We start from the raw sequence: 72,089 nt of genomic DNA, 5'->3' as shown, positions 1-72,089 counted from the left end.
ATGACACTCAATGCCACTTGCCACTGGCTTGCTCATGGGGGCTTGGACCCGGATTTCTTTTTGTAATGCTCATTTCCTTGTAAAGCTGCTTTGTGACAACACCTGTTGTAAAAAGCGCTATATAAATAAACTTTATTTACTTACTTACTACTTACAGTGGCGGCATGCTTTACACCACTGCATTTGATGCTTTGCATTGCGCTTGGTGATGTAAGGCTTGGATGCAGCTGCTTGGCCATAGAAACCCATTCCATGAAGCTCTCTACGCACTGTTCTTGAGCTAATCCGAAGGCCACATGAAGTTTGGAGGTCTGTAGCAATTGACTCTGCAGAAAGTTGGTGACCTCTGCGCACCATGCACCTCAGCATCCGCTGACCCCGCTCTGTCATTTTACGTGGCCTACCACTTCGTGGCTGAGTTGCTGTCATTCTCAGTCATTTCCACTTTGTTATAATACCACTGACAGTTGACTGTGGAATATTTAGTAGCGAGGAAATTTCACGACTGGACTTGTTGCACAGGTGGCATCCTATGATGGTACCACGCTGGAATTCACTGAGCTCCTGAGTGACCCATTCTTTCACAAATGTTTGTAGAAGCAGTTTGCATGCCTTTGTGCTTGGTTTTATACACCTGTGACCATGGAAGTGATTGGAACACCTGAATTAAATGTTTTGGATGGGTGAGTGAATACTTTTGGCAATATAGTGTTTTTTCACGCTGAAAATCTGGAACGCTTTACCAGTTATTACTTGTCAGGCATCATCTGTACCCAGATCTAAAAAAAAACTGCTTAAAGTTTTTTTATTTAGTTTTCTTTTTATTAATTTTTTATTTAGCTTTTCTTTTAGGTGAGCTCTGCTCACCACAGTTCTTTTAGGTGAGCTCTGCTCACCATAAAACAGGTTTGATGCTAACTAACAAAAGCTTTACTGACACAAATTTTGATGATAATGACTCAAATCTGATGAAGCAAAACCAAGTGGCTGATGTTAAAGGAACAAAAAGCTGAAATTAAAAATCTTCTCAGGTGTCTGAAGCTGGAGCCTCCTAGCCAAGCTAATGCTATCTGAGTCCTCTCTCCTAGCTAACTTACCTTAGCTAAAGAGATCCAAACAGCCCAGATTTGGATGCACACATTGGCCAACAAGCATTTGCCAGTGGAGTCGATTAGCAGCAATGGCTTCCATGTCTTCCCAGCGGGTATCAGTGCTCTTAGAGTCTGTTTGGAATGTCCTCCGCCAGGTGTTCAGTGGGCAGCCAACCTTTCTCTTTCTATTCGGTGGCGTCCAGCGCATCATAATTTTCAGATTAACGGCTGTTGGATAGACAAAGAGCATGCCCAGCAAAACACATTCTTTGCTCTGTGACAACAGCGTCCAATCTGCGAGTGCCTGTTCTTCTTAAAACCTCCTTATTCGTGATGTGGTCGTGGTAGGTGACTCACAGGATTCTCCTCAGACTCTCAGCGATCCGCTTTGTGTGCTTCCAGGTCTCGCTGGCGTAGATGGCTGTCGGGATGATGATGGTGTTGAACAGGTGGATCTTAATTGCGGTAATGATTGATGTTGACCAGATGGACCAGATTTGGCACAGCCGCTGGAACACTGCCACTGCCTTGCCAATCCTACAGTTGATATCCGCCTCTGTGCCCCTATCCTTAGCCACAATGCTGCCGAGGTACATAAACTGATTGACTTCGTTGACTAGCTGGTTCCTGATCGTACCCCTCATCTGCGTTTTGCAGTTGACACTCATGATCTTTGTCTTCTCTGCACTGATTTGTAACCCAACCTTCGCAGCTTCTTCCTCAATGCTGGTGGTCATTTGTTGGAGGGTTGGCTTTGTTTGCCCAAGCTGCGCAATGTCATCTGTGATCCAGGTCAGTGAGACAGACTTGGTTCTCCCATAGAATGCCGAATTCCTGGTTTGTCCATTGCTTGTTTCATGATGAAGTCGATCATGAAGAGAAACAGGAATGGAGAAAGAACGCATCCCTGTCTGACACCCTTTTCGATGTCGAAGAAATATGTCTGGGCATTTTCTGTCTTTACACAGCACACTGAGCCTTGGTACAGATTTTTGAAGATGGCAATGTAGCACTGAGGGATACTGTAGATTTCCACAATCTACCGCAGTGATTCCTGATGAACACTGTCGAAGGCTGTCTTAAAGTTGATGAAGTTGACCAGCAATGGTTTCTGGAATTCGATGCACTGCTCAATGATATTCCGCAGCGTGAAGATTTGCTCACTGCACAACCTTCCTTGTCTGAACCCAGCTTGCTCTACACGTAACTCTTGATCCACTGCATGGAGGAGTCGATTGAGGAGGACAATGCTGAACACGTTGCTGGGCACTGAAAGGAGGGTGATGCCACGCCAGTTGTTGCAGTCGGTGAGAGTCCCCTTCTTTGGGAGTTTGACGATCAGCCCCTTCCTCCAGTCAGCTGGGATGCACTCCCCCCCGCCAGCAGTGGTTCAGCAACCTGGTCAACGCTCACACCATGTCATCTCCACTGTGCTTCAAAATATCTGCCGAGATTTGGTCCAGTCCAGGTGCTTTGTTGTTCTTTAGGCTTTGGATTGCTGTATTGACTTCGACAGTCATAATCACTTCCATAGCTACATCCAGGATCTCACACGGTGTGACTGCTGCGAAGTTGTGGGTGGTGGTAGGAGCAACTTGGTTGAGTGTTTTTCGAAAATGTTCTCTCCAGTGCGCATCCTGATCCTCCTTGCTGATCAGAATCTTCCTGTCTTTGCTTTTGATTGGCACGCTGGCATTGCTCCTTGCCCCTGTCAGCTCTTGAACAACTCTGTAGAGCGTTTTTGTGTTATTTCTGTTGGCTGCGTCCTGAACTTCGGCACTTTTCTGCTCCAACCTTGCTTTTTTTGTCAGCCCGACAGCTTCTCTTAACTTTTCTATCGAGGTCTTGGTATTTCCAGGTGGCTTTTTGTTTTTCTTTATCCTTCTGGTCACCGTGGTGTTTTACAAGTTTTCTCTCATTGATCAACGTCCACGTGCGATCCTCCAGCATTCTCACTGCATTCCTCTCCTGTGTCCGATTGTCATCTCGGCTGTTAGAGGTATGTCCATTGATCTTCAATATTGTCGATGTCATGCAGCAATTGAAATCAGTTGCTCAGCTCCAGCTGGAAGCGTTCACTGATATTTCCATTTTTCAGGTGCTTGGTGGCATATGGCCAGGATGGTTTACACGCTGGTGTCTTCTTCAGTTTGAGCTGAATTGACGCCACCAGGAGGTGATGATCAGATCCGATGTCTGTGCCATGATAGATCCTCAGGTCCTTCAAATGATGATCGGCACTATTTTCTGATGCAAATGTAGTCGATCATGTTGGAGGTGTGTCCATCGGGTGATCGCCAGGTCTTCTTGTGTTCTTTTGGGTGAAGTATGTATCTCCGATGCAGATGTTGTGCAAACTGCAGAAGGAATGCAAGCATTCACAATTGCCCCCAGTCTCTGCTGCCAATCCATGTGGGTTGTTCACGTGGTCCCATCCCATCCCATCCAATCATAGTTGATCGGTGCATTCATGTCATGCCAATCAGGATCTTGACATCATGGCTTGGGATGTCATCGATCACATTTTGTAACTGTTCGTAAAACGTAATTTTTCTCTTCATCAGCATCCTCAACCAGGGTGTAAACCTGGATTATGGTTGTCTTCGCATGTGTTGATTGGAAACAGGTGGTGATGATTCGATCACTCACTGGTTTCCACAGAGAAGCGACTGCGTGGATAGTTGGCTGAGGATGAAGCCTACGCCACAGACATGGTGATCAGTGTAGCCAGAATAGAGGATTGTTTTCCTGGTGAAGAATTCATACATTCTATGTTCCAATTCTAGTTGTCTTTTTTGCTGTGATGATTCCATTTTTCATCCTTTCGGTTTTGCTTCAACGCCGTCATCAATGAAGAGCCATCAGCAGAATTTCCCAACTGAGATCGTTGATTTCTTTGGTTTGTGCTTGTTGTTTCTGTAGCAGTTGGTATTTTTTTACGGGGTCAGGTTGCTAGCCCGACGTCCAACCCTCCTCCTTTCTCATCCTGGCTCGGGACAGGCCACGATGGAGTTCCACAGTACTTTTTTGAGAGAAAACTTTAATCAGTTATTGTGAAAGCCTAAGTCTTCCTACTGAACGTGAGTAAAGTGTTGGCAAAGTAGAGCAGTTAGTTCTGCATTTTCAATGGATTTTTAAAATTTGAATCAATGGATTTATTTCTTAATTCTGACATGCTGTTATCTACTGCAAGAAGGGCATGCACCGACTCTTCAGAGACAAAAAGTGAGAAAAGCACCACCACCAGATGGTGTATCACCCTCCTGTCTGAGGGCCTGCACCGACCAGCTCGCGCCAGTGTTTACAATGTTGTTCAACAAATCACTGGAGCTGTGTGTCATACCTTCCTGCTTCAAATGCTCCACCATAATACCAGTTCCCAAGAAAGCAACCATCACAGGATCAAACAACTACAGACCTGTTTCTTTGACCTCTGTAGTCATGAAATCCTTTGAGAGTCTGGTGCTCACCCATCTGAAGAACATCACAGATCCTCTGCTAGACCCCCTGCAGTTTGCATAATGGGCAAACAGGTCAGTGGATGATGCCGTGAACATGGGACTCCATCTTATTCTCCAACAGCTTGAACACCTAGGAACTTATGCAAGAATTCTGTTCAGCCTTTAATATGATCATCCCAGGACAGCTACACAACAAACTGCTCCAACTCAGTGTGACAACCCCACCTGCCAGTGGATCACCAACTTCCTTACTGGAAAGAGCACCTCAAACATCCAGATCATCAGTATGGGTGCTCCACAGGGTTGTGTACTCTCACCATTGTTCTTCTCACAGATCCCTCAAAATCTTGAAGTATGCAGATGACACTACAGTCAATGGTCTCACCCAAGATGGTGACGAGTCTGCTTACAGACTGGTGGTTGACCAGGTGGTCCTTTGGAGTAGCCACAACAACCTGGTGCTGAATACAGAGAAAACAGTGGAGATGATTGTGGACTTCAGAAGGAGCCCTCCAACACTGCCAGCACTCACCATCCTGGACAGAAATGTGATGGCTTCAGAGTCCTGCAAGTTCCTGGGCACAACAATCACCAGGGACCTGAAGTGGGACAGCAACATCAGCACCATCATCAAGAGAGCCCAGCAGAGGATATACTTCCTGTGTCAGCTGCGGAAGTTCAACCTGCCTCAGGAGCTGAAAATGCGGTTCTACACAGCCATCATAGAGTCTGTCATTACCACGTCCATCACAGTGTGGGGTAGCTCAGCCACCAAGCATGATCTCCACAGACTGCAGTGCATCATCAGGTCTGCAGAGAGGACAAGTGGGGTTAAGTTTGGAACTGCATGCCTCCAGAAACAAGAAGCATGCAGAAAAGATCTCCGCTGACTCGTCACACCCTGGCCACCACCTGTTCCAGCTCCTTCTCTCAGACTGGCGCTTCAGCCAGAGGAGGATCAGGATATCCAGGCTACAGAGGAGCTTCTTCCCACAAGCCATCACTCTCACGAACAGTTAAATATTACACATAAAAAAAATTCCAGCTTCTAAACTGCACTTCTAAATATACTCGTATATATTATCACACTCAACATTCCATTCTCTGAAACTACCGTCACAGACCAGTGTTTCTTCTAGCACCACTTACCTGCCTTATTACCCCACTTATCTGACTGTTGCCTCACGTATTCCTTTCTTTGCCACTATACACCCTTTAATTGCTGCTGCACTCAGCACTTTAACTTAAGACACATACTTTGCACATTGTGAGGTTTACAGGTATGACTGTGTGTGTGTGTGTGTGTGTGTGTATGAGTTAGTGATGGTAGGAATGCATGTTTTATTTTATTTTATGTTATTTTATTTACTACATGTAAATGTTTGTCAGATACTGTGCACTGTGAGCTCCTGTAACCAAAACCAAATTCCTTGTATGTGTAAGCATACCTGGCCAATAAAGCTTGATTCTGATTCTGATTCTATGTCCTGAATGAATCTATGAAGGTAGATTTAACTAATTATCTGGCTAAAATTAGAATAATGGCTAAGCTACTTAATGCTGAATTACAGTCATGCCCTGTCAGTGTGCAGTGTTCATGATGTGACTTGTTTTTGTTTGAATGCTTCCTCTAGCATGCAGTGTTCTGTTTTTGCTTTAACATTGTTATCAGTCTAAGCTGATTTTATAGTGCTTATGTTGGGCAACCAGCCACAGTGTCTGGTAGGTGAAATAAATCTTCCAGTCAGATGTGAATATTTAGCCAGACAAATCTTTCTTAATCATTTGACTTTATTATTTTATGCCATACGTTAACTTGTTTACATGTTTAGTTGCTTTAACTTAATTTTTACTTCAGTTCCTCTGTATATCCTCAGCTACATTGTAAATTATCCTAAATATACTCTGAGTTTAACTAAAGCTACAATGGCTGATAGAAACAAGGCTGACTGTAAAGCTTTCATCTGCTGTATGCTTCAAAATACACCATAGTGTGAATCTATTTAACTGAGGCCACTTGCCCAACTGAGTGGAGGACGTTGGGCTGTAACTGTGAAATCTGAAGTAACTGCAGAGAGGAAGTAAATGGTACAGTATTTAACTAACAAAAAAATCATGACTCTTTATAAGCAACAAAAGCAGCTCTGAAGCACCACACCAAAACTGGCATTGGCAGGTAAGTCATCTTTCAAAATCCTGAGAACACAATCATTTGCTTTACTGCAACAGCTGGATGACATAATAACTCTACACAAATGAGCACAACCAGTTTATCTGTTTCAGATGCTAAGAATTGTACTTGTCCCTCACTGTAAAAAATGAGAAATCATCTCAGCTTGAAATTACAAGGTAATGGATAACACTGCTTTTGTTGAGGACACCAGAGTTCACCCGACTTAAACTTCTTAGTTTAGTCAAAAGTTCTTGTAGCTCTCATTTCTAGTTTCTCAGTTAAGTAAATACTAATTTGTTTTTTACTCCACTTGGTTTAATTTATTTCTTCACTATCTAAGACTCTTTCTGTCACTGTTTCTCCTCTTGTGCCAGAAGTGAGCTATGAGATTGCTGGGGTTCAAACTCACAGCCTCCTGGTGGGGTGAATTCTTAGCCTGTTGCATCACTCGCAAGCTTCTGAGGTTCCTCACATTTCTGTCCTTTAATGTTTCGCAAACTGTAAAAGAATTGTTTTAACTTTGATGAGTAATGTGGAGCGGTCTAAGAATATGACCCCCAACATCAGGAGTTTGGACCCCAGCAATCTCAAAGCTCACTTCTGGCACAAGTGGAGAAACAGTGACAGAAAGAGTCGATGCCATAGCTGGCCGTAACTGGGAGCCCAAGAGGAGAAAGTGCCTGGTGGGACTGTGTGATGGAAAGAGTCCCAGCTAATGACAAAATGAGTTATAAACATAAGTTCTACATTCTGAGATATGTCTATATCTAAATGAGATGCAGAACTAAAAAAGTTAGACGAACTTTTGATTTAAGTTGTTTGAACTCTGGCATCCTCAAGTTGGGTTAACTCAACTTAAGAGAAGCAGTGTAATCAGTTATCTTATTTTAAATTGGGCTAACTTTAATTTTTTAACGGTGCAGGAATGGACTTTTAAATTATAGTTGAGGATTTGGGCTGCCAAGTGGCTTATTTAATGAAATAATATTTGAAACAAGCAAAATTATCTGTTGATATAGTGAGATAATTTAGTACAGCATATGGAAAGTGAAGTAATGAGTGATTTCCAAGAAGTAATAATGGCATTACATTTGAGAGAAGTAATTATTGGTCTGTAATTATCGCAACACTATAGCTATCTATACTAATATTAAAGCTAGTATTATGTACAGTTTACTGAAACTGTGAAGCGCTCTGTTCTGAATAAAACAGCATTAGGAGTGTAGCAACTTTTTGCTTTCTTCCCTCTTCCCCTTTTTGTTTCTCTTTCTTATGTACAATTTCTACCAGAGAGATTTCCAAGTACTCAGTTTTTACATAATGTATTGTATTTTCCACCTCAAATTCCTTTTTCACTACGACCTTCAAAGAAGTCTCGACAAGGGAGGCAAGCTGATATTTTAACTGTACTAAATATTGCTCTGCTAGTGCCCTGCTATCTCCCAAAACTGCTCAAACTCTCTAAAAGCACCCAGTAGGAGGTCTTGGAGGTAGACTACAGTTACCTGCTCTGCAGTATGGGTAAAACTCTTTCATTTTCCTCATCATCATCATTGTGGACCGCTGTGTGGTTGTTATGTTTCCTGTGTGGTGTAATGGAAAATTATATGTAAGTGCTAGTTCTTGTGTTTGAGTGTAAGTCAAATGCGCCTGGATGTGTTCTAGCACATCATGGTCTCGCACATATGAATCAAGTATTGACACCTCAAGGTGTTAAACATATGTAGCTTGTCACCTTTCTTCAAACTGTTTATCCCTGGTTAGAAATGTGTTACCCTCCTTCTCTGAAACGATGACTTGATTGTTTGTCATTCTCCTTCTTTGAAATGATAGCTTGACTGTTTGTCTCTGCTTAGAGATATGTCATGAAGTCCAACCAGATGGCGACGTCCAAAAAGCCATTTAAGATCATGATGGTACTGACTGTTACTTTGTTGATCTGTTGGCTGCCTAATAACATTTTCTGCTTTGATGAATCTAAACCATGAAAAAGTTTTATCCTGTCAGGATCAAAATTTGTTGTTGCTGTTCTTGCTAATGCTAACAGCTGTCTGAACCTGTTTCTTTATGCTTTTATGGAGAAGGACTTTATGAACCAATGTTATGCACTTCTGTCCAAGATTGAGAATGCAAAAGCAGAAGAGGAGGACCAGAAGAAGGTCCAAAGCACAGGTATTACCACCTCTGGGGAAAACAAACTTTGAACTACTGTCCTAGTCAGTTTTGCACCAAAAACATTTTTTTTGTCAAGTTCTCTTTTCTTCATCTAATTTTACTGTTTGCTTTTAATTTTTTACATGTTCTTCAAGAGATTTTTCAGACTTTCAGACCTTAAATCCAGATATGCATGATTATTATCATCTGCAGTATTATACAAATTATTGTGTTTAATTTTGTGTAAATAACTTATTTTGCCTGACTGTTCTGCTCATTTTTATAATCCAAAGCAAAAAACATGCCTTCATATTTCTTCTTGTAAAACAGATTTTACAAAACTGTAGCATGCTAATGTTTGAACACTCCTGGTAAATGGTGCCGTAACTTTTGCACATGCCACATTTTCTGTTTCATTTTTATCCAATGTGTGAAATGCAGCAAATAAACAGGAATTGTGCATTAAAATGTGCTCCCTGTAGAAAATGTTTCATTACCTAATATTAAGTAAATTAATTTATTTATTTTCACTTAGAAAACCAAAAATATGTCATTTGACTAGGGCACCTAAAGTTTTGCATGTGATGAACAAAGATCTAGCACAGGTTTGGGAGAACACAATGCCACTCTTTTTTATTGCACTCCCTTGACATCAGGGTTCAAACATAATTATTGCAATACATATATGTGCCATGTTATGTATTACATCAGACTCCTAAAACTCTCAAGCCTAGTCAATTAAAATTCCACTAGTAAATTTTTAAATTTCAACAAGTAATTATTTTTTATTTTGACTACAGAAATTAATTTTCACTTGTAAAATGTTATTTTCACGTGTAAATTGAATTTCTTTGTAATTCCTTTTGTAGGTTGAAAAATAAGATTACTGTTTGCAATAAAAATACTTCTTAACATGTCAAATTACACTTATTTGGATTCCAAGCTAAACATAAACACTTGATGATTCTTCAAAGGTTCTTTAGTAAACGCAGTGGTTCTATTTAGAAGTTCTATATAGAATTATTTCATGCTTAAATGATTCTTTGCATGGTGAAATTGTACTTCAGATTGATGTAGAATGTGTTGTATATGGTTCTATACAGATCTTTTTTTAAAATGGTTCTATACAGCACCAAAGGGGGTTCATCTGTCATTACGATGTCAAGCTTGTATCAACAGAATGGCCCTTTTTAGTGTAGTTAACCACTGCATATATATAAATGGCAGATATATAGATACTATGACAGCTATGAAAAGTATCATTTTATCATTTATCAAAAAATGATTAAAAATGCTGTTAATGTGTAAATAATATGAGAAAATATGACTTGCTAATTTGGTTAATATAGTCGAAGTACTGAAAATGTTGTTTACGCCTTTGAGTATTTGTAAATTGCTTCATATAACTTTTGCAGAAAATATGTTACAGGCAATTCACAACATGAACTAGTTAAAAATAATTTTGAAATAAATAAACAGACTCTAATGTAGACTGTAATCATTGTTTAAAAAACATTTAACCTCCCATTCAACAAATGTGGTCCATTTTGGAAACTATAAAAACAACACAGAATTTTGAATTCACTGTCTCTTTGTCATGAAAAACCAGTATAGTCATTGTGTAACAATCTGATCAACTCAGCAGTTACTAATAAAATCTGATCACTAATTTGGTGAGAAAAGAAAAAAAACACATGTGAGCACCAGAATATAACAGAGTTTGCACAACTTAGATTTTACTTGTTATTCCCCAGAACAGACAACCCTAACAGCATCAGCAACAGCACCAGCAAACAAAGCAGAGAAGCAGTTGAATATAAGATCAGATGCACAAGTCCATTAGATGGGATAGAGTTAGTAAAGATTGTCTCTATTGAAACCAAAAAAAAAGAAGTCCAAAAATGTCAAACTGCCACCATAGTCCAAGCAAACTGTGTTCCAAAATACTCAAAAATCAAAACAGGGCCCAGCAATGTAAAACAGGAATGAGCTCACCCAGTTCCTTGAGTTAACTCCACAGTTAGAGGGGATCCACTCTTCAAGGACAAAGATGAGTAAAGAAAGGAGTAAAAGTTTGTTAGGGCTTGAACAGCAATGATCCACCAGGCCTGTCTTCCCCAAACTTGATCCTCCAAGAAAATGGCTGCCACACTTCCCTTTCCTGTTCCCAAACCAGGGTTTATATTCAAAATAAGAGTCCCCGTTGGAATGCCCAGGAAACATTTTCAAACAAAAAATATGGAAAACATAATAAAAATACCAGACATGTAGTCAAAGGTTTGTACACACTTCCTATGTTGTCACCAGCAACACTTCAGAAACCACCTGCAATACTTTAGCAACTCTTCATAAAAACAACCTAGCAAGGATACCATATAAACCAACCCTTGGAACCCACCTGGAATATTGTAAGCTGTGCAATCAATTCAAATTTTCCTCAGGGAATGTACTCTTCTAGTTTAATTTAGTGTTTTATTGTTTTGCTGTTGTCATATCAATTATGTCTTTTTGTATTATGTAATAAGGACCACAATGGAAATAAGCTTTAGGGCTTAATTGTGGTTTAATCTACAGTGGGGTTAATGTGAGCAATGACTGCTACACTGTATTATATGTATTAAAAACCTCAAGTAAATTGGAACCCTTTGAGCAACATCTTGCTGTGGATGAGCTGTTACAGAGCAGGGCATGTGGTTTCCAATTCACTTTTCAATACTGAGAACTAAAGCCACCACAGAGAAGAACCGAATGTCACAATATTTTACAGGTGAATAATTTGTCCCTAATCCCAGGGACAGAGCTCCCAGATCTGCAGCACCATACAGAGCAGTTGTTGACTGGTGAGTCATTGTTCATTCAAATTTAAACCATATTTGGGCCAGATTCACAATACTCAGCAGTCTCCCTGCTATAGTATGAAATGACATCCTATTCATGAAGTCACACTGGTGGTAGCACACTAGTTTCTCCTTAGTGGTATTTTAACATTTGTGCTCAGAAGGTCAATCAAGTAGTGCATTTCATTTTGGAGGCAGTTATCTAACAAGTCACTGCCTTCGAAATGTGCCCCTCTCATTGGGCAGCATGTTAACCGAAAAGTTTAAAATGCTGCCCAATGACAGGATACAATATTTAGTATGATGTAGTATAATAGATCAAGAGAAACACTTTCACATAAATCCATATCTACCCCACTACCTACAATCTGTTCAGATTACGTTTTGGGTTAATGAAGTGAAAAACTAAACCTTATGGAGCCATATACCTCCATAATTGAGACAAAACACAACTGAAATTCAATGGTGTTTTTGCAAGCGGGAAGACATTGTGCTTTTAACAGTTTGTTTTGTTTTTGATCTCACATTTAACTGGCATTGGATTTAGCTACCGCAGCCTCGCAGAAGGTTCACAGTGTTTCATATGATTAGGTTTTGAAATATTTTTGTGTTGCTTTTGATCATCCACTTGAAGGAAAAATTAGCGGAGAATTATCATTCTCCAAATTCCGTCAAGGTAATCGTTCCGCTTCTGATTATGCGCTCAATTTCCACTCTTTGACTGCCAACAGTGGGTGGAATGAACCAGCACTACTTGTAATGTTTCGACAAGTACTCAGAATTGGATTCAGGATCCAGAAATTGTGACTGAACTAGCTTGTGAAACAATAGGCTATATGCACTTCGTCTGGATTTCAATCAGCTAGCTTGCCGGCTTCTGCAAAGCGAAAAGTTAGCAATTTTTACGAGCTGTCAGCAGCTGCCGTGCTCTCTAAAGCTGTTTAGGGTGTCTTTTCACATAAGATGTTTACAAGACCTCCCGCACTTTACCGTTAACGACTTTCACCAGATTGTCAGAGTTACATCCGTTTCCTATACCAGCAAGAGGGAGAAAGTCTTCAAACTTTATGTCTCCAGTTACATTGACAACTATGAGGGTCAGTGTGTGAAGGCTAACACAAACTATTACAGTGTACGGTTAAGTTAGCACGCCGGCTACCTTAACATTAGTATCTAATTTAAGTTGTGTTTATGTATTGGAAGTAGCATTAAAACTTGAATATTTCAGTGAATGTTGTCATTCAGATGCATCTATGTTTTCCATTATTTTTCAGTCTCTAGTAAAGATCAAGTGACAGGAGAGGTCAGCTTGAGGGCAATATGCTATCGTTCGATGAGAAAGACGGAGAAGACACACAGTTTGAGAGTAAGGCTTATAGTTAGCTAGCTAACTGCAGAGTACCAGAGCAAGCATAAATTATTTATGTAGCTATATTTCATTGATCTGATTAAAACATGTAGTTTCTTGAAGATCCTTGGGATAACACATCTGATATTTTTTGGCTTTGAAGCGTATGTGTATTGAAATATGCCAACCTGAAGATCATACCTTTGTCTTGAGGATTTTTTGTATTATATGATTGTTGCTAGTTTTCAGGATGACTTCATAAAATTACCAGTAAACATACAGTAAACATAAAACAAATGGTATGGTGTGGACATTTTACAACAAGATCATTTCCATTGAACTGTAACTGAATTCAAATTCTTAATCTTCATGAAACTGGTGGCACCTTTTCTTGGATATTCTGTTGTCTTACTGATGTACAAAATGTTATTCATTACATATAACTCAGTCAACTGATATCACTTGTTCACTACAATACTTACCATGCACTATGTCTCATTATTATGTGCATGTTTACCGTTCTGTTGTAGATTGTGTTAAATGACTCCAAGTCTGTGGTTCTGACCTGCTGCCAGTGCTCTTGTGTTGCTGGCATAGCTTTATGCAACTATGCTGTTGCTTTGATGTACCAAACAGCACATTATTCCCATCTGGGAATACATGCAATTGCTCCAGTCCATAGCTGCACTCCAGTCCGTAGCTGAACTTTATGAAAAAAGCTGTCCCACACCCCTGCATTGTACAGTTACAAAGTCTGAAAATCAGTGTGTAACCTTAAGGCAGTTGGTGTCCAATCTTATCAGCAAAGGGCCGGTGTGGCTGTGTGTATGTAAATTATGCAATGGTTCCTTGTTAGTGGTTTATCGTTAAAACATACTTGTGGGTGGGGGGGTGGTATTTCACAAAGTTGGATTTCTCATTTAGCCAGATAACTGCCAGATATGTCATATAAACCCAAAGTTTCTGAGTGTACAATATGAATTTCCCTCAGTTTTTGTCCTATTGACAGGCTTGAGTTATCAGCTAATCCAAGAAATCTTGTTTTGTGAAATACTTCTTTGGTTTTGTTTGACGCAATGTCATATAATTGTTTTTGTTGTACATCGGGTGACAAATTCCCAGTGGTAATTTGTTTGCCTATTAGTTAATTAACATGAAAAACATTTTTGATTTCATGTAATGAAAAAAAAAGTTAATATTGTTTACACAGGGTATTAATTCTGTCAGCACATTTGTATTTCTTTCATCAGAATACATATTAATGTACTGAAAAATTTTCATTGTTTCATTTTTTATTATTTTCAAGATCAAAATTACAGACATGAGAGTAAAACTACAGAAATACAAGTGATGGTAAACTGTACAGAGGTTTATTTGTAATATTTTTAACTCCTACTGTAATTCACTGTAAGAAACAGAAATCTCTCTAAAGTATGATTTGTTAACTTTGATACACAGGTAGAACAGAACATACTTAATTATTTGAATTTGATGATTCTTGTGTGTGTAGTATTGTGTAAAAATACATATCCTAAAATATACATTTTTGCAGTGTTGATTTTTGTTTGACATTAAAACAAATGGAAAAAAGTCAAACATACAGGCAGGTAAATCAAATAATTCCTCCATATGTAATTTTGTAATTACATTTAAACAGCAAAACATAAGCAAGCAAGTTGAACATCAGTAACCTCTTACAGGTTACAGAATACTTTGCATGTAAGCTTTATTTACTAACCTTTTGCCCATTCTTTGACTAAAGGTCCATTCTGGTAGTTCACCAGTAGACAGGCGACAGTGTAAAGATGGTTAATAGTTCCCGTGATGCTCAGAGGAATAACTGTATCAAAGAGCTTGTGCTCTTTCACCCTGTGTATCAGTCACGATACATGAACCCAGTCATGCAATTGACTGTGTTTCCCTGACCTCAGAGGCTGGCTTCTGGGATCTCCCCAAAAGGAAAGCAAGTCTGTGGGCCATCCCTGGTGTTGGCATATGCACAGTCCCTGACTCCTTCAGAATTTGTTTGTCGATGTTGGAACCTGCGTACAAAGCAGAGATGAAGGTGACTGCACTATAAGGTGCCATGCCAATCAAGCCCTTGAAAGTGCAGTTGGACTTGTAGCTTGAGAATATCTCACTTTGCAAGAGAAGAGAAGATGGTGTTTAACAGCATAGTTCTGTGCAACCAATGATGACTTATGTATCTGCATAGTCCTTGAATTCATCTGGTAGGTGAGCCTTGACTGCATTTTCAGACATCCATATGCATGCAGATCCAAGCACTGTGTACAGGTAATTTGCCCATGTTATCAGAATTGGACTTACAGTGGACTGACTGATGTTAAATCGGTGGGCCAGGTCCCTTTGTTTCAGTCCCATGGAGAGGTAGGTCATAAATAAAAAAATGCCATGAGATGGTTGTATGGTGCAAACCTGAGTGATGCAGAGAATCTCAGTAATAATGAATTGTGAGAATATCATTTTAGTAGGGTAAAAACATTGAGTAAGAGGAAGTTATCAGACCCTGTGCAAAGTTCAGATGTTTTTGCCTAGTCCAGATGGAAATCCAGTGTGACTAAGACCATCTCAGACCAGTGTTTCTCTTACGTGATCGCAAACAGTACACGTGATCGCAAACAGCACAGAACCAAGTTCATCCACCAGCATGACCCTAACATCAGAAATCCTGTCAACAGCTTTCAAGGAAAAAGTCATCTCCAGGACCACCAACCACCATGTAGAAGTCAGGCAGTGCAGTTCTTCCCGCCTGCGCAAGAGTTGAGGTTTTGTCATTTAAGTGGAAGATTGTGCATGTATTGTGGCGGTGCTGGTCATGTTCTGTGTGACTGTCAGGCTCGTCTGCACAAACCTCAGCCGCTGTCTCCGGAAGAGCATGTGGAGTAGTCTAATGTGGTGAGTGTTTCCACAATGGGGTAAAAAAAGAAAAAAAGAAAAGTCTTTTCTTTTGCCTGTTACTTTACACTGCCATCAAGAATTCTTTGTCATTTCAGCCTTCATTGATTCCAGAGCAGAGGAGAACTTCATCCACGGCAAATGCATCGAGGAGCTGCCGACTCCAGTGTAACCCTTGAAGTCACCTTTTACGAGTTGCTAAATTAGATGGGGCTCCATTGGGAGCTCAAGAGCACTCTCAAGACAAAGCCTGTTAAATTACATACTAGTTCCCTTCACACTGACCTGATAACCTTTTCTCGTTCTCGACTCTATCAAATTTTCTGTCATTTTAGGCCTACCTTGATTAGAAAAACATAATCCCTGCATTTCTTGTCAGAACATGAGTTATTGTCTTTATCCAGTTCCTGTTTTGAGCATTGTATCACACATCCAAAAGTAACAGTCAAGTTTACATCCATTGAAAGTCCTGGGAATTATTCCCCTGTTAAAATTTTCCCCAGAATATGCAGATCTCCAGGAGTTTTTATGTAAAGTAATGCCACTAAACTACTTCCCCATCATTCTTATGACTGTGCTATAGAGTTTATTGAGAACTGTACCCTACCAACGTCTATAATCTACCCACTAACACAAGAGGAGGAGAAGACTATAGATACCTACATTCAGGAAGCTTTAGAACAAGGAATTACAAGAATTAGAGCTTCCACATCTCCTGTGGCTTCAGGATTCTTTTTTGTAAAGAAGAATGATGAAGGACTTTGTCCTTGCATATATTGTAGGGGACTGAATCAAATCACTAAAAGGTACCCTTACCTGTTTCCGTTAATCCTGGTTGCTCTAGAACAGTTACATGGAGCAAAATCTTAACGAAACTAGACCTCCCAAGTGCCTACAATCTCATTTGACAGACCCCAAGACCCATGTAGAACAGGATTGCTTAGTGCTAAAACTCTACTCAAACATAACCTGCAAGTTCCATCTTCAGTCTGTTACCTTCCTGAGTTGTATCATCACCTCCAGTGGTGTCATCATGGATGATTACACAGTCGAAGCAGCGGTTCACTGGCCAAAACCCACATCTGTTGAAGAGTCACAAAGATTCCTAGGTTTTTCAAACATCTACGCCCCTAAGCGTGCCCCCAAGAAACTTGTGTAGTCTCCAGAGGCTGAAAGCGCATTTTGTGCTCTTAGGGAAGCATTAACTTTTGCACACTAATTCCTCTTAACCATTTGTAGTTGAGGTAGGTGCCTTAGAAAATGGACTAGGAGCTATTTTGTCCGAATGCCAGGTAACCCATCAAAATTGCAAATTGTACTCCCACAAACTCACACCACGTAATTATGGGGTAGGCGATTGCGAACTCCTGGCTGTGAAACTGTGAGGCCAGTTGACCAACTGCGTAGTGGACAACAGCGAGAACCAGAACTGTGAAATCTAAAGTAAATGCAGAGAGGAACAAATGCCACAGCATTGTACTGAGGGAAAACTTTTATCACTTATTTTGATAGCCTGGACCTTCCTGCTCAACCTGAGTGAATTAATGCAAGTGAAGTTTTGGCAAAAGTAGAGCAGTTAACTTTGTATTCTTAGAGGATTTGTTTGATAATTCTATCCATTTTTTTTTTTTATTTTGACATTCTGTATCTACTGTTGTGTTCTGAATTAATCTATGATGGTAGATTTAAGTGACTATTGGTTTAAATTAGAATAATAGATAAGTTAGTTAATGCTAAATTATAGTCATACCCATTCAGTGTGCAGTTTTCATGCAGCATTTGCTTCTATTTGGATAGTTCCTCTTGCATGCAGCACTTAGGCTTGTTTACAATAGATGTAGCAAGAGTTACATTTCATTTTGGCCAGAGTGCCCTGTTAAATATACAGAGCTACACTATGTGAGAAATTTTTTGTTAAAATTGAAAGAAGTAAGCTTACTGAGTCAGGAGGGAGAAAAAACACAGTAGAGAATGGTGTGCATGGGCTGCAGTGAGTCACCTTTTAAACCTTTCAAAATAATAATTTAATAGTCAAACCACATCTACATGTATTAACATCAACATTATTAAAAGCTACCATTGTATTGATGAAGATATGTTGACAAGAGTATATCATTGACTTACATGCTTGAAAGACACATCATTCACCAAGTTCAAGGAGATCGCAATCATCAGATTTATCCACTTGGGGAAGGGGTCTGAAGCAAAACCCACACAATTACACATTTCCACCATAAAAATCTATAAATACTGAACTTTTACACAACGTATTGTTATGCATTTTCCACTTCAAATTCCTTTTTCACTATGACCTTAATGGCAGTCTTGACAAGGGAGGCAAGCTGATACTTTAACTGTACTAAAAGCGTGCTATGCCAGTACCATCTCCCAAAACTGCTCAAACTCTCTAAAACCACCCAGTAGGTGGTTTTGGAGGTAGTCTCCAGTTACCTGGTCTGCAGTACAGGTAAAATGCTGCTATTTTATTTTCATCTCATCTTCATGGATGGACTTGATGATGCTTCTCATTTATCTGTAGGCTGCTTGCAAATGTGCCTTTGGGAAGAAAGTCAGAAAGAATGTTGCCTATATGTTGTGTGTTGTAAATCAGCAGAACTACACTGTTTGTGTTTGCTTTACAGAATAAGAGGCATCATGAATTCATGAATTCATGACACAAACCTGACTACAGTTCCACCAGTTTGCAGGGATCTGTCATGCATTTTCAACGCAGAGGCAAATGTGCTCATCTTCATCCTGGGTGTTGCTGTAAATGGTTTAGTGATCTGGATTGCAGCGTTTAAGGTGAAGAAATCCATGAATTCTACCTGGTACTTGAGTCTAGCTGTGTCTGATTTCATATTCTGCTCTACCTGCCCTTGAATATTGTACATGTGGTGAAAGACAATTGGATCTTTGGGCTTTCCATGTCATGTCATTTGCCGTTTAAGATCAAAAATCATGTTTGAGATGAACATTTTTTTTGTTTTGTTCAGTTCAAATCATAGTAACATTTACTAAAGTTAATTTTATGATTTTGAATGTATTGTACTATATTTCACGATTAGATGTTCACTTTAAAAATATTTTTTATTGTTTCAAACTTTTACCTTAATACATGATGAGCATCATTATTATTCTATTCATTTATTTTTGCTACATTAATATTCTTGAGTAATTTAGTCATTTTGCTTGACTGCTCTGCTTATTTTTTAATTCAAAACAATAGAAAGATGAATTTCTTCCATAATTCTTCTTATAAAACAGATTTCTTAAGAAATTTACCACAGGGGTTAGCATGTACAATGTGTTATATGTATTTAAAACCTCAAATGAATTACTTTTGAAAATACACTCGCTGAACTGTGCAGTAGATGTCCTATGACAGAGAAGGGCATGTGGTTGGGCAACTCACTCTTAAATTCTGAGAAGTAAAGCTACCACAGAACAGAACTCAGTGTCACAATATTTCACTGATAAATAGTTCATAATAGGGACAAAGATCCCAGCTTTGCAACACCGTACAGAAGCAACTGTTGACGAGTCATTGTTCATTCAGATATAAATGTGATTTTGGGCCAGATTCATAATAATCAGCAGTCACAATATTGCACTTGTAGCTTAAATTTACCTCTAGCTATAAAGGTGTATTATCTTATAAGAGCTATTTTCCTGGCACTGAAGCTGTTGTGGGAATTGTTTGTGTCTGCAAAACAGGGTTGTATCTGCCATTATGTGCTCAAATTGCACCAATATTGCAGTTAAGTATTACTGCTAGTTTGAGAATCGTTTCAAGAAGGTCACTGTCCTTGTCCACCTTAAAAGAGAATTTCAGTGATTTTTAAAAATTTCTGTTTGACTCAATAGTCGAGATGTAAACAAAGTCATTCAGAGTGGTTTGATGTAAAATGGTAAATTTCAAACCACTCTTTACAGTCATTTGTGGTGGTGATAGGAATTGGGTCACATTTTTTTAGAATTCAAATAAAGCTATTTTATTCACTATCCAAAACAACAAGTGAACCTCTAAGTAGATGGGCCCTCTAAGCTTTAATGTTATGATAATATTGGTAATGTAGTGCCAAAAAAATAAAAAATAAAAACTATGAACTAAAAACTAAAATATGTCACAAACACCTTAAAAGGTCTGGAAAGTTCATAACATTAATTGATAATGTAACATAGTGTTGTAGTACCTGACTCCAGTCTCAATCTTGAGACCCTAACCTATTTTTCTACTTTCTTTATATTTTAATGTTTAATTGCTCATATCTATTCATTCCCAAGCTCCCTGATCCTGTTCCAATTCTGGCTTTTTGGACTGCTCCTGGTGTGCCAGCTCCCAAAGCTGTTGCTACTGTGCAGGCTCCCAGAGCTGCTCCTTCTGTGCCAGGCCAATGGATGGCTCCATAGCCAGCTTCCCAGTGCCCCACTCAGCTGGGCCACATCGCTGGCCCTCATTGCCTCTGTCCCCTCTGTTGACCTGGTTGATGAACTGTCCTCCCCTCTAGGCTCTCTGCTACTCAAAAACCCACACCTGAAACTCATTTCATGGACATTTAAGACTTGCGTATATATACGACTTTATTTGACCTGTTTGCGAAGCCTCTGTGTTTGATAACCTGAGTTCTGAGGCTTTTTACTTTGTGCTGGCCTTTCCTGTGTTTTTGACCCTTGGTCAATGACTATGAGTATGTCTCTTATGTTTCCTTCTTGTGTTTTGACCCCTACTTGTTGTGACAAAGAGTACTGGACTTACCCAAATATAGACACTGCACTTGCAACCGACTTCCATGTTACAGAGTGCAGTTACTGCGAGTGAATTATTAGAAAAAGTAGAGCGCTTATCTGCTATGACCTCCAATTTACACCGCAGCATGCATTTTTTTAACCTGTTCCTTCATTAAGGCCAGTTGCCCAACTGAGTGATGGACGTAGGGCTGTTACTCTGAAATCTGAAGTAACTGCAGAGAGGAACTAAGTGGTACAGTATTTTACTGACAAAACATTTTCATCACTCATCATTAACAACAAAACCAGCAGCTCTGCAGCACCACGCCAAAACAGGCATTGGCAGGTAAGTCATTTTTTAAAAAACCTGATAGCAACTGAAACAATCATTTGCTTTACTGCAACAGCTGGATGACATAATAACTCTACACAAATGAGCACAACCAGTTTATCTGTTTCAGATGCTGACAATTGTACTTGTCCCTCACTGTAAAAAATGAGAAATCATCTCAGCTTGAAATTACAAGGTAATGGATAACACTGCTTTTGTTGAGGACACCAACTTAACCCAACTTAAACTTCTTAGTTCAGTCAAAAGTTCTTCTAGCTCTCATTTCTAGTTTCTCAATTAAGTAAATAATAATTTGTTTTTTTACTCCACTTGGTTTAATTTGTTTCTTCACTATCTGAGACTCTTTCTGTCACTGTTTCTCCTCTTGTGCCAGAAGTGAGCTCCTGATGTTGGGGGTCATATTCTTAGACCACTGCACCACATTACTCCTCAAAGTTAAATCAATTCTTTTACAGTTTGCTAAATATTAAAGGACACAGAAATGTGAGGAACCTCAGGAGTTTGCAGGTGATGCAACAGGCTAAGAATTCACTCCACCAGGTGGTTGTGAGTTTGCACCCAATGCCATAGCTGTCTGTAACTGGGACCCTTAGAGCAGAAAGTGCCTGGTGGGACTGTGTGATGGAAAAAGTCCCAGCTATTGGAAAAACTGAGTAATAAACATAGGTTCTATGTTGTTTATCTAACCAAGAGGCAAATCTAAAAGTGTTAGGAGAACCTTTGATTAAACTAAGACATTTAAGTTGTTTGAACTCAAGTTGAGTTAACTCAAGAAAAGCAGTGTAATCAGTTATCTTATCATTTTAACAGTGTAGGAATGAACGTTTAAATTACAGTTGAGGATTTGGGCTCCCAAGTGGAACTACTTAACCCTGAAAAACTATATCTTGACAAGTGTACTCAACATATCTAATACTTCTCAATTTAATATTGTTCTAAGAACATGATTAGATTATTTTATACATGTTTCTCTTAAATAAGCTTAGTAAGTGAAATTATCTCACTGTATTGGAAGTAAATTTGGCTTATTTCATGAAATAATATTTGAACCAAGCTTAGTTATCTGTTAGCATAGCAAGATAATTTAGTACAGCATTAGGAAGTGAAGTAATGAATGATTTCCAGGAAGTAATAATGCCATAAAATTTTAGAGAAGTAATTATTGACCTCTCATTTTTCCATTATTATAGATATCTGTACTAACATTAATACTAGTACTATGTACAGTTTGCTGAGCCAGTGTAGCACTCCATTCTGACTGAAAAATAAACAGCATTAAAAGTGTAGCAACTTTTTTTTGCTTTTTGTTTCTCTGCTGCACTTGGAAGACTTTATTTGATTTTCCATTTCAACACTCAAAAAATCACATAAAAGAACCTCATCTCATAGATTAACTAATCACTATTTATAACGAATAACAATAACTTTTTAAATTGGATGCGTTTTGACTTGTAAATTAACATTAACACGTTCCGTATATCAAATTTGGATTTTCATGGGGCCCTAGGGGGCTGGCTACCTTTTCCTTGTGTTAAAGCTGCCGCATCCAATGTCCCCCCATTGCTGCTACTAGGCAGTACTGTTTTTGCAAACAAAAGCATAGTTTTTGGATGTTTTAATGTTATACTTAAAGAATGTGTGGGAAAGTATGACCTACTAAGGGAGGCTTGTCTGATGACAAGCTGATATTTCAACTGTACTAAAAGACTACAGTGCCAGTACCCAAAACTGCACAAACTCTCTAAAAGCACCCACTAGGTGGTTTGGAGGTAAATTGCAGTCTTGTGCTCTGCAATACAGGTAAAACACTGCTCTTTTGCTTTCACCACCTTCATGGATGAACTTGATGATGCTTCTCAATAATTTATAGCTTCTTTTGTATGTGCCTTCAGGAAGAAAGTCAAGAAGAATGTTGCCTATAAACTGTGTGTTGTAAATCAGCACAACCACACATTTTCTGTTTGCGTTTGCTTTACAGATTAAGAGGCATCATGAATTCAACCCTGATGACAGAACCAGAACGTCAAGGCTATGAAATCCACACAAACTCGACTACAGTTCCACCAGCTTGTAGGGATATGGCATGCATTTTCTATGCAGTAGCGAATGTCATCATCTTCATCCTGGGTGTTGCTGGAAATGGTTTGGTGATCTGGATTGCAGGGTTTAAAGTGAAGAAATCTGTGAATTCTACCTGGTACTTGAGTCTGGCTATGTCTGATTTCATATTTTGCTCCTTTCTGCCCTTGGGTATTGTTGATGTGATCAAAGACAATTGGATTTTTGGGCTTTTCATGTGCAAGCTCCTGTTCTTCATCATGTACTTAATTTGGTTCAGCAGCATCTTCCTCCTCGTCATCATCAGTGTGGACCGCTGTGTGGTTGTTATGTTTCCTGTGTGGGCTCGGAACAAGCGCACTGTAAGAAAGGCCTCTGTGATAGTCATGCTAGTCTGGATCATCTCAGCAGCACTTAGCCTACCAACAGCCATTTTTGCGGATGTTTTGTATTATGACAACACCCAAACTACGATTTGTTACGCAAATTACAAGAATGATCAACAGAAGGTTGCGGATGTGGTGAGCAGGTTTGTTTTTGTATTCTTGATCCCGTATCTGATCATTATCATCTGTTATGTTGTCATCATTCGAAAGCTGAAGTCCAACCAGATGGCGAAAGTCCAAAAAGCCATTTAAGATCATGACGGTGCTGATTGTTACTTTCTTGATCTGCTGGCTGCCTTATAACACTTTTGCTTTGATGGACCTAAACTATGAAAAATATGAGAGTTTTTACCTGTCAGGATTAAGAGTAGTTATCGTTCTTGCTAATGCTAAACAGCTGTCTCAACCCATTTCTTTATGCTTTTATGGGGAAGGATTTTAAGAACCAATGTTATGCACTTCTATCCAAGATTGAGAATGCGATAGCAGAAGAGGAGGACCAGAACAAGGTCCAAGGCACAGTTCTTACCACCTCTGGGAAAAGCAAACTTTCAATTACCATCTGAAGTGTTGGTTAACAATTAAAAGAAAAGAACTAGCCTGTCAGTTTTACACTAAAAACAATTTATTTTCTTTACTTTTCTTCGTACAATTTTGCTGTTAGCTTTTACAGTTATAAATGTTCTTTAAGGCTTTTTAGAGTGTTACCTTAAATCCCGATAAGTATGATTGTTATCATTTGTTGGAGTGTTGAATTAGTGTGTTTGACTGTCGTCCTTATTTTTATACTCCAAAGCAATAAAAAAGCATGCATTTATTCTTTATATTTCTTCTCCTAAAACAAATTTAACAAAACTGCAGCACGCTACTGTTTGAACACTTGATAATAACTGATGCCATAACTTTTGCATAGGCCACATTTTTACCCAGTGTGTTCAGTTCAATTCAGCAAATAAACAGTAATAGTGCCTTAAAATGTCCAGAAGTGTTTTCTGTAGAGAATTTGTTAATATTAATATTAATATTAAGATCTTAGATCTTAGAAAATCAACAAAATTTCATTTGACCTGGGCAACTAAAGTTTGGCATGTGACGAGCAAATAAGCTAACATGGGTTTGGGAGGATGCCACAATGCCACTCTTTTTTGCATTGCCTTGTCACAAGAGTTCAAACATAGTCAATATAATACACAAAAGTATCACATTATGTATTGTCAATGTGTAAAATTGCGCTTATTTTTATTCCAAGCTAAAACTAGTGCTACTAATGCAGTGGTTCTGTCTGAAACTGTTCTATGTAGAATTATTTCATGCTTAAACGATTCTTTACATGGTGAAATGGTATTTCAGATTGATATTGCATATGTTCTGGGAAGCTTCTGGGAAGCTTTCTACAAGATTTTGAAGAGTGTCTGTGGGAATTTTTGCCCACTCATCCAGAAGAGCATTTGTGAGGTCAGATACTGATGCTGGATGAGAGGGCCTGGCTCGCAATCTCCATTCATCCCAAAAGTGTTTGATGGAGTCAGGGCAGGCTCTTTGAGTCAGGGCTCTGTGCGTGCCAATCAAGTTCTTTGTGCACTGGGGCACAGTCATGCTGGAACAGAAAAGGGCCTTCCCCAAACTTTTCCCACAAATTTAGAAGCATACAGTTGTCCAAAATGTCTTGGTCTGCTGAAGCATTAAGATTTCCCTTCACTGGAACTAAGGGTCCTCGGCCAACCCCTGAAAAACAACCCCATAGCATTATCCCTCCATCACCAAACTTTACAGTTGGCACAATGCAGTCAGGCAGGTAACGTTCTCCTGGCATTCACCAAACCCAGACTCGTCCATTAGACTGCCAGAGAAGCATGATTCATCACTCCACTGAATACATTTCCGATGCTTGGCATCGTGATTTTGATCTTAGGCTTGTGTGAAGCTGCTCTGCCATGGAAACCCATTTTGAGAAGCTCCTGATGCACAGTTCTTTTTCTGATGTTGCTTCCAGAGGCAAATTTGGAACTCTTTAGTGAGTGATTCAAACGAGGATAGGCAGTGTGCGCTTCAACACTTGGCAGCCCCACTCTGTGAGCTTGCATGGTCTAATGCTTTGTGGCTAAGCTGTTGTTGCTCCTAGCTGCTTCCATTTCACAGTATAGCACTTACAGTTGTCAGGGGCAGATTTAGCAGGAAAGAAATTTCACACAGTGACTTGTGGCAGAGGTGGCATCCTGTGACAGCACCATGTTTAACGTCACTGAGCTCATCAGTACAACCCATTCTACTGCCAGTGTTTGTCTATTGAGACTGCAAGGCTATGTGCTTAATTTTATCCAACAGTTAGCAATGGATGTGGCTGAAACACCTGAACAAGGTAATTAGGAGGGGTGTCCCAATACTTTTGTCCAAATACTGTAGATATTATTGCTTATTTTGTAAGTCTTGCCAAGCCAATTTCACTGAAAGATCTGATTTTTAATATATATATATTTTTATGAGGGCCTTTTTTGCAGCAGTCATTACAGCAATCACTGTACACTATGTGGCCAAAGATTTGTACACCCTTCCTATGTTGTCACCAGCAACACTCTAGAAACCACTTGCAATACTTTAGCAACTCTTCATAAAAAAAAATACCTAGCAAGAACACCTTATAAACCAACCCTTGCAACCACCTGGAAAACATTAAGCTGTGTGATCAGTTCATATTTTCTTCAGGGAAAGTATTTTTCTAGTTTTCTCGAGTTTTATTGTATTGCTGTTGTCAAATTGATTCTGTCTTTTTGTTTCATTTGAGAAAAGTCTTGCCCAACTGTGCAGTGGATGTGCTTTGACAGAGAGGGATGTGTGGTTTGCAACTCTTATAGAACTAAAGCCGCCACAGAGAAGAACTGAATGTCACAATGTTTTATTTGTCCTTCATCATAAGGACAAAACTCCTAGCTCTGCAGCACTGTACAGAGCAGTTGTTGAAAGCTGAGTCATTGTTCATTCAAATACAAACCATATTTGGGCCAAATTCATAATGCTTAGTGGTCACCATACTAAAGTATGTAAATAAATCCTAGTCATGAATTCACATTCTGGTAGCACACTAGTTTCTCCTTAACATTGTGGTATTTTAACATTTGTGCTAGGTAAGCCAGTGTAGTAGTGCATTCCATTTTGGAGGCAGCTGTCTAACAAACCACTGCCTCTCTCACTGGGAAGCATGTTACAGAATAGGTTAAAACGCTACCCAGTGAAAGAGTACAATGTGTAGTATGATGCAGTACAATAAACTAAGTGAAATTCTTTCACATGCAGTGGTGCTTGAAAGTTTGTGAACCCTGTAGAATTTTCTATATTTCTGCATAAATTTGACCCAGAACTTCATCAGATGTTCACAAGTGTAGTGTAATACTGGGTCGTTTTCCTCAATAAATAAAAAACCACGTCTAATATTTTTTGTCCCATTTGCTTAATTTGGTTCTGTTTATCTACTATTAGGACTTGTGTGAAAATCTTATGAATTCTGACGGGTTCAAAAACTTTTAACCAGCAGTGTAAATCCATAGACCAGCATGGATAGTCAACAGCAAAACCAGGGTATGTTGTATGCTAGTCTGCTGGTCAGCAGCAATAAAAGTTAATATACTGATCACCAGCAAAGCCAGTGTATGTAGTGTTTTGGATGTTGTGTTCAACCAGCATAATCAATCTGGGTGACCAGCAAATTAAACACCAGACCAGCATCCAACCAGCATAAACCAAATTAAATTTGCACATTTAATTTCGGTCCCAACTACTTTCTAATCAACCTGAATGAATCCATAAAGGCAGATTTAACTGATTATCAGTCTAAGTTACAATAATAGATAAGTTAGTAAAAGCTAAATTACAGTGATGCCCAGTCAGTGTGCAGTTTTCATGCTGCATATTGCTTCTGTTTGGATAGTTCCTCTTACGTGCAGCACTCAGTTTTTGCTTTGACAACATTATCATCAGTCTAAGCTGATCTTATAGAGCTTATGTTGGGTAACCAGCCACAGTGTCTGGTGGATGAAACAAATCTACCAACCATATGTGAATATAGAGCTGCAGAAATCTTTCTTAGTTGTTCAACTTCATTATTTTATTTCATAAGTTGACTCATTAAGTGGCTTTAGTTGTTATTTGCTTAAACTCAGTTTTAACTTTAGTCCCTTTGTGTCATTAATTATGCTAATTATGCCACATTGCAAAATGTTCTCGATGTACTCATGTCTAAATAAATCTTGAATGACTGATATAAACAAGGCTGGTTGTAAAGTTTCCATCTGCTGTGTGCTCCAAGATACACCATAGCATGCATTTATTTAACCTGTTCCTCCATTGAGGCCACTTGCCAAACTGGTGGGTGGTGGACGTAAGGCCACAACAGTGGGCTTTTGAATTGTGAAATCTGAGGTAAGCACAGAGAGGAACTGAATGCTGCAGTATATTACTGACAAAAAATGTACCACTCATCATAAGCAACACCACCAGCTCTGCAGCACCACATCAAAACAGGCACTGGCAGGTAAGTTGTTTTTTTAAAATCCTGATAGCAAGTGTTGTGCATCAGATCATGATAATTTGCTTACTGCAACAGTTGGATGACATAATAACTCCGCACAAATTAAATTAATCAGGTCATTTGATTCAGACATTGAAAAGCTGGTTGAGCTATTCGCAGGTTATAGAAGTATGTAATAAAACTTGAGAACACCCAACTTAAACTTCTCAGTTTAGTCAAAAGTTTTGCTAGCTCTCATTTCTAGTTTCTCACTTAAGGTAATGATTCTTGCAAAGAATCCTTCTATGACAGTTTCTCCTCTTGGGCTTCCAGATATGTATAGCTGTAGGATATCTTGGTAGATATCTGAGATTGCTGTAGGAAACTATAATTTTATTTTCTTTATTTCTATACATTTTTCACTTAAAGTTGATTACATGAAATTAACTCACTAAAAAAAAATATATATTTGAAACAAATCTTTTAATATTGTGAAATAATTTGGTACAGAGTAAGGTAAATGTAATAGGTGATTTCCAAGAAGCAATAAATAATATAATGCCATGACATTTAAAAAAAATTAAGGATTAACCTTTATTTATCCCAACACTGTACCTGTCTGTCCTAACATTAACGCTAGCATTGTGTACAGTTACTTAGTCTGTGCAGCACTCTATTCTGACTGAAAAAAAACAATTTGCTTTGGGACTGTAGCAATTTTTGGTTTCTTTCTTTTTGCTGTTCCATTTCTTTGCTGCACTTTTAAGACTTTATGTGATTTTCCCTTTCAACGCTTAAAATCATACAAAAGATCCTCCTCTCCATTTTTTAGATTATCACTTAATTGCCTTGTTCAGACTAGTCTGTCATCATGCAATTGTGTCGTCATGTCACAACATGGAATAGTAATTTTAATAATGTTCAAGCATTGGAGCTGCGATGAAAGTACTGAAAATAATCACTATAATCACAAATAATAGCTACTTTTTAAAAAGGATATATTTCAAAATTAATGTTTAACATAAACACGTAAAGTATATGCAATTTATATTTTAATGGGGCCCTTGGCTCCTGGGGGCACAATGCGGGTGCCTACCTTTGCCTAGTGTAAAAACACTGCATCCAACATCCCCGTTCTGTTGCAACTAATAGGCAATACTCTTTCTTGCACACAAAATGATTTAGCATAGATACTGGACGCTTTAATAAAAACAAATGTGTGAAAACTAAAACTTTCTTCAAAAAAAGAAGAACATTTTTCATTGAGATTTGTACCTTTTGTCGTTGAATGCTTAGATGTTCTAGTCTTTAAACTAGATGAATTCATGCACGAGACAACTACTACACCACTGCAGGGGGTGAATAGGCATAAGTACAACAAATGTAGAAATAGTTACATTGCATTTTGGTTAGAGTGCTCCTTTGAGTATAGCAATGAATTACAACTAACTCAAGCTACACTATGTAAGACTTTTGTCAAAGTTGAGAGAAATAATATTACTCAGGAAGGAGAAAAAACACTATAGAATATGGTTTGCATGGGCAAGTCGACATTTTTAAATATTATCATTACACTGATAAAGATATGATGACAATAACATGTCATTCACTTAGATCCTCAGAAGGTACATCCTTCACAAAGTTTTGGCTGAGCTCTGTTTAAATAGTCTTTCAAGAGGTCACAATCATCAGACTCATCCACTTGGGGAAGGGGTCTAAAGCACAAACCATGATAGAAATTGTTTCTTGTTCATACATGCAGTGTGCAGTTTCTACCAGAGAGATTTCTGAGTACTCATCTATTACACACTGTAGTGTATTTTCCTCCGCAAATTCTTTTTTCACTATGACCTTCAAGGCAGTCTTGACTAGGGAGGCAAGCTGATATTGAACTATACTAAAAAATTGCTATGCCAGTGCCTCTCCGAAAACTGCTCAAACTACCCACTAGGTGGTTATAGAGGTAGTCCGCAGTTACCTGCTTTGCTGAATGGTTACAATGCTGTTGTTTTATTTTCATCTCATCTTCATGGATGATACTTCTCATTTATCAGTAGGCTCCTTGCGAATGTGCCTTCAGGAAGAAAGTCAAAAAGAATTTTGTTGCATACAAGCTGGTTGTTGTGAATCAGAACAATTACACCTTTTTTGTTTGTGCTTGCTTTGCAGAAATAAGAGGCACCATGAATTCAACCCCTATGACAGAACCAGAAAGTCCAGACTATGACAACACAAGCCTGACAACAGTTCCACCAGTTTGCATGGATCTGTCATGCATCTTCTATGCAGTAGCAAATGTGATCATCTTCATCATGGGTGTTGCTGGAAATGGTTTGGTGATCTGGATTGCAGGGTTTAAGGTGAAGAAATCTGTGAATTCTACCTGGTACTTGAGTCTGGCTCTGTCTGATTTCATACTCTGCTCCACCCTGCCTTTGGGTATTGTACATGCGGTCAAAGACGATTGGATCTTTGGGCTTTTCATGTGCAAGCTATTATTCTTCAACATGTACTTAAACTGGTTCAGCAGCATCTTTCTCCTCGTCATCATCAGTGTGGACCGCTGTGTGGTTGTTATGTTTCCTGTGTGGGCTCAGAACAAGCGCACAGTAAGAAAGGCCTCTGTGATTGTCATGCTAGCCTGGATCATGTCAGCAGCACTTAGTCTACCATCAGCCTTTTATTTGGATGTTTTGTATTATGACAACACCCAAACAACGATTTGTTACCCAAATTACAAGAATGATCAACAGGAGATTGTGGATGTGATGTGCAGATTCGTATTTGGATTTGTGATCCCATATCTGATCATTATCATCTGTTACATTTTCATCATTCGAAAGCTGAAGTCCAACCAGATGGCAAAGTCCAAAAAGCCATTTAAGATCATGACGGTGCTGATTGTTACTTTCTTGGTCTGCTGGCTGCCTTATAACACTTTTGCTTTGATGGGACTAGACTATGAAAAATATGAGAGTTTTTACCAGTCAGGATCAGAAGTTGTTGTTGTTCTTGCTAATGCTAACAGCTGTCTGAACCCGTTTCTTTATGCTTTTATGGGGAAGGACTTTAGGAACCAATGTTATGCGCTTCTGTCCAAGATTGAGAATGCAATAGCAGAAGAGGAGGACCAGAACAAGGTCCAAGGCACAGTTCTTACCACCTCTGGGGAAAACAAGCTTTCAACTACTGTCTGACGTGTTCAGTAACAGTTAAAAGAACAAAACTAGCCAAACAAAACTAATCAGTTTTGCAACAAAACCATTTTTTCTTCATTTTTTCCTTTTTTCATCTACTTTTGCTGTAAGCTGTTTTTTAAAGACTGTTATCTTAAATCCCAGCAAGCATGATTATCATCTGTTGTAGTATTTAAATTAGTGTGTTTAAATTTGTCTAATTTAGTCATTTTGCCTGACTTTTCTTCTTATTTTTTATAATCTAAAGCAAAAAACATGCATTTCCCTCATGCTTCTTGCAAAACAGATTTGGACAGATTAGACATGTTCTGTTTCATATTTATCAAATGTATAGACTTCAGCAAATAAACAGTAATTGTGCAATAGATTGTGCAAAAATGTGTTCTCTGTAGATAGTGTTTTTACTTAATATTAAATAAATGAATTTTCATTTAGAAAATCAACAAATGTCCTTTGACAAGTTTTGCATGTGACAAACAAAAAAGCTAGTGTAGCTTTGGGAGGAAAAAATGCCACTTTATTGCATTCCCTTGACAGTAGGGTTCAAACATAGTCATTATAATACAGAAAGGTACCACATTATGTATTATACCAGAGTGCTAAAATTTTAAGACCTAAAAGGGTTGTCACAGGAGAAGGAGACTGGATGCAAATGTAGTGCCTTTTAATAGCAGACAACAACATGCAGTTGAAGTAAAAAAAAAACAAAAAAAAACACAAACATCACAATGGAGAAAAGGCAAAAAAATATGGGGCAACTAAAGTTTGTATGTGACAGGGTTTATTTGCCTCATAACCTTAAACAGGCCTACAAACCAGGGGCTGAGTATGTTGCATTGCAGATTGAGCTTGAGGTCACGAGTTGAAAGCCAAACTCTTTCACCTGGTTGAAATACCAGTGTCTCACTGCGGTAGCGATTTGCCTGTACCATCTGAATTCAGTACCTACATTCCAGGTATATAATTGTGGTAAATCATACCTGTGGAGGAGTGACAAATGGTGTTCTGGGCGTACTCCACCCATGGTAGGAACTTTGCCTATTTGTGAGGCTGGTCACGACAGTTGGTCTGAAGAAACCTCCCCAGCTCCTGGTTGGTGTGTTCCACTTGTCTATTAGCCTGAGGATGATACCCAGACATAAGGCTAACCATCACCCCTAGCCAATCCAGAATACACTGGATGACGTGAAATGGGGATCCCTGTCAGACAATATCCTCTGGTATACCGAAATAGCCGAAGACTTAATTAATAATGGCTTCAGCCATCTTAAAGGCAAATGAAGGTTGGCAAATGGAATAAAGTGACATGAGAGAGAAACAATCTACCACTACTAAAATGGTAGTAAAACCTATGTGACCTATGTCTATGGATAAATGTAACCATGGTCTCTGTGGTATAGGCAAGGGCAAGGAGTCCGGGAACAAAGCCCAGTTTGATAACCACCACCCACACTACCAGAGGCACAGCTGGACACTGATCCAGTGTTGTTGCTGCGCTGGAAGGTGCTCCTCCCAGAAGGAACTTTCTTAGGATGGCCTCTGGGACAAGAAGTGGGCTTATCCGGGATACCAACTGTGAAAATCAGCAGTCAACCCTGGGTCCACAATATCCTCAGCCAGTAATCAGCACTGCTCCTCTGGGACCATACCCCTCTCAGTCGACCAGGTACTGCAATCGACCTCCCCTTTGAGTCCAGCAGCTCACGAATAGCATACACCAGGGTCCTGTTGACCTCCCCCAGAGGAGGCGGCGCATCTGCAGATGAAGCCTTGTCCAACGGACCAGGGACAACAGGTTTAAGCAGAGATTCATGGAATGAACTAGATACCCAGTAATGCAAATTTAAATCAAGTTTATATTTAACAACTTTAATCTTGAATTGACCAATGTGCTTAGGGTGTAATTTCTTACTTCCCTCTGCCAACCTGAAGTCCTGAGTCAACAGCCACACCTGGTTTCCTCGCTGGTAGGAGGGCGTGTCACCACGGTGACGGTCAGCCTGTTGCTTATAGCGCCTCAGAACTGCTTCAATTCTTTGACGTATTTCTTCCCAGACCTCCTCACTGCATCACATCCAGTCATCTGGAACGTTGGAAGAGAGTCTGGTCCATGGAGCCACTTGATTAGTTTGTTCACACTTTCCATTTGACTGAAGGTGGTATCCCGACGTCAAACTAAAAGAAACTCTGATATTCTCAAAGAAAGCAGACCTCACTTGTGAGGTAAATTGAAGGCCTCTGTCTGATATGTCTTTGGGAATACCAAAATAATGAAAAACCTGATTCACTAACACCTCTGCAGTCTGAAAGGTGGTGGGCAAGGAGGGCAAAGAAATTAACCTAACACTTCTTGAAAATCTATCAATCACAGTAGATATATAGGTAAAGCCTTAAGTAAAAGGAAGATCTGTAACAAAGTCAAGGGCTATATGGCACCAGGGTCTGTTTGGGACTGGCAATGGCATTAATTTGCCAGCTGAGAGTGTCTTAGATGTCTTACATTGAGTGCATACAGAGCAAGTTGACACAAAGGTGTAAATGTCTAATATTGTCTCTGAATGTGTTGGTTCATAAAGCCTGTCAGCAGGGCACTGCTCAGGAATATTTATACCTTCTAATGCCTTTTCTATTTCTTCATATAATTCCCATCAGATAGAGGAAATTGTAATATGTGGTGGCAGAATGTTCTTGGGTTCTTAAGAGCTGTGTAAATCCTCCTGAATCTGGTGAGATAATACATCAGCTTTAGTATTGTGTAAGCCTGGGTGATAGCATATGTGAAAGTTAAATTGTTAAAAGAATAAAGACCAGCGTGTCTGACGGGGGTTGAGATGCTTGGCTGTACGTAGATATTCTAAGTTCTTATGATCAGTCAAGATGGTGAGGGGATAATTAGCTCCCTCTAGCCAGTGTCGCCATTCTTCTAAGGCAAGTTTGACAGCTAATAGTTCACTATGCCCAATCACGTAAATACCCTCAGTTGGCATCAGCTAATGTGAAAAGAGCACTTTGGGATGCAATTTAGTTTCACCTGACCTTTGTGACAAAACAGCTCCCACCCTGGTCTCTGAAGCAACCGCCTCTACTATAAATGGTTTAGAAGGATCTGGGTGTTTTAGAGGGCAGGTTTGAGCGCTTCGCTTAATAGGGCCATGAGGGGTGCTGCTGAAATTCTTAAAAAGTTGGCAAAGCCTAAAAAACGCTGAAGTTCTCTCAGAGAAGAAAGACAGGGACAGTTCACTACAGCATCAACTTTATGATCATCCAATACACCCCCGATTAGCATTAACCCAAATAGGACACCGTTTTGTAAATGAAATTCACATTTCTCCCTTTAACATGCAAACAGTTCTCCAGAAGCCATCTGAGATTCCCACTTACATGGGAATCTAGATCTAATGAGATATTAATGTCATCTGTGAATGCAATGACAAACCTTCCAATCACGTAATGAAGTACGTTTTTCATGAAGGTTTGAAACGAGGATGGAGCATTTGACAGACCGAACAGCATGAAGAAATATTTGTACTGTCCCTCAGTGATGAGGAACGTGGTCTTTCATTCGTCACCCTCTCTGATTCTTACTAAATTGTAGGCACTGAACAAAAAAAAATAAATAAATAAAAAATTGGCAAAATAATGAGCTCCTCTCAGTTGCTCTAATGCTAGTACATAGTCTAATCAATTCAGTTCTCGTAGTGATGAGTCCGGATCCTACAAGTTCTCCATCCAGAGCAGCAACATGCAGAGGGGTCTTCAGCCTTATGCAGCCAAATACCTCCATGATTGTGACAAAACACAACTGAAATACAACAATGTCTTTAAGCAGGAAGATGCTGTGTTTTTTGCAGTTTGCTTAGTTGTCTTTTAAAGTCCCTGCTAGGAAAACAAAACTAAAAACAAACAAAAACAACAGCAAAATGCTGATCAGCAGCAAAACCAGCATATGTTGTGTTTTGGCTGTTGTGTTCCAACATGTTGTGTTGCTGGGTGACCAGCTAAATGAGCACCAGACCAGCATCCAACCAGAATAAACCAGCTAGGAAACCAGTTTGCAAACTAGCATGGAATTCATGCTAGTCTGTGCTGTTTTTTTCAGCAGTGGTCTCATTTGAAATGTGTTGCAAAATAATAAATCTGCATTTGATTTAGATCCCAACTACTTCAACAAATAATTATTCCAATCATTAATTATTTAAAAATTTCTAATTTCATCACTGTGGTTTTGCAAACCTGTTCCTGGCTGATTTTTTTAGTCTGACCATAGAGCATTTTGGCATTTTCTTCTATGCCTCTAATGGTGCTGCTAAGCAGCTGTTGTGGGGATAGGTGATTGCGAATACCTGGCCATGAAACTGGCCCTTAAGGAATGGAGATATTGGTTACAGGGTGCTAATTACCCTTTTGTTGTCTTCACTCACCATAAGAATCTTGAATATCTATGTATGGCTAAATGCCTAAGACCCTTGTCAAGCCCTTGTCAAACTACTGATGTACACAAATTTGTGTCCTCGTGCTCCACCTGCTCACAATGTAAAAACCCCAAAACATTACCACTACACTACAGTCATTATTGTGGACAGATAGTTCTGAAACTTTGCCTATTCAAATCAGATTTTTTGGTATACCTGAAAACATTCTTTCTGATCGTGGTCCTCAATTTACTTCTCAAGTTTGGTTATCACTCTTTGAACATATTGGTTTTTGTTTGAGTTGGACTTCAGATGATCACCCACAATCGAATGGACAGTGTGAAAGTGTGAATCAAAAACTTGGTAAATTTTTAAGGATTTTTGTCTTCATAACCCCATAGACTGGTCACGTTTCCTGGTTTGGGCTGAAATGGCTCCGAATTCTTTATTGTTGGCATGACTCCATTTCAGTGTGTTTTAGGTTATCAACCTCCAATGGCCGCATGGACCGCTATTGTTTCTAATGTCCATACATGTCATAGTTGGATGCAATGCAGGGAAAAGGTTGGGAAGAGAGTCATCAACACATTGAGACTGCTTTGCAATTACACAAAAGACAAGCGGACCGTCATCGGTGAGAATCCCCCACCTATCAGCCTGGAGATTGGGTTTGGCTGTCGACTAGAGATTTCAGGTTTGCAGAGGGGAATAAGAAACTTAATCTAAAGTACACTGGCCCATTTAAGATTCTCAAGAAAATTGATGAGGTTACTTATATACTTGGTTTGCCCACACATTATCGTGTCTCCCAATTTTTTCATTTCTCCCTTCACAAGGCACTGGTTCCTGGATAAATGGAGGGGCTGTGCCTGACATCAGAGGATTTGGATGGAGCTCCTGTGTATGCTGTTCATCGGTGGTGGACTCCAGAATAAGAGGAGGGAGGTACAGTACCTGGCGAACTGGGAAAATTACGGGTGAAGGAGCAGTGTTGGAACCCTGCTCAGGACGTCCTGGATCCAGATACTGCATGTGTGTATGTGTGTGGCTACTGCTGTGTTCTGAATGAATCCATAAAGGCAGATTTAGCTAAATATTCGTCAAAGTTAGAAGAACAGAGAAGTTGGTTAAAACTAAATTAAAGTCATGCACATACAGTGTGCAGTTTTCATGCTGCATCTTGCTATTGTTTGGATAGTTCCTCTTGCATGCAGCACTCAGTTTTTTGTTTTAACAACATTATAATCAGTCTAGGGCGGCACGGTGGTGCAGCAAGAATGGCCTGGGTTCAATTCCCAGCCGGGCGACCAGGATCATTTCTGTGTGGAGTTTGCATGTTCTCCCCATGTCTGCGTGGGTTTTGTCTGGGTACTCCGGTTTCCTCCCACAGTCCAAAACATGCTATAATTGCCCCTAGGTGTGAGTGTGTGTGTGAATGTGTATGTCTGTCTGTCTGCCCTGCAATGGACTGGCAAACTGTCCAGGGTGTATCCTGCCTTCTGCCCAATGACAGCTGGGATAGGCTCCAGCACCCCACCGCAACCCAGAAAGATAAGCGGTTTAGATGATGTATGTATGTATGTATGTATGTATGTATGTATGTAAGTATGTATTTATGTATGTATAATCAGTCTGAGCTCTAAGCTGATCTTATAGAGTTTATGTTGGGTAACTAGCCACAGTGTCTGGTGGGTGAAGCAAATTTACCAACCACATGTGAATATATAGGTGCAGCAATTTTTCTGAGTTGTTCACCTTCATTATTTTATGTCGTAAGTTTCTTTTTTTAATGGCTTTAGTTGCTTAGTTGCTTAAACTCAATTTTAACTTTAGTCTCTCTGTGTCATTAATTATGCTTGTTATACCACATATGAAAACATTCTAAATGTACTTATGTTTAAATAAATGTTGAAAGACTGATATAAACAAGGCTGGTTGTAAAGCTTCCATCTTGCTGTGTCCTCCAAGATACACCATAGCGTGCATTAATTTAACCTGTTCCTCCACTGAGGGCACTTTCCTAACTGGCTGTTGTACGTAAGGCAACGACAGTGGGCTCTTGCACTATGAAATCTGAGGTAAGTGCAGAGAGAAACTGAATGCAACAGTATATTACTGACAAAAATGAATCACTCTTCATAAGCAACAAAACCTTCAGCTCTGCAGCACCACATTAAAACAGGCACTGGCATTAAGCCATTTTTCAAAGTGCGGAAAGCATTTGTTTACTGCAACAGTTGGGTGACATTCTGTCGTAACTCTACACAAATGAATGTAATTGGGTGATTTCATTCAGACATTAACAAAATGGTTGTGCTCTTCTTAGGTTATAGAAGTGTGTAATAAAACTTCGGGCCTGCCGGCAGGCCCTGGCCTTTTAAGGGATTAATGCACCTTGAGAAGAAAAGATGCCACATCTAACATCCCCATCCCGTTGTGACTAATAAGCGAAATCGTTTCTTGCACAGAAATTGAACTAGCATAGTTCTTGGATGTTGTGTTATTTGAATAAAACCAAAGGTGTCACTTTATTTGGATAGTCCACTATAGGTTATCTACAGATGTTCAAATTGTTAACAAGCTATCTGTTGAAACTCAATTTTAAACATTGGTGGGGTTAGAGTTAGGATTTGGATCAGGGTTAGGGCTAGGAGCAGGGTGAGGGTGGGGTTTAGATTTTGAGTTGAAGTTAAAGTTAGGGTTATGATTAGAGCCAGGTTTAGAATTACAGAAACTCTTGGCCAATTTATTAGATATTTAGTTAAATGTTACTTGAAAGCAAATTAAGTATCTAGAAAGCATCTAAACTAGACTATCCAAATAAAGTGTTACCAAAACAAATGTGTGGGAACTAAAACTTTCCTCAAAACGAAGAAAAATTCTCAGTATTTGTACCTTTTTTCATTGAACGTTTACATGTTCTGGTCTTTCAACCAGAAGATCTCATGCTTGAGACAGCTAATGCACTGCTGCAGGAGGTGAATAGGCATGTTTACAATAGACGTAGCACTCATTACTTTTCATTTTGGCTGGAGGGCCCCTTTATATATAGCACTAAATTACAACTAACTAAAGCTTTTTTTGGTGGTTAATATTGAAAGCAAGAACATTACTGAGTCAGGTTGGAGAAAAAACACTATACGGCGTGGATGGGTTGCTGTGAGTCACCCTGTAAAGCCTGAAATAATAATTTACAAGTCAAACCATTTCATACATCTTTATCATGTATCATTTAACATCAACATTTTAAAAACCTTAACACTGCACTAATGAGGATATGATGACAACAGTATATCATTTACAAGACACATCCTTCACCAAGTTCAAGGAGATCGCAATCATCTGATTCATCCGCTTGGGGATGGGGTCCAAAGCAAAACCCATGTTGCAAAACATTTCTTGGAATTACATGCCATTATGTGCCATTTCTACCAGAGAGATTTCCAAGTACTCAAATCCTATATAATGTACCGTTATGAATTTCCACCTTTTTCAGTATGACCTTCAAGGCAGTCTTGACAAGGGAGGCAAGCTGATATTTGAACTGTCCTAAAAGATTGCTATGCCAGTGCCTATCTCCCACAATTGCTCAAAAAGAGCAGCACTGCACACATATTGCAGAGCAGGGAACTGCATACTGTCTCTAAAACCATCTACTGAGTGGTTTTAGATGTAGTCTGCAGTTCCGTGCTCTGCTGTAAGTGTACAGTTCTGCTGTTCCATTCTCATCTCATCTTCTTGGATGAACTTAATGCTTCTCATTTATCTGTACGCTCCTTTTGAATGTGCCTTCAGGAAGAAAGCCAGAAGAATGTTGTTGCCCACATGCTGGTTGTTGTAAATCCGCAGAACTACACTTTTGGATGGAGCTCCTGTGTATGCTGTTCATTGGTGGTGGACTCCAGAATAAGAGGAGGGAGGTACAGTACCCGGCAAACTGGGAAAATTACGGGTGAAGGAGCAGTGTTGGAGCCCTGCTCAGGACATCCTGGATCAGGGATTAGTGGCTGATTTTCATAATCAGCATAAATATAAGCCTGCTCCTCATCCTAGGGGATATTCTAGGAGGGCTAGTTCCGGTCCTGCTCCCAGTCATCTTCCTGACTGTCGGAAGAGAGCGTCATCAGTCCAGTGTTGGTGAAAGTAGAGCAGTTAATTCTGCATTCTCAATAAATTTGTTTATTTCTATCTAGAATTTAGTTCTAAATTCTGACATGCTGTATCTTCTGGTGTCTGCCCTGCAATGGACTGGCGACCTGTTCAGGGTGTTTCCTGCCTTCTGCCCAAAGATTGCTTGGCAGCACCATGCTCCAGCACCCCCTGCAGCCCAGAAGGATAAGCAGTTCAGATACTGCATGTGTGTATGTGTGTGGCTACTGCTGTGTTCCCAATGAATCCATAAAGGCAGATTTAGCTAAATATTCGTCAAAGTTAGAAGAACAGAGAAGTTGGTTAAAACTAAATTAAAGTCATGCACATACAGTGTGCAGTTTTCATGCTGCATCTTGCTATTGTTTGGTTATTTAATGGCTTTAGTTGCTTAGTTGCTTAAACTCAATTTTAACTTTAGTCTCTCTGTGTCATTAATTATGCTTGTTATATAACATATGAAAACATTCTGAATGTACTTATGTTTAAATAAATGTTGAAAGATTGATATAAACAAGGCTGGTTGTAAAGCTTCCATCTTGCTGTGTCCTCCAAGATACACCATAGTGTGCATTAATTTAACCTGTTCCTCCACTGAGGGCACTTTCCCAACTGGCTGTTGTACGTAAGGCCACGACAGTGGGCTCTTGCACTATGAAATCTGAGGTAAGTGCAGAGAGGAACTGAATGCAACAGTATATTACTGACAAAAATGAATCACTCTTCATAAGCAACAAAACCTTCAGCTCTGCAGCACCACATCAAAACAGGCACTGGCATAAGCCATTTTTCAAAGTGCGGAAAGCATTTGTTTACTGCAACAGTTGGGTGACATTCTGTCGTAACTCTACACAAATGAATGTAATTGGGTGATTTCATTCAGACATTAACAAAATGGTTGTGCTGTTCTTAGGTTATAGAAATGTGTGATAAAACTTTGGGCCTGCCGGCAGGCCCTGGCCTTTTAAGGGGTTAATGCACCTTGAGAAGAAAAGATACCACATCTAACATCCCCATCCCGTTGTGACTAATAAGCGAAATCATTTCTTGCACTGTTATCGAACTAGCATAGTTCTTGGATGTTGTGATATTTGAATAAAAACAAATGTCTCACTTTATTTGGATAGTCCACTATAGGTTATCTACAGATGTTCAAATTGCTAACAAGCTATCTGTTGAAACTCAATTTTAAACATTGGTGGGGTTAGAGTTAGGATTTGGATCAGGGTTAGGGCTAGGAGCAGGGTGAGGTTTTGGGTTTAGATTTTGAGTTGAAGTTAAAGTTAGGGTTATGATTAGAGCTAGGTTTAGAGTTACAGAAATTCTTGGCCAATTTATTAGATATTTAGTTAAATGTTACATGAAAGCAAATTAATTATCTAGAAAGCATCTAAACTAGACTATCCAAACAAAGTGTTACCAAAACAAATGTGTGGGAACTAAAACTTTCCTTAAAAAAAGAAGAAAAATTCTTTTCTTCATTGAAGGTTTACATGTTCTGGTCTTTCAACCAAAAGATCTTATGCTTGAGACAACTAATACACTGCTGCAGGAGGCGAATAGGCATGTTTACAACAGACGTAGCAGTCATGACTTTTCATTTTGGCTGGAGCTCCCCTTTATGTATAGCATTGAATTACAACTAACTAAAGCTTTTTTAGTGGTTAATATTGAAAGCAAGAACATTACTGAGTCAGGATGGAGAAAAAACACAATAGAACAGAACTACACTTTTGCTGTTTGTGTTTTCTTTACAGAAACAAGAGGCATCGAGAGTTCAACCCAGATGACAGAACCAGAACATCCAACAGCTTGCAGACATGTGTTGTGCATTTTCTATGCAGTGGTGAATGTCATCATCTTCATCCTGGGTGTTGCTGGAAATGGTTTAGTGATCTGGATTGCAGGGTTTAAGGTGAAGAAATCTGTCAATGCTACTTGGTACTTGAGTCTGGCTGTGTCTGATCACATATGTTGCTCCTTCTTGTCCATCGGTATTGTTCACGTGGTCAAAAAGGACTGAATCTTTGGGTGTTCCATGTGCAAGCTCATATTCTTCAACATGTACTTAAACTGGTTCAGCAGCATCTTCCTCCTCGTCATCATCAGGTGGACTGCTGTGTGGTCATTATGTTTCCTGTGTGGGCTCAGAACACATGTACTGTGATAATCATGCTAGCCTGGGTCATCTCAGCAGAACATAGCCTACCATCAGCCTTTTGCCAAGATGTTAAATGTGATGCCCACAACCTGACAACTATTTGCTATGAAAATTGCAAGCATGATCAACAGGAGGTTGTGTATGTGGTGTGCCAATTCATTTTTGGATTTGTGATACCGTTCCTGATCATTATTGTCTGTTACATTGTCATCATTCAAAAGCTGAAGTCCAACCAGACAGCGAAGTTAAGAAAGCCATTTAAGATCATGACGGTGCTAATTGTTACTTTCTTGATCTCCTGGCTGTCTTACAACACTCTTGCTTTGATACAACTAGGCTCTGACATATCTGAGAATTTCTACCTGTCAGGATTGACAGTTGTTGTCATTCTTGCCAGTGCCAGCAGCTGCCTGAACCCATTTCTTTATGCTTTTATGGGAGACGACTTTAAAAACCAATGTTATGTGCTTCTGTCCAAAACTGAGAATGCAACAGAGGAAGAACCAGAGAAAGAGGAGGGCCAGTACAAAGTCTGAGGAACAGTTATTACCACTTCTGGGGAAAGCAAGCTTTCACCCACTGTCTGAAGTGATCAGTAACAGTAATTATGGCATAGGCGATTGCGAACTCCTGGCCCTTAAAGAATGGAGACATTGGTTACAGGGTGCTACTTACCCTTTTGCTGTCCTCACTGACCATAAGAATCTTGAATATCTACGTACGGCTAAATGCTTAAGCCCTCATCAAGCTCGCTGGTCTGGATTCTTCTCCAGATTCAGATGTGCTATCACGTGTATTCCATGAAAGCAAATATGAAGAAATATGTTCAGAACCTGAGAACATTCTGCCCTCAAATGTGACAATTTCATGTATCCATTGGGAGGTAGAGAAGGCCAAATGGGTGTCAAAATACCGAGTTAATGTCCTCTCAGAAAAATTCATTTTCCTGAGCAGTTCCAAGACAAACTTATTACTTGGGCTCAGTCTTCACTAACATCAGGTCATCGAGGAGAGACACAAGCTCAACAACTCCTATCTCACCATTGCTGGTGGGTGTCCGTGACTACTGACATACACAAATTTGTGTCCTCGCGCTCCACCTGTTCACAGTGTAAAAACCCCAAAACATTACCACTACACTACAGACTTTTTTTTTATCATTTTTTTATCATTGCACACCACTTTTCAAACTGCTGGAACTTTGCTTAATCAAATATTCAGATTTTTTGGTATACCTGAAAACATTCTTTCTGATCGTGGTCCTCAATTTACTTCTCAAGTTTGGTTATCACTCTTTGAACATATTGGTTTTTCTTTGAGTTGGACTTGAGATGATCACCCACAATCGAATGGATAGTGTGAGAGTGTGAATCAAGAACTTGGTAAATTGTTAAGGATTTTTGTCTTAAAAACCTCATAGACTGGTCACGTTTCCTGGTTTGGGCTGAAATGGCTCCGAATTCTTTATTGCTGACATGACTCCATTTCAGTGTGTTTTAGGTTATCAACCTCCAATGGCTGCATGGACCGCTATTGTTTCTAATGTCCATGCATGTCATAGTTGGATGCAATGCAGGGAAAAGGTTGGGAAGAGAGTCATCAACACATTGAGACTGCTTTGCAATTACACAAAAGACAAGCCGACTGGGCGACTGGGTTTTGCTGTCGACTATGGATTTCAGGTTTGCAGAGGGGAATAAGAAATTTAATCAAAGTACACTGGCCATTTAAGATTCTCAAGAAAATTGATGAGGTTACTTATATACTTGGTTTGCCCACACATTATTGTGTTTCCCAGTCTTTTCATTTCTCCCTTCTCAAGCCACTTGTTCCTGGATCAATGGAGGGGCTGTGCCTGACATCAGAGGACTTGGATGGAGCTCCTGTGTATGCTGTTCATCGGTGGTGGACTCCAGAATAAGAGGAGGGAGGTACAGTACCTGGCAAACTGGGAAAATTACAGGCAGAGGAGCAGCGTTGGAGCCCTGCTCAGGACGTCCTGGATCAGGGATTAATGGCTGATTTTCATAGTCAGCATAAATATAAGCCTGCTCCTTATCCTAGGGGATATTCTAGGAGGGCTAGTTCCGGTCCTGCTCCCAGTCATCTTCCTGACTGTCGGAAGAGAGCGTCATCAGTCCAGTGTTGGTGAAAGTAGAGCAGTTAATTCTGCATTCTCAATAAATTTGTTTAATTCTATCTAGAATTTAGTTCTAAATTCTGACATGCTGTATCTTCTGGTGTCTGCCCTGCAATGGACTGGTGACCTGTCCAGGGTGTTTCCTGCCTTCTGCCCAAAGATTGCTTGGCAGCACCATGCTCCAGAACCCCCTGCGGCCCAGAAGGATAAGCGGTTCAGATACTGCGTGTGTGTATGTGTGTGGCTACTGCTGTGTTCTGACTGAATCCATAAAGGCAGATTTAGCTAACTATCGGTCAACGTTAGAAGAACAGAGAAGTTAATTAAAACTAAATTACAGTCATGCACATACAGTGTGCAGTTTTCATGCTGCATCTTGCTATTGTTTGGATAGTTCCTCTTGCATGCAGCATTCAATTTTTATTTTAACAACTTTATAATCAGTCTAAGCTCTAAGCTGATCTTATAGAGCTTATGTTGGGTAACTAGCCACAACCTAAGCCCTCGTCAAGCTCGCTGGTCTGGATTCTTCTCCAGATTCAGATGTGCTATCACGTGTATGTTCAGAACCTGAGAACATTCTGCCCTCAAATGTGACAATTTCATGTATCCATTGGGAGGTAGAGAAGGCCAAAAGCGTGTCAAAATACCGAGTTAATGTCCTCTCAGAAAAATTCATTTTCCTGAGCAGTTCCAAGACAAACTTATTATACTCATACTGGCTCACTCTTCACTAACATCAGGTCACCGAGGAGAGACACAAGCTCAACAACTCCTATCTCACCATTGCTGGTGGGCATCCGTGACTACTGACGTATATAAATTTGTGTCCTCGTGCGCCACCTCCTCACAATGTAAAAACCCCAAAACATTACCACTACACTACAGTCTTTTTTTATAATTTTTTTTATCATTGCACACCACTTTTCAAACTGCTGGAACTTTGCTTAATCAAATATTCAGATTTTTTGGTATACCTGAAAACATTCTTTCTGATTCTGGTCCTCAATTTACTTCTCAAGTTTGGTTATCACTCTTTGAACATATTGGTTTTTCTTTGAGTTGGACTTGAGATGATCACCCACAATCGAATGGATAGTGTGAGAGTGTGAATCAAGAACTTGGTAAATTGTTAAGGATTTTTGTCTTAAAAACCTCATAGACTGGTCACGTTTCCTGGTTTGGGCTGAAATGGCTCCGAATTCTTTATTGCTGGCATGACTCCATTTCAGTGTGTTTTAGGTTATCAACCCCAATGGCTGCATGGACTGCTATAGTTTCTAATGTCCATGCACTTCACAGTTGGATGCAATGCAGGGAAAAGGTTGGGAAGAGAGTCATCAACACATTGAGACTGCTTTGCAATTACACAAAAGACAAGCGGACCGTCATCAGTGAGAATCCCCCACCTATCAGCCTGGAGATTGGGTTTGGCTGTCGACTAGGGATTTCAGCTTTGCAGTGGGGAATAACCCTTCCTGGATCAGGGCCTTGTCGTTGCGGAAGGGCTTGTGTGGTCTAGAGATCTTCAGAGCTAAGTCGTTGGGAGCAACATGCTCCTGGTTGGGTCTCCCAGGGCGAACAGGTCTGGAGTGAAGACCCAGACTAACTTGATCCAAAAACCCTCCATGAAAAATGGATACAGAAGATCGTGTACCCTGCCCGGGAGAGGGTCACCGGGACCTACCCCTGGAACCAGGCCTGGGGGTAGCATCCTTCGGTGAGCGCCTGGTGGCGGGGCAGCCCACGTAACCCGGCCGGGCTCAGCCCGAAGAGGCAACGTGGAGGGACCATGTGGGCCCACCACCCGCAAGGTCCAGCATTGCGGAGTGGTGCAGTGCCATACAGGCAGTGGGAGATCGCAGGGGGACCCTTGGTGGCCTAGGCCCCTGCGGCAGAAACTGGCTCTTGGTACGTGGAATGTAACCTCACTGGGGGGGAAGGAGCCGGAGCTTGTGCGGGAGGTTGAGAGGTACCAACTAGATATAGTTGGGCTCACCTCCACCCACAGTGTCGGCTCTGGAACCAAACTCCTGGATAGGGGTTGGTCCCTCTCCTACTCCGGAGTTGCACAAGGTGAGAGACGCTGGGCAGGTGTGGGGATACTCACGAGTCCCCGGCTGGCGGCAGTGCAGTTGGAGTTTGTCCCAGTGGACGAGAGGGTAGCCTCAATGTGTATTAAAATTGCAGAGAGGAAAAATCTGACTGTTGTGTGTGCTTATGCACCAAACAACAGGTCAGAGTATTCGGCCTTCTTGGAGCAAGTGGGCGGGGTTCTGGAAAGGGCCCCACCTGCAGACTCCATAGTCTTGCTGGGAGACTTCAATGCTCATGTTGGCAATGACTGGGAGACCTGGAGAGGCGTGATTGGGAAGAATGGCCTGCCCGATCTAAACCCGAATGGTGAATTGTTATTGGACTTCTGTGCCAGGCATGGATTGTCCACAACGAACACCAAGTTCGAACACAAGGATGTTCATAAGTGTACATGATACCAGAGCTCCTTGGGTCAAAGGTCAATGATTGACTTTGTTGTCGCTTCATCTGACTTGGGACCATATGTTCTGGACACTCGGGTGAAGAGAGGTGCTGAGCTGTCAACTGATCACCATCTGGTGGTGAGTTGGATCAGATGGCAGGGAAGACTGAGGGTTAGACCCGGTAGGCCCAAGTGAATAGTGAGGGTGTGCTGGGAACATCTGTTGGAGGCCCCTGTTCAGAATGATTTTAACTCCCACCTCCGGGAGAGCTTTTCTCATGTCCCAGAGGAGGTAGGGAACATAGAGTCTGAATGGACCCTGTTCAAAACCTCCATTGTGGAAGCTGCCAGGCGTAGCTGTGGCCAAAAGCTTGTTGGTGCCTGTCATGGCGGTAACCCAAGAACCCCCTGGTGGACACTGGTGGTGAGGGAGGCCGTCAAGCTCTTCAGTGGCAAGGCACCGGAGTGCATGAGATTCGTCCAGAGATGCTTAAGGCTCTGGATATTGTGGGGCTGTTGTGGCTGACACGCCTCTGCAATAGTGCATGGACCTCGGGAACAGTACCCTTGGACTGGCAGACTGGGGTGGTGGTCCCTATTTTCAAGAAAGGGGACCGAAGGGTGTGTGCCAACTATCGGGGTATCACACTGCTCAGCCTCCCTGGGAAAGTCTATGCCAAGGAAACTTCGACCGATAGTTGAACCTCAGATTGAGGAGGAACAATGCGGATTCCGTCCTGGCCGTGGAACAATGGACCAGCTTTTCACCCTCTCACGGATTGTTGAGGGGGCATGGGAGTTTGCCAACCCAGTCTACATGTGTTTTGTGGATTTGGAGAAGGCTTACAACCGTGTTCCCCGAGATATCTTGTGGGAGGTCCTCCGGGAGTATAGGGTGCCGGGGTTACTACGCCGGGCCATTCAATCTCTGTACAACCGGAGTGAGAGCTGTGTTCGTATACTCGGCATTAAGTCAGACTCTTTCAGTGTTAGCGTTGGACTTCGCCAGGGCTGTGCCCTGTCTCCACTCCTGTTTGTGATATTCATGGACAGGGTGTCAAGGCGTAGCCGGGGTCAGGAGGGCATTATGTGTGGAGGCCGGACGGTGGCGTCTCTGCTATTTGCAGATGATGTTGTTCTTTTGGCTGGATCACATGGATGCCTCCAGCGCTCACTGGAGTGGTTTGCAGCTGAGTGTGAAGCGGTTGGTATGTGGATCAGCACCTCCAAGTCTGAGTCCATGGTCTTAGTCCGGAAAAGGATGGCATGCCCACTCCAGGTAAGGGGAAAGGACTTGCCCCAGGTGGAGGAGTTTAAGTATCTCGGGGTCTTGTTCACGAGTGATGGGAAGAGGGATCATGAGGTCGACTGCAGGCTGGGACAGGCGGCAGCAGTAATGTGGTCGCTGTACCGGACTGTAGTGGTGAAGAGGGAACTGAGCCATAAGGCAAAGCTCTCTGTTTACCGATCGGTCTACATCCCGACCCTCACCTATGGTCATGAGCTGTGAGTAATGACCGAAAGAATGAGATCGCGAAAACAAGCGGCGGAAATGAGCATTCTTCGCAGGGTGGCGGGCTACACTCTATTTGATAGGGTGAGGAGCTCGGCCATCTGGGAGGAGCTCGGAGTAGAGCCGCTACTCCTCCGCATTGAGAGGAGCCAGCTGAGGTGGTTCGGGCATCTGATCTGGATGCCCCCTGGACGCTTCCCGGTGGGGGTGTACCAGGCATGGCCTACCGGAATAAGACCCCGGGGTCGTCCTAGGACCAGCTGGAGGGATTATTTCTCCAAGTTGGCCTGGGAGCGGCTTGGGGTCCCCGGGAATGAGCTGGAGAAAGTTGAAGGGGACAGGGTCATCTGGGATTCTATGCTCTCCCAACTGCTACCGCGACCCTATCTGGACTAAGCGGTTAATGATGATGATGAGTGGGGAATAAGAAACTTAATCAAAGTACACTGGCCATTTAAGATTCTCAAGAAAATTGATGAGGTTACTTATATACTTGGTTTGCCTACACATTATTGTGTCTCCCAATTTTTTCATTTCTCCCTTCACAAGGCACTGGTTCCTGGATCAATGGAGGGGCTGCGCCTGACATCAGAGGATTTGGATGGAGCTCCTGTGTATGCTGTTCATCGGTGGTGGACTCCAGAATAAGAGGAGGGAGGTACAGTACCTGGCAAACTGGGAAAATTACAGGCAGAGGAGCAGTGTTGGAGCCCTGCTCAGGACGTCCTGGATCAGGGATTAATGGCTGATTTTCATAGTCAGCATAAATATAAGCCTGCTCCTCATCCGAGGGGATATTCTAGGAGGGCTAGTTCCGGTCCTGCTCCCAGTCATCTTCCTGACTGTCGGAAGAGAGCGTCATCAGTCCAGTGTTGGTTAAAGTAGAGCAGTTAATTCTGCATTCTCAATAAATTTGTTTAATTCTATCTAGAATTTAGTTCTAAATTCTGACATGCTGTATCTTCTGGTGTCTGCCCTGCAATGGACTGGCGACCTGTCCAGGGTGTTTCCTGCCTTCTGCCCAAAGATTGCTTGGCAGCACCATGCTCCAGCACTCCCTGCCGCCCAGAAGGATAAGCAGCTCAGATACTGCGTGTGTGTATGCGTGTGGCTACTGCTGTGTTTTGAATGAATCCATAAAGGCAGATTTAGCTAACTATCAGCTAATGTCAACGTTAGAAGAACAGAGAAGTTAGTTAGAACTAAATTACAATCATGCACATACAGTGTGCAGTTTTCATGCTGCATCTTGCTATTGTTTGGATAGTTCCTCTTGCATGCAGCACTCAGTTTTTGTTTTAACAACTTTATAATCAGTCTAAGCTCTAAGCTGATCTTAAAAAGCTTATGTTGGGTAACTAGCCACAGTGCCTGGTGGGTGAAGCAAATTTACCAACCACATGTGAATATATAGCTGCAGCAATTTTCCTTAGCTGTTCACCTTCATTATTTTATGTCGTAAGTTTCCTTATTTAATGGCTTTAGTTGCTTAGTTGCTTAAACTCAATTTTAACTTTAGTCTCTCTGTGTCATTAATTCTGCTTGTTATACCACATATCAAAACATTCTAAATGTACTTATGTTTAAATAAATTTTGAAAGATTGATATAAACAAGGCTGGTTGTAAAGCTTTCATCTTGCTGTGTCCTCCAAGATACACCATAGCGTGCATTAATTTAACCTGTTCCTCCACTGAGGGCACTTTCCCAACTGGCTGTTGTACGTAAGGCCACGACAGTGGGCTCTTGCACTATGAAATCTGAGGTAAGTGCAGAGAGGAACTGAATGCAACAGTATATTACTGACAAAAATGAATCACTCTTCATAAGCAACAAAACCTTCAGCTCTGCAGCACCACATCAAAACAGGCACTGGCATTAAGCCATTTTTTAAAGTGTGGAAAGCATTTGTTTACTGCAACAGTTGGGTGACATTCTGTCGTAACTCTACACAAATGAACGTAATTGGTTGATTTCATTCAGACATTAACAAAATGGTTGTGCTGTTCTTAGGTTATAGAAATGTGTGATAAAACTTGGCCTGGCCTTTTAAGGGGTTAATGCACCTTGAGAAGGAAAGATACCACATCTAACATCCCCATCCCGTTGTGACTAATATGCGAAATTGTTTCTTGCACAGAAATTGAACTAGCATAGTTCTTGGATGTTGTGTTATTTGAATAAAAACAAATGTCTCACTTTATTTGGATAGTCCACTATAGGTTATCTACAGGTGTTCAAATTGTTAACAAGTTATCTGTTGAAACTCAATTTTAAACATTGGTGGGGTTAGAGTTAGGATTTGGATCAGGGTTAGGGCTAGGAGCAGGGTGAGGGTTGGGTTTAGATTTTGAGTTGAAGTTAAAGTTAGAGTTATGATTAGAGCTAGGTTTAGAGTTACAGAAATTCTTGGCCAATTTATTAGATATTTAGTTAAATGTTACTTGAAAGCAAATTAAGTATCTAGAAAGCATCTAAACTAGACTATCCAAATAAAGTGTTACCAAAACAAATGTGTGGGAACTAAAACTTTCCTCAAAACGAAGAAAAATTCTCAGTATTTGTACCTTTCTTCATTGAACGTTTACATGTTCTGGTCTTTCAACCAGAAGATCTCATGCTTGAGACAGCTAATGCACTGCTGCAGGAGGCGAATAGGCATGTTTACAACAGACGTAGCAGTCATTACTTTTCATTTTGGCTGGAGCTCCCCTTTAGGTATAGCATTGAATTACAACTAACTAAAGCTTTTTTAGTGGTTAATATTGAAAGCAAGAACATTACTGAGTCAGGATGGAGAAAAAACACAATGGAATATGGCGTGCATGGGTTGCTGTGAGTCACCCTGTAAAGCCTGAAATAATAATTTAGAAGTCAAACCACTTCATACATCTTTATCATGTATCATTTAACATCAACATTTTAAAAACCTTAACACTGCACTAATGAGGATATGATGACAATAGTATATCATTTACAAGACACACCCTTCATCAAGTTCAAGGAGATCTCAATCATCTGATTCATCCGCTTGGGGATGGGGTCCAAAGCAAAACCCATGTTGCAAAACATTTCTTGGAATTACATGCCATTATGTGCCATTTCTACCAGAGAGATTTCCAAGTACTCAAATCCTATATAATGTACTGATATGTATTTCCACATCAAATTCCTTTTTCAGTATGACCTTCAAGGCAGTCTTGACAAGGGAGGCAAGCTGATATTTGAACTGTCCTAAACGATTGCTATGCCAGTGCCTATCTCCCACAATTGCTCAAAAAGAGCAGCACTGCGCACATATTGCAGAGCAGGGAACTGCATACTGTCTCTAAAACCATCTACCGAGTGGTTTTAGATGTAGTCTGCAGTTCCGTGCTCTGCAGTAAGTGTACAGTTCTGCTGTTCCATTCTCATCTCATCTTCTTGGATGAACTTGATGCTTCTCATTTATCTGTAAGCCAGAAGAATGTTGTTGCCCACATGCTGGTTGTTGTAAATCAGCAGAACTACACTTTTACTGTTTGTGTTTTCTTTACAGAAACAAGAGGCATCGAGAGTTCAACCCTGATGACAGAACCAGAACATCCAACAGCTTGCAGACATGTGTTGTGCATTTTCTATGCAGTGGTGAATGTCATCATCTTCATCCTGGGTGTTGCTGGAAATGGTTTGGTGATCTGGATTGCAGGGTTTAAGGTGAAGAAATCTGTCAATGCTACTTGGTACTTGAGTCTGGCTGAGTCTGTTTACATATGTTACTCCTTCCTGTCCTTCGGTATTGTTCACATGGTCAAAAAGGACTGAATCTTTGGGTGTTCCATGTGCAAGCTCATATTCTTCAATATGTACTTAAACTGGTTCAGCAGCATCTTCCTCCTCGTCATCATCAGGTGGACCGCTGTGTGGTCATTATGTTTCCTGTGTGGGCTCAGAACACGCGTACTGTGATAATCATGCTAGCCTGGATCATCTCAGCAGAACATAGCCTACCATCAGCCTTTTGCCAAGATGTTAAATGTGATGCCCACAACCTGACAACTATTTGCTATGAAAATTGCAAGCATGATCAACAGGAGGTTGTGTATGTGGTGTGCCAATTCATTTTTGGATTTGTGATACCGTTCCTGATCATTATTGTCTGTTACATTGTCATCATTCAAAAGCTGAAGTCCAACCAGACAGCGAAGTTAAGAAAGCCATTTAAGATCATGACGGTGCTAATTGTTACTTTCTTGATCTCCTGGCTGTCTTACAACACTCTTGCTTTGATACAACTAGGCTTTGACATATCTGAGAATTTCTACCTGTCAGGATTGACAGTTGTTGTCATTCGACGACTTTAAAAACCAATGTTATGTGCTTCTGTCCAAAACTGAGAATGCAACAGAGGAAGAACCAGAGAAAGAGGAGGGCCAGTACAAAGTCTGAGGAACAGTTATTACCACTTCTGGGGAAAGCAAGCTTTCACCCACTGTCTGAAGTGATCAGTAACAGTAATTATGGCATAGGCGATTGCGAACTCCTGGCCCATAAAGAATGGAGACATTGGCTACAGGGTGCTACTTACCCTTTTGCTGTCCTCACTGACCATAAGAATCTTGAATATCTACGTACGGCTAAATGCTTAAGCCCTCATCAAGCTCGCTGGTCTGGATTCTCCTCCAGATTCAGATGTGCTATCACGTGTATTCCATGAAAGCAAATATGAAGAAATATGTTCAGAACCTGAGAACATTCTGCCCTAAATGTGACAATTTCATGTATCCATTGGGAGGTAGAGAAGGCCAAATGGGTGTCAAAATACCGAGTTAATGTCCTCTCAGAAAAATTCATTTTCCTGAGCAGTTCCAAGACAAACTTATTACTTGGGCTCAGTCTTCACTAACATCAGGTCATCGAGGAGAGACACAAGCTCAACAACTCCTATCTCACCATTGCTGGTGGGCATCCGTGACTACTGACGTACACAAATTTGTGTCCTCGTGCGCCACCTGCTCACAATGTGAAAACCCCAAAACATTACCACTACACTACAGTCTTTTTTCATCATTTTTTTTTATCATTGCACACCACTTTTCAAACTGCTGGAACTTTGCTTAATCAAATATTCAGATTTTTTGGTATACCTGAAAACATTCTTTCTGATTCTGGTCCTCAATTTACTTCTCAAGTTTGGTTATCATTCTTTGAACATATTGGTTTTTCTTTGAGTTGGACTTCAGATGATCACCCACAATCGAATGGACAGTGTGATAGTGTGAATCAAGAACTTGGTAAATTGTTAAGGATTTTTGTCTTAACGTCATAGACTGGTCACGTTTCCTGGTTTGGGCTGAAATGGCTCAGAATTCTTTATTGCTGGCATGACTCCATTTCAGTGTGTTTTAGGTTATCAACCCCCAATGGCCGCATGGACTGCTATTGTTTCTAATGTCCATGCACTTCACAGTTGGATGCAATGCAGGGAAAAGGTTGGGAAGAGAGTCATCAACACATTGAGACTGCTTTGCAATTACACAAAAGACAAGCGGACCGTCATCGGTGAGAATCCCCCACCTATCAGCCTGGCGACTGGATTTGGCTGTCGACTAGGGATTTCAGGTTTGCAGTGGGGAATAACCCTTCCTGGATCGGGGACTTGTTGTGGCGGAAGGGCTTGCGTGGTCTAGGGATCTTCAGAGCTAAGTTGTCAGGAGCAACATGCTCCTGGTTGGGTCTCCCAGGGCGAACAGGTCTGGAATGAAGACCCAGACTAACTCGATCCAAAAACCCTCCATGAAAAATGGACACAGAAGATCGTATTCCCTGCCCGGGAGAGGGTCACCGGGACCTACCCCTGGAGCCAGGCCTGGGGGTAGCGTCCCTCGGCGAGTGCCTGGTGGCTGGGCAGCCCACGTAGCCCGGCCAGGCTCAGCCCGAAGAGGCAACGTGGGGGGACCATGTGGGCCCACCACCCACAATGTCCAGCATTCGGGAGTGGTGCAGTGCCATACAGGCAGTAGGAGATTGCAGGGGGGCCCTTGGTGGCCTAGGCCCCTGTGGCAGAAACTGGCTCTTGGTACGTGGAATGTAACCTCACTGGGGGGGGGAGGAGCCGGAGCTTGTGCGGGAGGTTGAGAGGTACCAACTAGATATAGTTGGGCTCACCTCCACCCACAGTGTCGGCTCTGGAACCAAACTCCTGGATAGGGGTTGGTCCCTCTCCTACTCCGGGGTTGCACAAGGTGAGAGACGCCGGGCAGGTGTGGGGATACTCACGAGTCCCCGGCTGGCGGCAGTGCAGTTGGAGTTTGTCCCGGTGGACGAGAGGGTCGCCTCAATGCATATTAAAATCGCAGAGAGAAAAACTCTGACTGTTGTGTGTGCTTATGCGCCAAACAACAGGTCAGAGTATTCGGCCTTCTTGGAGCAAGTGGGCGGGGTTCTGGAAAGGGCCCCGCCTACAGACTCCATAGTCTTACTGGGAGACTTCAATGCTCATGTTGGCAATGACTGGGAGACCTGGAGAGGCGTGATTGGGAAGAACGGCCTACCCGATCTAACCCCGAATGGTGAATTGTTATTGGACTTCTGTGCCAGGCATGGATTGTCTACAACGTACACCAAGTTCGAACACAAGGATGTTCATAAGTGTACATGGTACCAGAGCTCCTTGGGTCAAAGGTCAATGATTGACTTTGTTGTCGCTTCATCTGACTTGGGACCATATGTTCTGGACACTCGGGTGAATCAAGCTGAAGAAAGAGGCCTTTAGGGACTGGATAGCCCGAAGGACTCCCGATTCAGCAGATAGGTACCGACAGGCAAAAAAGGTGGTAGCTGCAACGGTGGCAGAAGCAAAATCCAGGGCGTGGGAGAAGTTTGGTGAAGCCATGAAAAAAGACTTTCGGTCGGCCTCGAGGAGGTTCTGGACAACTGTCTGGCGACTCAGGAGCGGTCGGGGTGGCTGCGCCCAAGCTGTATTCAGCAGGGGTGGAGAAACTCTGACTTCAAATGAGGATATTGTCGGTCGGTGGAAAGAGCACTTTGAGGAACTCCTTAATCCGGGAGACATGCCTCCCTCACGGGAGTCAGGGCCAGAGGCCTCTGGCATGTCAAGCTCCATTTCCCTGGTGCAGGTCACTGAGGTAGTTGGCAAGCTCTTCAGTGGCAAGGCACCGGGGTGGATGAGATTCGTCCGGAGATGCTTAAGGCTCTGGATATTGTGGGACTGTCGTGACTGACATGCCTCTGCAATAGTGCATGGACCTCGGGAACAGTACCCTTGGACTGGCAGACCGGGGTGGTGGTCCCTATTTTCAAGAAAGAAGACCGAAGGGTGTGTGCCAACTATTGGGGTATCACACCGATCAGCCTCCCTGGGAAAGTCTATGCCAAGGTGCTGGAAAGGAAACTTCGACCGATAGTTGAACCTCAGATTGAGGAGGAACAATGCGGATTCCGTCCTGGCCGTGGAACAATGGACCAGCTTTTCACCCTCTCACGAATTGTTGAGGGGGCATGGGAGTTGGCCAACCCAGTCTACATGTGTTTTGTGGATTTGGAGAAGGCTTACAACCGTGTTCCCCGAGATATCTTGTGGGAGGTCCTCCGGGAATATGGGGTGCCGGGGTTACTACTCCGGGCCATTCAATGTCTGTACACCCAGAGTGAGAGCTGTGTTCGTATACTCGGCATTAAGTCGGACTCTTTCAGTGTTAGCATTGGACTCCGCCAGGGTTGTGCCCTGTCTCCACTCCTGTTTGTGATTTTCATGGACAGGGTGTCGAGGCATAACCGGGGTCAGGAGGGCATTATGTGTGGAGGCCGGACGGTGGCGTCTCTGCTATTTGCAGATGATGTTGTTCTTTTGGCTGGATCACATGGATGCCTCCAGCGCTCACTGGAGTGGTTTGCAGCTGAGTGTGAAGCGGTTGGTATGTGGATCAGCACCTCCAAGTCTGAGTCCATGGTCTTAGCCCGGAAAAGGATGGCATGCCCGCTCCAGGTAAGGGGAAAGGACTTGCCCCAGGTGGAGGAGTTTAAGTATCTCGGGGTCTTGTTCACAGGAAGAGGGATCGTGAGATCAACTGCAGGCTGGGACAGGCGGCAGCAGTAATGTGGTCGCTGTACCAGACTGTAGTGGTGAAGAGGGAGCTGAGCCATAAGGCGAAGCTCTCTGTTTACCGATCGGTCTACATCCCGACCCTCACCTATGGTCATGAGCTGTGGGCAATGACCGAAAGAATGAGATCGCGAATACAAGCGGCGGAAATGAGCTTTCTTCGCAGGGTGGCGGGCTACACTCTATTTGATAGGGTGAGGAGCTCGGCCATCCGGGAGGAGCTCTGAGTAGAGCCGCTACTCCTCCGCATTGAGAGGAGCCAGCTGAGGAGGTTCGGGCATCTGATCCGGATGCCCCCTGGACGCTTCCCGGTGGGGGTGTACCAGGCACGGCCTACCGGAATAAGACCCCGGGGTCGTCCTAGGACCCGCTGGAGGGATTATTTCTCCAAGTTGGCCTGGGAGCGGCTTGGGGTCCCCAGGAATGAGCTGGAGGAAGTTGAGGGGGACAGGGTCATCTGGGATTCTCTGCTCTCCCAACTGCTACCGCGACCCTATCTGGACTAAGCAGTTAACGATGATGATGAGTGGGGAATAAGAAACTTAATCAAAGTACACTGGCCATTTAAGATTCTCAAGAAAATTGATGAGGTTACTTATATACTTGGTTTGCCTACACATTATTGTGTCTCCCAATTTTTTCATTTCTCCCTTCACAAGGCACTGGTTCCTGGATCAATGGAGGGGCTGTGCCTGACATCAGAGGACTTGGATGGAGCTCCTGTGTATGCTGTTCATCGGTGGTGGACTCCAGAATAAGAGGAGGGAGGTACAGTACCTGGCAAACTGGGAAAATTACAGGCAGAGGAGCAGTGTTGGAGCCCTGCTCAGGACGTCCTGGATCAGGGATTAATGGCTGATTTTCATAGTCAGCATAAATATAAGCCTGCTCCTCATCCGAGGGGATATTCTAGGAGGGCTAGTTCCGGTCCTGCTCCCAGTCATCTTCCTGTCGGAAGAGAGCGTCATCAGTCCAGTGTTGGTTAAAGTAGAGCAGTTCATTCTGCATTCTCAATAAATTTGTTTAATTCTATCTAGAATTTAGTTCTAAATTCTGACATGCTGTATCTTCTGGTGTCTGCCCTGCAATGGGCTGGCGACCTGTCCAGGGTGTTTCCTGCCTTCTGCCCAAAGATTGCTTGGCAGCACCATGCTCCAGCACTCCCTGCCGCCCAGAAGGATAAGCAGCTCAGATACTGCATGTGTGTATGTGTGTGGCTACTGCTGTGTTCTGACTGAATCCATAAAGGCAGATTTAGCTAAATATTGGTCAAAGTTAGAAGAACAGAGAAGTTAGTTAGAACTAAATTAAAGTCATGCACATTCAGTGTGCAGTTTTCATGCTGCATCTTGCTATTGTTTGGATAGTTCCTCTTGCATGCAGCACTCAGTTTTTGTTTTAACAACTTTATAATCAGTCTAAGCTCTAAGCTGATCTTAAAAAGCTTATGTTGGGTAACTAGCCACAGTGCCTGGTGGGTGAAGCAAATTTACCAACCACATGTGAATATATAGCTGCAGCAATTTTTCTTAGCTCTTCACCTTCATTATTTTATGTCGTAAGTTTCCTTATTTAATGGCTTTAGTTGCTTAGTTGCTTAAACTCAATTTTAACTTTAGTCTCTCTGTGTCATTAATTCTGCTTGTTATACCACATATCAAAACATTCTAAATGTACTTACGTTTAAATAAATTTTGAAAGACTGATATAAACAAGGCTGGTTGTAAAGCTTTCATCTTGCTGTGTCCTCCAAGATACACCATAGCGTGCATTAATTTAACCTGTTCCTCCACTGAGGGCACTTTCCCAACTGGCTGTTGTACGTAAGGCCACGACAGTGGGCTCTTGCACTATGAAATCTGAGGTAAGTGCAGAGAGGAACTGAATGCAACAGTATATTACTGACAAAAATGAATCACTCTTCATAAGCAACAAAACCTTCAGCTCTGCAGCACCACATCAAAACAGGCACTGGCATTAATACCATTTTTTAAAGTGTGGAAAGCATTTGTTTACTGCAACAGTTGGGTGACATTCTGTCGTAACTCTACACAAATGAATGTAATTGGTTGATTTCATTCAGACATTAACAAAATGGTTGTGCTGTTCTTAGGTTATAGAAATGTGTGATAAAACTTTGGGCCTGCCGGCAGGCCCTGGCCTTTTAAGCGGTTAATGCACCTTGAGAAGGAAAGATACCACATCTAACATCCCCATCCCGTTGTGACTAATAAGCGAAATTGTTTCTTGCACAGAAATTGAACTAGCATAGTTCTTGGATGTTGTGTTATTTGAATAAAAACAAATGTCTCACTTTATTTGGATAGTCCACTATAGGTTATCTACAGGTGTTCAAATTGTTAACAAGTTATCTGTTGAAACTCAATTTTAAACATTGGTGGGGTTAGAGTTAGGATTTGGATCAGGGTTAGGGCTAGGAGCAGGGTGAGGGTTGGGTTTAGATTTTGAGTTGAAGTTAAAGTTAGAGTTATGATTAGAGCCAGGTTTAGAGTTACAGAAATTCTTGGCCAATTTATTAGATATTTAGTTAAATGTTACTTGAAAGCAAATTAAGTATCTAGAAAGCATCTAAACTAGACTATCCAAATAAAGTGTTACCAAAACAAATGTGTGGGAACTAAAACTTTCCTCAAAACGAAGAAAAATTCTCAGTATTTGTACCTTTCTTCATTGAACGTTTACATGTTCTGGTCTTTCAACCAGAAGATCTCATGCTTGAGACAGCTAATGCACTGCTGCAGGAGGCGAATAGGCATGTTTACAACAGACGTAGCAGTCATTACTTTTCATTTTGGCTGGAGCGCCCCTTTATGTATAGCATTGAATTACAACTAACTAAAGCTTTTTTAGTGGTTAATATTGAAAGCAAGAACATTACTGAGTCAGGATGGAGAAAAAACACAATGGAATATGGCGTGCATGGGTTGCTGTGAGTCACCCTGTAAAGCCTGAAATAATAATTTAGAAGTCAAACCACTTCATACATCTTTATCATGTATCATTTAACATCAACATTTTAAAAACCTTAACACTGCACTAATGAGGATATGATGACAATAGTATATCATTTACAAGACACACCCTTCATCAAGTTCAAGGAGATCTCAATCATCTGATTCATCCGCTTGGGGATGGGGTCCAAAGCAAAACCCATGTTGCAAAACATTTCTTGGAATTACATGCCATTATGTGCCATTTCTACCAGAGAGATTTCCAAGTACTCAAATCCTATATAATGTACTGTTATGAATTTCCACCTTTTTCAGTATGACCTTCAAGGCAGTCTTGACAAGGGAGGCAAGCTGATATTTGAACTGTCCTAAACGATTGCTATGCCAGTGCCTATCTCCCACAATTGCTCAAAAAGAGCAGCACTGCGCACATATTGCAGAGCAGGGAACTGCATACTGTCTCTAAAACCATCTACCGAGTGGTTTTAGATGTGGTCTGCAGTTCCGTGCTCTGCAGTAAGTGTACAGTTCTGCTGTTCCATTCTCATCTCATCTTCTTGGATGAACTTGATGCTTCTCATTTATCTGTAAGCCAGAAGAATGTTGTTGCCCACATGCTGGTTGTTGTAAATCAGCAGAACTACACTTTTACTGTTTGTGTTTTCTTTACAGAAACAAGAGGCATCGAGAGTTCAACCCTGATGACAGAACCAGAACATCCAACAGCTTGCAGACAGTGTGTTGTGCATTTTCTATGCAGTGGTGAATGTCATCATCTTCATCCTGGGTGTTGCTGGAAATGGTTTGGTGATCTGGATTGCAGGGTTTAAGGTGAAGAAATCTGTCAATGCTACTTGGTACTTGAGTCTGGCTGAGTCTGTTTACATATGTTGCTCCTTCCTGTCCTTCGGTATTGTTCACATGGTCAAAAAGGACTGAATCTTTGGGTGTTCCATGTGCAAGCTCATATTCTTCAATATGTACTTAAACTGGTTCAGCAGCATCTTCCTCCTCGTCATCATCAGGTGGACCGCTGTGTGGTCATTATGTTTCCTGTGTGGGCTCAGAACACGCGTACTGTGATAATCATGCTAGCCTGGATCATCTCAGCAGAACATAGCCTACCCTCAGCCTTTTGCCACGATGTTAAATGTGATGCCCACAACCTGACAACTATTTGCTATGAAAATTACAAGCATGATCAACAGGAGGTCATGGAAGTGGTGTACCGATTCATTTTTGGATTTGTGATACTGTTCCTGATCATTATTGTCTGTTAAACTGTCATCATTCGAAAGCTGAAGTCCAACCAGACGGCGAAGTTAAGAAAGCCATTTAAGATCATGATGGTGCTAATTGTTACTTTCTTGATCTCCTGGCTGTCTTACAACACTTTTGCTTTGATACAACTAGGCTCTGACATATCTGAGAATTTCTACCTGTCAGGATTGACAGTTGTTGTCATTCTTGCCAGTGCCAGCAGCTGCCTGAACCCATTTCTTTATGCTTTTATGGGACAGCACTTTAAAAATCAATGTTATGTGCTTCTGTCCAAGACCGAGAATGCAAAAGAGGAAGGACCAGAGAAAGAGGAGGGCCAGTACAAAGTCTGAGGAACAGTTATTACCACTTCTGGGGAAATCAAGCTTTCAAACACTGTCTAAAGTGATCAGTAGCAGTTAAAGAAAAAAAGTAGTCTGTCAGTTTTACACCATAAATAATTAATTTCCTTAAATTTTTCCACTCTTTATCCAACTGCTGGCATGCCAGTTATAACATTGCTGATAGTAACAGATGTGCCTTCACAAGTGCCTCAAGAACCATGATATAAATGAACATTTTTTTAAAATCATGGTAAACGTTTACTATTAATTACTATTATGACTTTTAATGTATGCTAAATCTAAAAATGTACTGTAAGATTTTTCTTCAAACTGTTGTCTTATATCATGACAAACTTCGTGATTATTATATGTTTTTGTGTCTATATTAATGTTAATAATTAATTTTGTGTAATATCATTTTGCTTGACGTTTTTTGCTTGACATTTTCTCAAAACACACAAAAATGTGCCTTATCTTCATATTTCTTCTTATAAAACAGACAAACTATTTATGAAATTGATTAGCCAATGAAATACTATTGTACACTAGTTTGAATACCCCCAGTCAAGGATGCCATAACTTTTGCACGGGCGACATGCAGAACTGTGTTCTCTGTAGAGGATGTGCAACTTATTTTCACGTATTGTGCTTTTTTGATGATGAACACTCAACAGACTCTCAGTAACATAACATCCCATTAGATTTATAGGATTGCGTTTTGGGTTGAGGTTAAGTTTCAGGTTAGGTTTAGGTTAGGGTCAGGGTCAGCGTCAGGGTCAGGCTGAGGGTTTGGATTAGGTTTTGGTTTGACTTTAAGGTTAGCATTAGCATTAGGGCCAGGGTGACAGTTAGAATTAGGTTTTGGGTTGAGGTTGAGTTTAGAGTTAGGCATAGGGTGAGGGTTAGGTCTTGGGTAAAGTTAGGTTATGGTTAATGGAAGTAACATATTAAGTCTACTTCATGTAACTTAACTAAACTATACATATAAACTATACATATAAACTATACATCTACTTAGTGTATCAACAGTACATCTTCAAGATATTTACCGCAGTGTATTCAGATGCTTCACTACTGCTGTGATACTCACTGATATGTTATTGATGTGTTACTGATACTCTGTTAAGAGTTTAGGAATCATCTACAAAGGAGTACTCTAAATTAAGTGTTACCAATTTTGCCCTGAGAGGAGGTGATGCCACTCTTTTTTGGATTTCCTTGACACCAGGGTTTAAATATAGTCATGATAATACATAATAGTTCCATAAATGTCCAACTAGTGTTATTTGCCTATCACAAGTTGAAGTACATGGCTGGATATGGGATTATATGGGATATGGGATTAGACAATGGTCTCCTACATGCAGGGTGACAGTTCAACAGTGTTATCCAGCTGCTTTGAAATTTAACCAGAGATATTCCATATAGGGTCAGATTTCTAAAACGGTGACAGTGGCAACAGCACTACACCAAGCATAATATGTGCCACTGGTGTATTTTTAATGCTTCAGTATTTTCACAAGTGTCCCAGGCGAAGGTCAATCAAAAATTGACATGTAAATTATGTCATACATATTTAAAAACATATTAAAAACGTATTAAAAACTGAAATATGTTTTCAGTTCATTAGGATCACAGTAACAATCGTTAATTCAATTTAGTTCAATTCATTATACATATACAGGGGTACAGTATGATGGATCATGTTCGGGCTGCTTCTCTGGTGCATATACATTAAGATAAGGACATGAGTACATGTGAGTGCCCAAAAAACAATAGACAATACACTAAATAGACAATAGACAATAAACAGAATAAGTCAGAGGACAGTACATATGTATGTATGAAATGTGTAATATATATACAGCATTTTTTTTTCAGAGGCAGTGTTTAGTTAACAGTGTTGTGAATGTTAGTTCAAGTGTTCAGTCCAAGTTTCTGTATAGTAGGTCAGCAGTTCAGAATAAGACTGAAGTGGAATATGCATACAGTCGGTGTAGTTCTTGTATTCATAATCTGGAGGGCATTGTGGGTGTGACCAGTTTAAGAGCTTGAGAACAGACTATTCTTGTCTGCGTAACTGTGCTTGAACCTGGTAGTTGTGCCTCAACAGTTTAACATGATATTTTCATTACAATTCAAAACTTGTCAGAATGAAATGAATTATTTCCTATTTTCTAAACACGGGAATTAGATTTACATGTGAAAATCATATTTGATCTAGTAAATATTTAAATACACAAGGAGAATTCGCAAAACATTGAATTTGACGCAGGAAGAAGATGCTGTTTTCATTACAGTGCCGGAAACCCGTGGTTATATTCATTACAGAAGGAAGCTGGTTTTTAATGCACTGCTGTCTGAGGGGTCGAAGGTCACAGGCATTCTGTACTGGGTTCAGTAAAGGGCAACAGGTATTTTCAAATTATGTGAAAAACGTCCAAAATGGAGATACAAGGTTTTCTTCCAACAACAGTGATATATATGCACGCCATTGAGCCAAGAGCAGGTTATCTAGGCCCATTCACGCTGAAGTTATAAGCAGTGTTTCAGTCAAGGCACAACATAGGGCAGACAATTAGAACAGAGGTCATTTAGATACTTGTCACAGCCTGTTTAAGTCAAAGGGATGAAGAGAGGTTGGAACATGACCATGTGAAAAAGAATTATGGCTGTTTTTGATACATAAAACCACACAAAACTTACAAGTAGACCACAGAAGAGAAAAAAATTCAAGACAATATGTTAGATATGGGCCATTTAAGTCATATGCAACTTTTTGAAACTAAATTCTAAGATGTTGTGTTCTAAAAATCTTTTATCATCAGACTTCAGAGAAATAGACTTATGTTGTGCATGAAGACAGAATCTTGGTGCTTTTTGCACAAATGAATTATTTATGACTGGGTTTCACGATATTTAAACTGATGTGATTAATTAGTTATTGTTTATTTCAAGAAACTTCTGCTTAACCTCATTGACACACCTTATTTTTATTTATGTCAAGGGCAGTGTAAATGTCTAATTTCACAGCAATAATGGTACATTATGTGGCCAAAGGTTTGTGCACCCTTCCCATGCTGTCACTAGAAACACCCTAGAAACCACCTGTAATACAGGAAATGTACTTTTCTAGTTTTCTACTTTTTCTAGTTTCTGTTGTCATAGCAATTCTGTTGTTTTTTTGTTTTTTTTTTAATGTAACAAGGACCACAATGGAAATAACCTTCTGTGGCATCAATATGTGATATGGCTGCTATACAGTGTTAGATGTATTTAAACGTAAAATAAATTGGAACCCTTTGAGCAACGTATTGCCCAACTGTACAGTGTATGTGCTGGGACAGAGAGGGGCATGTGGTTTGCAACTCACTCTTCAATTCTGAGAACTAAAGCCACCACTAAGAAGAACTGAATGTCACAATGTTTTACTGATAAATAGTTTGTCCTTCATCATAGGGACAAAACTCTCAGCTCTGCAGCACTGTACAGAGAAGCTGACAGGTGAGTCATCATTCATTCAAATATAAACCAGACCTTGGGCCAGATTCATAATACTCAGCATTGCCAATGCCTGTGCACTCGATATCTACGTATCACTTGTTAGTTTAAAAGTTACCTCTGACTGTAAAGGTGGATTATTTCACAGCAGCCTTGCATTGTTGCTGTTGGGGGATTTTTTTGTATTTGACAAATATATTTTCTGTTGTTATATACTCGACTTGCAGATGGCTGCTAGTTTGTGAATCATTTCAATAAGGTCACCGTAATTGTCCAGCTTAAAAGAGAATTCTAGTGACTTTTCAAAACTTTTGTATGATTTTATAGTTGAGATGTCATCAAAGTCATTCAGAGTGATTTGGTTTTAAATCTTAGAGAAACTTACTGACCCAGATTGCTTTGCAGTGGTGATAGGTGGTGGTCATAGGAACCGGGATTGTCAAAGTCTACAGTACAAATACAGCCATTTTATTTATTGTATAATACAACAAGTACTCTTTGGGGAGTGTTGTGCTTCATAACACCTTGAATCTACCTCTACACTTAGACCTTATTTTTTTTTAGGCCAAAACATTCTCAAAACAACATATTAGGCAACGTATTCCCACGCATGTTTCTTCACATTGAATCCTTTGCATGTTTCTGCGTTTAACTCAGTTGTTATTGCAAAACACATCGTAAAATGAGGTCAAAAAGAAGCCAGAAAATTCTAGAGAAATATCTCCTAAGTGATCCAGCACTTAGTTCATCGCTGTTGAGTGGTTGGTCTTTGTGGGCCCTGGAATGCTTTTTTAGGAGAAGTTCCATGACCCTTTTATCTATTATAGCTGGGGTGCTCAATCCTAGTCTTGGAGATCTACCACCCTGCAGAGTTTAGCTCTAACCCTAATCTGATGTACCTTGTCCAGGCAATGAAGACCTTCAAAGGCATCAGAATATTAGAGCCAGGTGTGTTTGATCTGAACTCTCCAGGGTGGTAAATCTCCACAATCAGAATTGGGAACTCCTGCATTGGAGACCTAAATCTTGGTAGAGGATTTGTACATTTTTTGTTTTAGTCTGGCCATCGTTGGGTACCAGAGCTGGCAAGCTGTGGCCAGATATCTTACAGCTGTTGTACCATATCATATTTAGCTCTGTGCCTTTTTTACAACTGATTGTCAACCAATTACACCAACCTGTTCTTTGCTTTAGTTAAATCTACTCATCTGCTGGCTCTTAGTTGCACATGTGTATGTCGGAAATTTCACGCTTGATCGTATCGGTATTCTCTATTACCGATGCTTACACTACTGTTACGACAAATCTAGGTGACAGTGTGGATGGTGCTAAAAGAAAAAAATAATCAAAGCAAACAAAAGGAAAAAAAAAACTACCCTAGCTCTTTAGTTTAAATTCTCACCTAACAGCAAAACAAAAGAGCTATCTATACTCATCTTACTTACGCCAAAAATATAAATACAAACTATGGTGCCAACTCGTTACATAATGTGTTTATACCCTGGGCTACTACGTGGTGTAAAATGTATGAGCACGCCCATCTACCCTGTCCACAACCCCAAGAAAGCACCGCAGTGTATGACAGAGAAATGGAACTGTGCAGTGTGTCCCAATTCAGGGGCTGGATCCTTCGAAGAATGCAGTCTATGAAGGCATGTGCTTTGAAGGCTGCTTAGACCCAAAAAGGCTGTACCAAAATGAGATGGTCTGCCCTACGATGGATTTTCTGTTTGCGTCACAGCACCACTGTTCCCGCCTTTACCTTTGCGCCACAAAACACTGCTCTTGTGAGGTTCTTTTAAAGTTCTTTAAAGATGGAGCCAGAAACTTTGATTTTAGTTGTTTATTTCTTTTATTTATTAGAGCTGGCGATGCTTCACCACCGGCTACCAACCACAGCTATCCTGATATGGTATCAGTATTGATGCCAACCTTGCTGAAATTTATACTGCAAACATGTTTTCCAATAAGCCAGGAGCAGAGGCTGAGGAGAAAGGAGGACAGTGATCACCATCCACCATCAGTTTAGGTCATTTAGTAGTACAGAATGGGATGTCAGAAATACATCCTGTATTAATCCCCGATTTAAGGGGTATACCTTTTAGGTAATAATGCAGCTAGTGCATTCTCATTGAGCAAGAGTACCTGCAGCTTTCTCTAACCAAAACTGTCCTCAATGTCAAATTGTGTTTCTGTTTTCTGTGTAGAATCAAGAGATATCATGACTTCAACCACACTGAGAGCCACAGAACATCCTGGCTATGACAATGACAGCTTCACCACACGCCCAGTTATGACTTCACACGCTTGCACATATGCAATCTGTATTTTCTATGCAGTAGCAAATGTGATCATTATCATCCTGGGTGTTACTGGAAATGGTTTGGTGATCTGGATTACAGGATTTAAGGTGAAGAAGACCGTCAACAGCACCTGGTACCTGAGTCTGGCCGTGTCCGACTTCCTGTTCTGCTCATTCCTGCCCTTTATTGTCGTCTTAGTGATTAAAAATGAGTGGATCTTTGGGCTCTTCATGTGCAAGGTCAAGGTTTTCATTTTGTTCCTCAACTGGTTCTGCAGCGTCTTCCTCCTCGTCATCATCAGTGTGGACCGCTGCGTGGTTGTAATGTTTCCTGTGTGGGCTCAGAACCATCGCACTGTAAGAAAGGCCTCCTTGATAGTCGTGCTAGCTTGGATCAGCTCGGCAGCTCTCATTATGCCAGTGCTGAATTTACCCAATTACATCGAGGAACATTGTGTGTATGTTTACACTAATTCTCACCAACTTGTTGCAGAAACGACATGCCTATTAATTTTTTTATTCGTGATCCCGTACCTGATCATTCTCATCTGTTATGTCATCATCATGCGAAAGCTGAAGTCCAACCAGACGGCGAGGTCCAAAAAGCCGTTCAAGATCATGACTGTGTTAATCATTACTTTCTTGATCTGCTGGTTGCCTTTTCACATTTTTTCTATGATGAACTTAAACTACCAGAAATATGCAAGTTTTTTCTATACTGCCTTTACAATTGCTGTCACCTTGGCCAATGCCAACAGCTGTCTGAACCCGTTTCTTTATGCATTCATGGGGAAGGATGTTAAGGAGCAATGTTATACGCTCTTGTCGAAAATTGAGAATGCAGTTGGGGAGGAAGGCCCAGACAAAGACCAAAGGACCACTACTACCACCTCTGGGCAAGGCACACGTTCAACTACTGTTTGAAATATCAAACAAACTGAACTGATTCAGCAAAATGTCTCATTTAAAGCTTCATGTTTTTATGATCTGGGGTCCCATTTATAGAGAAGTTAATGTGCAACTATATTGTTCTCATTTTATATTCTTCTTTTTCTCCTTCTCGTTTTTATTTATTCTTATTTTTTGCCAGATATTTGCTGCATAACTCATGCCGCAGTTTTCGGGATATCAACACTGTTCCAACTCCAGATTGTCTGGTCTGATTGTGTGATCCAGGCTTGTATACAGCTTTATGATTAGATCCACAGATCCCTTGTTTCTTCCATAGAGTCACATTCATTTTCGCCACCACACAAACTCTATACTTCGTCGCCCTAAAGCCACCAAACTACATGTACTCACTAAGGGTAGAACCTCTAATTCTACTGCTCAACCATACCAACCATTCCATCCTTCGTTTTACATAGACTCCCATTCATTTTCAACAAATCGTAGATAATACTTCCTACGAACAACTGAATAAACACCCCACACGCCATGGCAACTGCCTAGCAGCAATTTAGCAACTGCATGGGATACCATAGAAACTGCCTAGCAACACCTTAGCAACCACCTGGGATACCATAGTAACTGCCTAGCAACAATCTAGCAGACAAAAAATGGGAACCAATTAAGCTGCACAACCATTCTGTGTTTTCATTCAGAAAATTCATGTTTCTAGTTTTAAATGGACACAAATATTTCCTAAACATCCCCAGAAACACTTAAAAAAATGTTGTGAAACTGTTGCACATATTCTGTATTTATTTTTATGCACCGTCTTTGTGTTTTTTTTTTCATTCTGTTCTCACTCTTTTTATTTTTTTCTTTTTAAGCCTTTTTTTATGTCACTGCACCAGAAAAGTATGGTCTTGTATCAATAGCAGACTCTTATTGGTGCCTCTCTGGTTTTCAAGAAGACTATATATAATCATGTACAACACATTGTCCATGAATCTGAAGAACCATTTCAAAGTGAACAGAACCATTTAAGCATGAAGTGGTTCTATATAGAACCCATGGTGCTAAGTAAAACCATTCCTTTTATTAAAGAGCCCTTTAAGAACCATATTTTTCAGAGTGTAGATGTAAATATCAGAAAATAAAACAGCAGATTATTTAGAAAAGCACATATGTAGCAACATGTACACTTACTGTGCAATACTGGGGAGCATTGGGAAATCTGGAGATGGTAAAGTGCGTGTTGTGGTGGTGCTGTAAAATGTGTTATGTGATTGTGAAAGTTTTCATTCTGTTTTTTTTCTTGGTTGTGTGTGTTTATTTTGACGTTACTATGCAAAGGTATGTGCTGATGTATAATGTGCACTAATGTATGCACTGATAGGTTGAATAAACTGAATTGTTGTCCAGACAAAATGCCTTTTGATGCTTATGCATACAATATACAAGACTGTATAGTCTTACATTTGGTAGTCCCCCCCCACACCAGAAAAAAAAACAAAACAAAAAAAAACATAGCAGGTGTCAACTTATTCTATAAGTTCCTAGCTTTGTAACCACTGAGGCCTGTTACCTAACTGTGCAGTGGACATGCTGTGGCAGATGGGTGTGTGGTTTGCAACGCGGTCATAAATTCTGAGAATTAAAGTCACCATAGAAAAACACTGAATGTCACAATAGTGTACTCATGAATAGTTTGTCCCAAACAAAAGCAACAAAACTCTATATGAATATGTCATTCATTGTCAGTGCTAAATCAACCCTAGATAGATGTTTATTTTCACAATTTTATAGTGTTTATTTTGTGACATCAACATAGGAATAAACACAGGGGTAGCCATGATCTGCTATGCCAAGTGCTCTTTATTGAATACATCAGCAAAAAGAGGCACATACAGCCCACCAAACTCGAGGGGGAGGTCACCTCTCCCCATCGGCTTCACTCTGATGATGACCCCCCTCACATGCACAAAACACAAACAACATGCATGCACAACTTAAACCAACAGAAATAACATTAAACAACACAAATAAGTCCCTGTGCTGGAGGGTGTGCACTACTATGAGCCTTTGCGTGTGGTTATCTGCCTAGCCACACCTCCAGAGTCTCAGGCTACAATATAATTCTCCTGTACATCTTCTTACCAGAGTACCAAAAACTTAATATAAAGTGTTAAAAACAAAAAACACGTTGATAAACATAATAAACATATTTAAAAATATGTTTAAAACACTAAAGATACACAGGTCCTCTTGGTATTACCAGCATGCAAATCCAAAAGGACATTTTCAGCAACAACAACAACGGCAAAAATTATTATGTATTGAAATGTCTTATAATAATTTCCACTGTATTATTAAAAACAGTAACAGCAACAATAATAATAAATTCGTATAAATATAAATTATATAACATAAATTAACATAAATTATATGACAACAACATGATGATTACTGATCATCATATTGATGATTTCTTGTGTATTTCTCCAGGCGTATTGCTGGCATTTTTATTATTAAAGGTATACATTTCTCACAGTGTAGATTCAGACACAGTATTTTTAAGAATTCTGTCTGACAGTGCAGCTTTGTCCAGGACTACAGTAAACTCTATATCATCCACCTTTAATGGTTCTTAGATCACCGCTGATTCTTATGCAGCAGGACCCAAATTCCTGCCTGCATAGGAATTAGTGGTGTTTATAGTTTATGACAGTGAGGAGGGACAGGACAGTCAAAACATCAGGCAAAACCATTCTGTCCCAGGCTCAACCTCATCTAATGTAGACGAGAAAAGACCTCATAAGGGATCAGAGGCAGCTACTATAAGCACTGAGTCAGGCCAGCAGTCTAAAGGAGGAGAGCTTTTTATCTACAGCTGATGGTAGGAAACCTTATATTTTTAGAAGAGTGGGCTTCCTCTGAATTTCGTCTTGATAAATCAACACCAGGTTGAGCCAGATTCTGATCTGAAAGTTGGGTAGAACAAGTCGGTAGACCAGATCCACCTTCACAAGCTAAACTGGAGCAGAACGTTTCAGAGTGGGACATTTTTACTTTAGCTGTAGCTCTCTTGGGTGAGGGTGTGCCAAGTTTCCCGATAGGTGGGCAGTAAGGACGGTGTTACGAGATTGTGTCATTATGAGACAAAGGAAAAGGGCTGAACTTCCAATGAGGCGTTTCAGGCAGCTGATAAAAGTGGTTTCTGAGGGAGAGAGTTTCTCCATCTGGTGTGAACTTTAAGCTTTGTGACTTTGCAGACTGTTTACATGCACAAAAATCTACAGAACACACTAAAGAAAAGCGAAAACCCAGAAAAGCATAGTAGGTCCCATTTAATTCCACTCCATTCAAATCCCCCACCTCTTCTTTTGTCTTCTTCTCTCTGTATCTCCAGTAGATGGAGTAATCTGTGCAGCTCCTGCAGTCGATGGCACTTGGTGCGAGCCCACATCACCTCATTTTACAAGGTTTCTAATGAAGTGGTGATCCAATACATGGACCACGGCAGCTACGAGTGAGTGAATCGATACCCTTCGTCAGATTAGGTTCCTCCTTCTTCTGCTTGGTGCTCAGTATGACACCATGAGGTTTTGAGCTTTCCTTTACTTAAACCATGTGTTTCTTTCAGGTCTGACTTTATGACATTACCATTCCAAGGAACAGAAGTCACAGACGAACAGAAGAAGAGGACCAAATAGCTCCTCTTCCTGGTAGGAATGATGAGATATTTACAGGAGATGTTGCTTTGTTGTCTTTATCCACAGTACAAGTGGCTCCTCCATGTCCTCCAGGAGAAGATCTGAGAGGAACTGCAGCCAACTGTGCTCTGGAAGAGATGACATGAGGGGTCACTCTGCTTGCGCAGGTAAGTGTCCAACCACATTACTGTTTAAAACGAAGGTCAGATAAAAAAAAAAAACAAACTTTATTGTGATTTTAGGTCACAAACTATGACAGAAACTCAGGCCTTCCTATGGTGCAGATGTGGAACGTGGATGTGGAGGTGAGTGCGTTTGACCACTTAGGAAATAGATGCTGACTTTGTTTTGTCTTTATTTAGTCTTCTGTATTTATGGCACAGTAAAGTCATCATTTATTTTTGGGCTGTTAGAGAAACAGTAAGACTCTTTTATAATGGTCAATGCTCAGACAGACTGCTGTACATTCATATATGTTGTTAATGCTGATACTTTTCATTTCATTTCCTCTTTTCTTCACATTTGCAGGCGGTGCTGCTGAACCGCACTTTGGCAAAGTGAGGATTTGCCACATGGGTGGGCAGTTTCTGATCCATCTGACCCCATCTCTTTCACCCTGATTCCCACCTTAACCCTGTCCTATGGAGTTGATTTTGTGCAAAAGTTTTGAAGAAAATAATAAAATGATTTTTTTACTCATTCTGATATAAATATATTACAAATTTTTGCTTTCTTTTGTTTCTGGGCTTTCTGAGCATGTAGCCACACCCACTCAGTTAGCCGTGATCTGCCTAGAGCATGGTAGCACTCTTCATACTCAGTGTTTTGCCAGAGAGGATTATGCTGACATGTCTGCCCTTATGAACAATGTTTGTCATATTTGTTAAAGTAACAGACTCAGTTTCCTGTGTTGAGCTGTGTGAAATTGTAAATTGAAGTATATTAAG

The 72,089-nt window shown here is 40.8% G+C and overlaps 2 protein-coding genes and 1 pseudogene across 2 annotated transcripts; all 3 read left to right on the top strand.

The window, feature by feature from the left end:
• The first annotated feature begins 23,141 nt into the window (after positions 1–23,141).
• LOC118827081 lies at positions 23,142–24,073 on the top strand (annotated as a pseudogene).
• Positions 24,074–30,191: 6,118 nt separating this feature from the next.
• LOC118827468 (chemokine-like receptor 1) lies at positions 30,192–31,205 on the top strand. The gene has a single exon (XM_036598835.1). It carries the CDS (start codon positions 30,192–30,194, stop codon positions 31,203–31,205), a length of 1,014 nt encoding a protein of 337 aa, XP_036454728.1.
• Positions 31,206–32,202: 997 nt separating this feature from the next.
• On the top strand, positions 32,203–71,762 carry LOC118827080 (chemokine-like receptor 1). The gene is made up of 7 exons (XM_036598286.1): positions 32,203–32,230; positions 32,606–32,708; positions 32,864–33,000; positions 66,447–67,437; positions 70,842–70,958; positions 71,209–71,309; positions 71,671–71,762. The coding sequence occupies exons 1-7, from the start codon at positions 32,203–32,205 to the stop codon at positions 71,760–71,762; spliced, it is 1,569 nt and encodes a 522-aa protein (XP_036454179.1).
• The last annotated feature ends 327 nt before the right edge of the window (positions 71,763–72,089 follow it).

This window comes from Colossoma macropomum, unplaced genomic scaffold (genome assembly GCF_904425465.1).
Source record: "Colossoma macropomum unplaced genomic scaffold, Colossoma_macropomum, whole genome shotgun sequence".
Taxonomy (NCBI): Eukaryota; Metazoa; Chordata; class Actinopteri; order Characiformes; family Serrasalmidae; genus Colossoma; species Colossoma macropomum.
This window is presented reverse-complemented; position numbering and strand designations above follow the sequence as displayed.

Bases quoted from the DNA above. Each gene is read 5' to 3' on its own strand.
- LOC118827080 (XM_036598286.1), top strand. From the start codon at position 32,203: ATGGTGTTCTGGGCGTACTCCACCCATG. The intron at 33,001-66,446 runs GTTTAAGCAGAG...TTTTCTGTGTAG, and splicing joins CAACGGACCAGGGACAACAG to AATCAAGAGATATCATGACT. The intron at 71,310-71,670 runs GTAAGTGTCCAA...TCACATTTGCAG, and splicing joins GGGTCACTCTGCTTGCGCAG to GCGGTGCTGCTGAACCGCAC.
- LOC118827468 (XM_036598835.1), top strand. From the start codon at position 30,192: ATGAATTCAACCCCTATGACAGAACCAGAAAGTCCAGACTATGACAAC.